Here is a 72,089-nt window from a genome sequence, read left to right on the forward strand (position 1 = left end):
TTGTGTTGAGTGGATCCAGCTGAGCCTAAATGCTAAGCAGCATTGGACTCATTAGAAGTGACAGACAGGGACACAGGGGTCAAAGGGTAGAAAAAATTATGCCACCCTTCCTCCTGCGCGCATACACACACACACACACACACACACACACACACACACACACACACAAAGAAGTGCCATTCACAGGCTCAAGGTCACAGTTTATCCTTTGTTGTTTTTAGGTGGCTCATTAATGCATGATGCCATTTGACTCTTTATACACACACACACACACACACACACACACTCACACTCACACACACACACACACACACACACTTTTTCACACACAGACATTGTACTCTCTGTCTCGTCTCACACCCACCTATACCACCCTCACCCTCAAGCCTTCTGTTCATCCTCTCTGATATGCACTGCTGGTAAGGCCTCTGACCTCTACTACACACATTTACACACACACACACACACACACACACACACACACATTTACACACACACACACACACACACACACACACTCGCACACAGACACACACACACACACATACACACACACGCTGAGTGTCTGAGCCCCCCATCACTCTGCCCTTTCCTCTCAGAAGTCCCCTTGGATTTCCACTCCATATGCCAGCAGCCATGTCCCGGCCTGTCCTCCCTCCCTACGCGCTGGATGCTCTAACCCTTGGTTCAGTCCTCACTGAGAAACCTGCCTTTGTGTGATTATGCTGTTTGAAGCCGGCGCGCAGGAAGAGGAAGTCCATTTAAATCCAGTGAAATCTGCAGGTGATCTGCTTGATGTTACACCGCAGGTTTCTTTCTTAGTGAGCAGAGGTCCACATCACACAATGCACCAGCGCCCTCTGAACAAAGCTGCCTCCTTTAAAGGATCATTCCACTCTATTACAACTTGGGTCTTGTTTTTGTATGTTTGGCCTTCAGCTCCATCTGTAATAACAACATTGTTCTAAACAAGTGGATTACAGAGATGTGACAACGCAGCTACAACAAATTCTAATGGTTCACCATGTGCTGTCACAGGATCAGACAGGTTGCAAACAAACTTATGTGGAAGGCAAATGGAGGGTGAACAGTACTTTTACCAAACTGTAAACATCCAGCACAGTTTACAGGCTTTGAGCTGACTTATTACACTAGCTGTGCAATAAGAATCATTGATATTTTCGCTCAGATTCAGTTTTAAAACATTTTAACAATGGGGGCATGACAGAATATATTCTGTAATAAGACCTGGACATTGGACATTGTCAAAGACAAAGGGGATATCACCTGTAGATGACATCACAACAGCACATTTGAGTTTTTATTTTGTCTTGTTCTACGACGACTGATTTTCTGTTTCTACTGAACAGATTAACAAAACACTTTTTCGCTTTTTCAAATTTCACAAAAAATTCAGATTTCATTCGTTTTTACAGATTTTATTTGAAATGCAGGAGAAGAAAAAACAGCTCCTCCTGAAAAACTCTGTGGTCCACTAACAGGGGTCATTGCATTGCTGGGGTTGGTGTGAAAAGTGTGTTGTCTGGATGGGATTAAAATCATTAACCAGGGCAGAGAACATCAAAATCACCCCACAGAAATCCAGTCCAAATGATGCTTAAGTGATGGCAGTATGAACACAACGTGACTAGAATTGAACCTGACCTGGAATTAAAAGCAGAGACCAATCTTAAACACCGACAACTATAAGATCACTATGGGAAATTATTATTTTAGTAAATTATAGAATAATATACACTTTTATGTAATTAATAGTGTTAAATATCATCAAGTTTAAAGTGAATTCAAATGAACACTTTTGGAACACAATGTGTGTCTGACGTGCTTGCAAGTGCTGCAGGGGTATATTATTAAATTACTTTGGTGAGCATAATGTTGCTTTCCACTAAAATGTCAAAATATTAGTTTAGAAAAGTATATGCCCACAGAGTACAGGGAGGGGAGAATCAGCAGCCAACAAATCTACATTTATACTCACTGCTGCCACGTGTTTTCATGGACAGAAGAACAGAACAAATCATTCGATATGTCTGTCCATAGTAAGCAGAGATAAACACTGAGCTCCTATGTTTAGCTCAGAGGGTCAGTGTTTGCAGAAGTCATGTCCATCCAAACCACACAAACCCGGTCATTCGGTCATCATGGCTAAAAGTAACAACCACCGAAACAATAGGAACACAATAATCACACACCAGTGTACACGTGTGCAGACACACACACACACACACACACACACACACACACACACACACACACACACCACAAAAGTGAACCTACACAGTAAGAGCACCCTGAACATGCACACTTCCTTAAACACGTCTATCCTTGTTAAGATCCTTGCTTTTTGTGTGTGCTGCATTGTTTGGGTTTTCAGCCAGCTGCCTCTGGAGACGGTCTGAAAAAGGAATTCTTTATGATTCATTGTGTTTTTTCCTGTCTGTGTGTTCACATGTGCAAGAAAAATTCTTGTGTGTTTGCTTGTTTTTGTGCTTTCCTCTTCCTATCATCCACTTCCTGACCGCAGCTCCTCTCCGCGCCGTCTACAACAACAGCACTAATAACTGCCATTTGCCATAGTGTAAGTAGTACACATTGGACTCGTGGTAGAGACACAGTCACATTCCTTTGGCTGACAATAACAAAGCTCACACTGTTTGTCCATCACCCAGAGGTTGCCTCTAGGGTATATCAGCAACTTCTGCAGTCAGTGGAAACAGAGACTGGGGTAGGACAGTAAATCCAGGTCATTTTACAGTAGTTACCTCTTTTTGTCCTGAGTAAAGTAGGACAAAAAGAGGTTTGTGGAATGTCACGCCATTCAGGCCCTATTATTTTATTTGTATTGTGCATTACAGACACACATTCTGCATAATTCTGGCATCACAGATGAGGACATTTCAAGGCAACAAACAAATTTTAGGTTAAAGGTTAGTTAAGGTTAAAGTTCGACTCCACAGTCAAACCCCTATTCTGTATGAACTCCTAAATCCCATTTTGTTCTTGTTTTCATTTCATCATTCATCACATCAAGTTTAATCCCTCAACAGTTTCTAATCATTTCATCTTCTGCTGTACTCCCAGAACTGAGGGCTGACAGCAGGGGGGAGGACTGTTAGAGTTCTGATCAGAGAGAAGACCATCTGATTTCTCTGAGATATGTTTCATATCAGAAACAAGACCCCTGACTTTGAGGCTTTGGGAAATCTACATGAATGAGCTCACAGTGTTTCTAAATATTTTCATTTGATGAGTTCTGTAATGATCCATTGAACTTTTGTCAACTCATTATTAACACTGAGCTCATGATTAAGTTCTAAAAGTGAGAACTAGACTCTTCAAACTTTACAAGCTTCTCTATTTACACAGTTCACTTAACTCACTTAGATGAAGCAAGAAGCTCACTTGATCTGCTCTCATAACTTCAGCCCTTATTTTAACAAGCTGTGTTTTTCACACTGTAGATGTGTGATCCTATGGCCATTAGGTCAGAAACTCAGTTGGTTGGTAATGTAGCACCAGTGGGCCCAATCATGGGGTCCAATCTGGGTGAATCAATGACTTCCAGCAGTAATTTCATTTATATCGGCAGTAGACTGGAAGGTAATGGAAGCATTCACCAGAGACTTTACTAGTTCACTTTAAACTAGGTTTAAAGAACAGATGCATAAATTACCAATCACTTTGCAGATTTGAGTCATTTTATTCAGGTCAGTTCAAAGATTTGTAGTAGACAATATAGTTATTTCACTTTCTCCAAAGGTGAGTGACCTGAAAAAAATGTAGCAGAGGAAAGTGACCCAGAGGTCAAAGGGCAGCATGGCAGATGTTGCAAGGAATTGCAAATTGTCAAGATCTCAAGCTTTGATTTGCCTGAGTCACCACTCTGTACGCTGTGTGCCAAATGTCTTGCTGGGGTGACTCACCAACACCTGCAGACTTGTGCCTTTCTTTCTGGCAACAAATCCCATGAAAAGACCAACACCAACGTGTAAGTCTGCCCTCAATACTTTCTCACTTCCCTGCTCTGTCTGTGACTCTCAGCTCAAAACCCTCTGGGGTTCCTGTTAAATATACTAATCTCTTAAAACAGGTCACAAATATATATGTTCATTAAAAAAGGCTTAGTTATTTCCTAAAATAGCGTCTTATTGGACTTCACTTAAACAAGACGAAGCAGTGCATTGGTTTTTCAGTGGTGGATTAATCCACATTTAGTGTTCTAGTGAAAATAAACTACAGTGTGTGTGTGCATGGCGCTGAAGGATCGCTGTGGCTCGCTGATATGATTTTAATAGTTTTTGGACACAGAGGAAGGCGATTTACTGTATCAGGATGTGATATATCCCACAATATCTGTTAGTTTGAGTCATTCATTTCTGGTTTGGGTCTGCTCGTGGGACACCAGGCTTACCTTTTAACTGCCCTGACTCTCAATTTCAGAATTCAGCCAGTAAAATTGCAGTAATGAATTTAAACGTATTGCCCTCCTATCATGCCAATGGCTCAGGGTAGAATTAGTTTTCTGTGGGAAACCTCTGGTTGGACCACCCGACAAACGAGTTGTAGTGCTAAACATACAGCTCACATTTCTTTTCCTGCCGCATCATGTGTCCGCTAAATTCTTCACTGTGGTGCAAGAAGGTTGAAATGACTTGTCTCAGTGTATTTGGGTTTGTACGCACCAACACACGATCACTAACACACCCATAACAAACTCTAGTCACCCACAGCCTCTCATCCTGCCCCGTCCTGTCCTGTCTTGTTTTATTTGGACACATGCTCCTGCTAAACTGTTTAACCTGCATATGATATCCTCCCACACACACACTAAAACACACACACACACACACACACACACTAAAACACACGCTCACGCACATACACACACACACACACACACACACACACACACACACACACACACACACACACCTTCTTTAATATACATGTTATAATGTTGAACTACTCCTTTATGCAACCGAAGTAAGTGATTACTCATGACAAACACACACTCAGGCATGCAACACCTTTATTCTTAATCTTTATCCTGTACAATAATAAGAATAACAGGTTGTGTCTTGCCCCTGAAGCGACTATACATAGAATTTCACTGGAAAGATCACCAGATAGATTGTACTGACACAAAAATAGAGACTGCTGTAATCATAGTAACTGGACACAGATTGGTGCTTACAATCAGAATCAGAATTAGGTTTATTGCCATGTTTTCACATTACAAGGAATTTCCCTTGTGCTGTTGATGCATAATCAATTAATAAAAATATAAAATGTAAATATATAAAATAAAGATATTTAGAAAACTGGGAAACCTACACAACAATGTCTAATAAGTTTTGTTGACTAAAACTATAGCATACATTTTCAACATAAGACCAGAGCTGATTCAAAATGAGGTGCCAAAATTGTCACTGCTGGAGTGAGTGTGTTTGACTTAACGATGTTTCATTCTTCAAACTATCAGTTTTATTTCAAACAGTGCAATGTATTTTTGTGAAGTTGTGGGCAGAAAGAGAGAAAAGCGAGAGGAAGAGAAAGAGAGAGAGCTTGATATGGGTTAGGAGAGCAGGAGGAGGGTAGAAAGGATGGAGAAAGCCAAGAGAGCGTGTCAGGGGGAGGAGAAGTAAGGAGAAAAATGTTAACATTTCTGACTTCAGAACAATGAAAAGGTCCAAAAGAAATAATCTTTTAATCTTTGCACTCACGTGCTCCAGTGTCCTCTCATTTGTATACATAGTAGGCCGATAAAGACGTGTTTGGTTTCCATACTATACATAGTAATGGCAGCAGCTCATACTGTGCTTGGAGCCATGATATCCTCAGACAGCTTCTTTGCTGTGTGCACTTCACTGCAGATTGTTCTAGACCACTGTTTCACCCATAATCACAGAAAATATTTACCCTCTGGCTTTACAGTCATGTTAGAATCCTTTTCATTTCCCCCTCTCTATCAACTAAAGCCCCCCGCAGATATGCACAGAGGTACAATGGCTTGGTAGGTCCCTGACGGAGAGAGTGAGCAATGCAGTTAGACCATTAGCAGGTCAAGTGTTTGAGTTTCCCTGTCAGCAGCTGCGCTTCTAAAATGAATGTCCGAGCATTGGTTACATACTGTAACTCACTTGAGTTATGTTGTTTACAAACCCTAAGATATTTAAGATATTCTCCATGCTTTTTGTGTATAGTCACAGTGACATGTAATATAGGGCTTAAATGTATCTATTTATATGGGGAACAGTGGAATTCACAGATGACAGTGAATGCAACATAACAAGTTTGTTTGAAATGTACATAGCCTGTTTATTTTAATTTCACATCCTATGTTGTTGTTCAAGTTCCTTATCTTCTGATTGGCCAGGGGTGGGACACAACGAAAAGTGATACAAGGGTTTGAGGACAGAAGAGCCTCAGGATGTAAATGAGTATGCAGGAATGTTAGAGTTAAAGTTAAAGTTCAGGACTCTGCCGGCTTTCTTGTTTGCTTTACTTAAGAGTGTGGGCCCACCAGTGTTTTATGTGTATTTTGATGAAAGTGAATGAGCCAAAAAAATTGTGGTATTTCTTTTTTCCACTAGTTTTAAGTTAAGTGGAGTAGCATATTACCCCAGAAGAGAAAAGAGTTAAAACCCCCAGCTGGTGTGCTGATATTGAGTTGCTGGTTTATATGAGACATGTCTTTACAGTAATGGGGCAATAGTACTTTATTTTATTGCTACTTTGGTCTAATTTTCCGTTCAATAAATCCCTGAATGCTTAATGTGGTTCCTTTTTTCCAAAGATGAGCTTTTCGGGGTGTCATTAAAAGGGGGGGGTTAAAGATAAGTGAGACCACACAAACAGTTTTATTGTTTTGAAAAGTAGACACCCTCTCAACACATACAGTACAGGTAGTGTTACTATTGAGTGTAAGTAAATTAATCTAGTTAAATGGTCTGTATAGAGCCTTTCTAGTCATTTCAACTACTCAAAGCACTTTTACATCCTCATTCACACATCATTCATACAGGAGAAGACTATAACAGTTGGAGGAGACTATTCTTTCACACACATTGTTACTAAATGACTGATCTACAATAAAGAAAAGATGACTCTATGGGATAATGGCTCACTCATCCAATCCCCAGTAGCCTTGAGTGGTGTACCCGCTGACACCAGCATAGCATATATTGAGGAGACTGTTGAAACTGTCAAAGCTTTTGTCAGAGTACATGTTAGAGCCAAAAAGTTCATCCCTCGGTTGAACTGATTGATACTGTGCCAATAGTGCAGCCAGACTGTCCAAACTACATCTCAATCCCTCTGGTGGTGCATCTTCACTTTACTCACAGGTGCCTCAGTTCCTCCTGATGAGTTTTCCCTGAAGTTGCTTAAACAAGTGGAAAGTGAGCAAACAACCCTAAACAACCCTCAACCTATATGTACTCAGGAAAAGACCACACAGCCGGGAAACTTACCATCATCCTGTATATGTGCTGTGGGTGCTGTGGGAGATCTGTTGGAAAACGCTATGCAACCCCCACAAGAGAACTGCCTGAGAGACCAGACAAGTGTAAAACAGCTACTGAGTGGTGCAGTAGAGTCTGACAGCGTACTCTTGGGAGTCACACCAGATGAGCAACTTTCCCAGGGAAATCACATAAAAGAACTCACTGCAAAAATGGGAAGAGAGGTATCTATTATTAGAAGATGCTCCCCATGTAGTAGTTGCACCTTTCTTGTAAAATGAAAGCCTTTATTAAACAAGGCAGGTCAGGAAGGGTCACATTACTCTGACCCAACTAAGCCAAAAAACAATGCTATGGCTGGACAACAACTAATGATAAGAAACAAACAAGAGGTGGTCCACCACATGACACCTTCTGCCAAACAGACCAATCAAATCCATTCATTGTCTATAGCACTTATCCTGAAGGGTCGCAGGGGGGCTGGAAGCCTATTCCTGTTACACCCACACTTCCAGGCATTTTAGAGTCACCAATCAACATAACTTGCATATTTGTGGAGTGTGAGAGAACAGATGTATCAATATGCAATACAATGGTCGGGAGTTACAATTCTGGAGATGCTGGGGCTTGAACCCAGGACCTTGTACATGCGAAGCACACGCTCTACCACTGAGCTACATCCCCTCCTCCCCTTTGCTCATTTTAACCCTTTTTACTAATCAAAACAAACACTCATATGCACAAGCATGTGAGAATCCTGCAACAATGGCAAATACATCTGCGGTTTGCAAGCAACTACCATTTGCAAAACATGATGCCACCACGAATATAAGGCCTTCTGATTCGACACACAGGTAGCAAAATAGCTGGAGATGGAGAGGCAGAACGGACGTAATGTACAAGAGATATAAGATACATCTTTGATTGGGTCAGCCACATGATGCTCTCTGTGTGGGACCAAAACTATATAAACAGTCAATTTTGAGAACGAGAACTTTGATGAAATCTGCTACAATTTTTGTCAATGAATAAAAGCACTACTGCTACTACTGCATTACACGTTGAATTCAGTAATGTTCTTTCTCTGTCAGTAATTTTATCTAATGATTTTGGAGGAAGATTTATGAACCAAAAATGCATCTACGTTCCACTGTGAGTGGAAGCAACAGTAAGCAACAATAAAAAAGCCGAGACAAACTACTAAAACTTTATAACTAAAATTTTAAATGCATGAATCAGACTAAAGTGTTACTGACTGAATGTATTTAGTTTCTGTTAAAACAAAAATCAAATGAATGAAATTTGATTAAAACCTGATGTGTTTCCACACATGATTCCTGATGTCACCTGAGTTTGGTCACCTGATCATTTTTGTTTATTTGCATTACTCATGCAAGTAAAAGCGTATAGGGCTATTGTGGAACTCATGAAGCAATGAACCTGAATACCAGTAACAAGAGAAAATGCCTGCTGCCCCTGAAACTCCCACATTCTAAATCCCACTAGGCAGGATGATAATTCAGCTATGATACTGACAACGTTAGGTCTGTTGCAAGTGGCTGACAACCCTGAAGCAAACATCGACATGACAAACAGCCTACCCATGTACTCAACACTTTGCTTCAAAGACACAGAATGCCTCAAGCTTCAGTTCCAAATAAACCAATGAAAATAGATTTATTTTTCTATTTTATAGCATCGCTTGTCAATTAAAGTGTTATCATGTGGTCTGAGTTGATTTGTCTGACTCAACTAGAAGAAGAGAAAGCAGTTCCATTCAGTAAAATTAGCCAAAATGTGTGTTCCCTTCATCATCCCACCAGAAAATAAAACAATGTCAATAATACACTCAACATTGATTGTAGCTTCCTGACTGGCAATGTTCTATATTTTTCTTATTATCCACGTATGTCCAGAAAAGACCAAAACCAAGTTATGTTATGTTATGTTAGTCTCGGACTTCCTTCCTTTGTCTGTGGCTCTTAGCTGCAAGCCCACTTCCTATTAAAGATGAAAAAACACTTCACAAATATATGAAAACAAACAAATCTGTAGCTTCAAAAGTTTCATCCGTCTCCTAAAATAACTGACCACTGTAGTTTGTAACAAAAGTTGCTAGTCTGGGGGGAATGGTACATTTGTTGCCAGCAGCAAATTAATCAGCATTTGATGCTTGACTGAAAATAAACTAGCTGTGTGTTCATTGTATTGAACCATTTGGCTCATTGCTGTGTTTTAATGAGCTCAGAGGAGGACTATAAGATACTGTACATTAGACTGTGATACACAAAGATCTTGCAGCTTCACTTCATTGTTGGTCTGGCTCTGCATGTGGGATTTGCTGACAATGAAAAATACCAGCTTACTCTTTTAAAATGAGCTCTTATTCAATTATTATAAAATAATGTGCTGGAATTTAGATCCCTTTGCAATTGAATTCAGTCGGTCATCACCATGCTGGCACTTCCAGTAGTACAAAGCTGTTGAGACTGTAATTGAACCACTAAAATTCAGTCATGAGGGACGAAAGCAAACAGTTTGGCTGTGGAAGAAACAGGAAAGTCAGGTAATATCTGCTTTAGCCAAAATCATTAAGAACAAAACAAGCTGTTCAACAAGCCCGCATTAATCATCATTGTAGGTGTGTTTCAGCATCATTCGACACACCCTAACTCCCCTAACTAAAGTGTATCTCAACACAGATACTGAATTGAATTTCACATTCCAACGAATGATTGACATCAAATCTAGGCTATTAAACTTGTAATATTAGTAAATAATGTAGAAAAGTTTCTACATGTGTGAACAATTCTGCCAATTCTTCAATATTCTATGTATGAAAGCAACACAATGGCTGTTTTAATTCATGTAGGGTCTCCAGTTGAAGCGACTGTTAACAATCTACAAACTACAGAGAGGCACAAAAGTAGTACAAACTAGTACTAGTACACAAGTAGGGAATGATTGTGTAATGACTGTGGCCTGCATCACTGATAGGGGTGAGTTAGCTTTTTAGCACAGTTTGTTCCACTTGTAACAACATCCAACAAATGATGTCACTGTGACCTGAAGTACACGTCTGTATCACTGCAGCGCGGTAAGAAGTTAAGGCACTGCAGGACAGTTCAAGCAAGGTTATCAGAGACTGTCATGTGACTGTTGCAGAACTGTTGGAAAATATGCTTATTCCTTTCCTTACCGAGATTTATATCTTGCTGTGATTATTATTATGATTAGCAGACTTAAAAGTAGGGGAAACAGCTACCTGGCTCTTTCCAAAGGTAAAGTAATCCACCTACCTCTGATCCTCTGACACATCATACAACATCTTTATGCTCTCTGCTAAACTAAGCTCACCAGCTGCGTTGGATGGTTCGTATTTAAGTCAGAGTCAAAAGAGTGGTATCTTAGCATATTTCAAATTGAATTAGCATATTTTCCAAAATCCTTGAACACATAAACTGGCCGTGTTGATAATCAGTTACCCTGGCAGCCTTAGCTGGGTCATTAACCACACACCAACATAAAAAGTCCCTATATAAACTGTGTGTCTTAGTAAGAACTCCTCTCATTGTTTCTTTGAGAGACTGACAGCAGCTACACAAATAGCTGTTTGATGACTGCTTCCTTAGTGTTTCATGACTGCTCATTTCTTGGCAAACCCTCTTTTCCATCTGCATGCATGTGTGTGCATCCGCATGTGCATTAGTGGGAGTGAAACTGTTTGGCATCTCTGCTGGCTTCGGTCCACAGCAGATTTCTGCCAACCTGATCTATCTTGGTCTTCTTCTAAATGTGCAGCTACCAGAGATACAGTGGTGGTCATCACTGCTACTGGGCTGGATCAGTTGCCTTTTACACTCAAATGTTAGTCATGTTTTTTATTTTCTGCCTGAAATGCAACCTTTTCTCTCACAAGTCCATTTCACTTAGAAAGATCTGAGTGAGTAAAATGGAAAAGGATGGTGTGTTTGGGTCATACAGCAAGTGGTTTGGCTTGAATATCATTAGGAACGTTATCTTTCATATTACAGGTGATCAGGACTGAGGCCCAAATCTGTAATGCTGTTTAACATGTTAAATAATGAGACTAAATCAACCAGGAGGCTTGATGGTGATACTGGATACGTAACAAAATAAAAGTGTCTGACTGACTTTGTGTGGTGTCTTTTTTAAGTTCTTAAAATGCACAATTAAATGTGTGTATTCACTATGTGGTTTGTGCTAGTGGTAGGAGTGAGCTGTCTTTGGTGTCTCTGCTTCTTCACTGTGTGATTCATGCCAACGTGATCGATCTGTCTGTCCATCCATCCCACCCACCGCGCTGTGGCACACAAACACTAGGATGTCCAGCAATGATGTTATTGTATACTGATGGATGCTTTTTTGTTTGTTTTTGCATATATATATATATACATATATATATATATATATATATATATATATATGTATGTGTGTGTGTGTGTATGTGTATATATATATATATATATATATATATATATATATATATGTATGTGTGTGTGTGTATGTATATATATATATATATATATACAGAATAAAAGCAAAACTGTTGCTGTGACAGAGGCAAGATATGAAAAGTTGATATATTTCTTTAAGTGGTCAATGAACTCACAATACCTGTGTGTATTTCCACAAGTAGGCAAGTGCACATTGTTACATTTTGAATTACCATATTTAAATATTACACTCCAGCATTGCATTTAGGTTTGCCACTATCCTAATCATATGGTTTCTTACACAGAACCATCTGGGAAGTCATCAGAAACGGTTTGTAATAGGGCAAGCACATAAAAAAAAAACTTTACACTTGAAACCATTTGTCACCATCTAAAACAGGCTAACTTCCCCTTATCAGGTCCACAAACCACCAACTCTGCCTGCAGTTCACACTGTGCAGTGGTGGCAGTTTCAGGGTGGATTGGTTGCAGTAGCAGCAGGACAGCTGTTGAAGCTGTGATGGCCGAGTGGTTAAGGCGTTGGACTCGAAATCCAATGGGGTTTCCCCGCGCAGGTTCAAACCCTGCTCACAGCGATTAGCCAAGCACAGAGGTTCTCTCTCAGATTTAAACTTATATGTTACTATGAAATCATAATTTCAAAAGTAGCTTGTAATAAAAGCTTCCAGGTAAATGTTAATGTGTAAAAGTACAATATTTCCCCCCATAATATAGTGGAGTAGAGTTAGAAAGTAGCAAAAAAATGGAAATGCTCAACTAAAGTACACATACATAAAAATGATATTTAAGTACAGTAAATGTACTTGGCTACTCTCCATGACTCATACAGCTGCACACAGTGTAAATATATGTAGATTGTCCTGTGTGGCCATCAGCAACTACTTTGCATTTCATCACACCTTCCTACAGACAGTAACTAGTGCAAATACCTTGTGCATGACTGGAGAGAGAACTGTATTTTCCTCCCAGGAAGAGAGTCCAAGGAGAGGATGTGCCTACAGGAGCAGGAACAGTGCAGTGTATGTTCGGATCTGTTTATCTTTTTCACCCACAACTGGACACATCTTCATGTTCCTGTGGAGCAATCCTTCCATTACTTTGTGAGACCGTGACCACATTTCCACCTGATATTATCATGACCTGTATGTAGACATCCTATCAATATACAGTAAATGGACTGTAGTTGTATAGTACGTCTTTAGTCTTTTCAACCACTTAAAGCACATTAACATTAACATTCACCCATCATTCATAAGGGAGCCATCACTAAGCATTGACACACATAAGCTTCAGTGTCCTGCTAAAGTACACTTGTGGACAAAATGAGCCAGGGCTCAAACTGCCTATCTTCTGATTGTTGGAGGTTCAGGGCCACATCCTTTAACTTTAAATATAAACAGAAGTATTGTAATGTAATTATTGTTTTACCTGAAATAAAGAGGCCCTGAGTAGTGCCTGCAGTCTAATCTCATGCTGTATAGAGACCCTATTTTACACCAGCAATAGCAGCTTAAGTTTATTGATCTGAGGACATTGTAATAACTGCGAGGGAGCTATCGGAGCAAAGTATGTACATTTGTGCTTCGCATGAAATCCTCATAGCTTCACATGAGGCCAGAGACTACTACTGGTTACTATTTTGCATTGGTGTGTGACCTGTGGTCTTGTAGGAGTAGGAGTAATTGTTACCTGAAAGGCATCTCTTTGATGCTTGGATAGAGGTGAGACTCTACAATGACGTCATGTATGAATGAGAGCATAAAGTCTCAGGAGTTCATAACTGAGACAGAACCTCTGTGCTTGATGAACCGCTGTGAGCAGGGTTTGAACCTGCGTGGGGAGACCCCATTGGATTTCGAGTCCAACGCCTTAACCACTCGGCCATCACAGCTGCCCTGCTGCTACTGCAACCAAGGCACCCTGAAACTACCGCCACTGCACAGTGTGAACTGCAGGCAGAGTTGGTGGTGTGATGACAGCAGGAAGGAACTGTTAGTTTGCAAACAACAATGGTGGCTCCTAAAGAGTTTAGTGAAGATGCTGCTAGAGCGCGAGTTACATCTGAATTGGGGGGTATTTCCTCTCAAGACTATATCAAGTATTTTTTTAAATCATGGTATCTTCTGGAACACCTCTGTAATAGAAAGCTGTGGTGGCTCAGTGGTTAAGGCATTAAACCTTTGCTGTTAAAATTTTGCAACTGCTGTGAACAGGGTTTCACCTCAAACCCCATTGGATTTCAAGCCGAATGCCTTAACTGCTCAGCCATCAATGCTGCATCAGGGACTGTAATTTAGGTATGATAATGGCAAGAAGCCACTGTTCAATTAATTTGATTAAGATATACATATCTCCATTATAATCACTCTTGACTGAAGTGAGAAGCATGCGATCGGTCCTTTTCGTGTGGAAGCTGACTCAATGTCAAACGATAACCATGCCTGAGGAATAAAACCTAGTTAACAAGATAGTTGATAACCACCTGATACCCATTGTCTCTGGTTGGGATTTAGAGAAAAGTCTGAGCACTCTCTGGATACTGACTTCTTTCCAAGGAACCTCAACTACAAGCACATTCAGCTGTCGGCTGGATAATCAAGAATATGTGAAAACTGTGGCACCTTCTGGGACAGCTCTCTATTGATGTGATTTGAATAGAGGTGACGAGGATGTGATTGACCCAGGTGCATCACAGATCAATCATCGCCTAAACTCAGAGGTACAAAGTCTGAGAGGCACAAGGTCTACGTGACATCTGCATAATCGCAGAGGTTTGTCGACAGAGTTTCTGACTTTCATCATGGCATAAATAAACACTGCATGTGATACAGGTTTAGCTGGCTTACCGCTGTGAGCAGGGTTCGAACCTGCGCGGGGAACCCCCATTGGATTTCAAGTCCAACGCCTTAACCACTCGGCCATCACAGCTCAAAAGATGCACCTGCACCAACAATAAAACATGTAATCAAGCTTTAGTATTTCAAAATGATCTCAGGATTCTATTGGTTGGATTGGATTCAATTTGATCTGATATAAAAATGTGGTATTTCAAAGATACACAGAAGATAATAGTTTTTCTAACCTACGCTGCTCAAAAAAATAAAGGGAGCATTTAATCATCATATATAACACCAAGTCAATTAAACTCCAGGGATATCAGTCTGTCCAGTTGGGAAGCATAAGTGATTGTGAATCAACTTCACCTGTTTTGGTGGAGAGGCAACAGCAAGACAGCCCCCAAAAATTGGCATAGTTGTGCAGGTGGTGGCCACAGACAGTCGCTCTCTCCTTGTCCTTCCTGACTGATTTCTATCTAGTTTTGTGTTTTACTAGTGTCCTTGTCACTTCTGGTAGCATGAGGCGGTACCTGCAGCCCATTCAGGTTGCACAGGTAGTCCAGCTTCCCCAGGATGGCATGTACATAGGAACTGTCGCAAGAAGGTTTGCTGTGTCTCCCAGCACAGTCTCAAGAGTATGAAGGAGATACCAGGATATGGGCCGTTACTATTGACCAGTGTTTCATCATTTTGTTCTCAAAGAATTACACAATGTACAGTAAAGATTTTGATCTTGAATATTTAGTTTCCATCGAGATCCTACGTGTCATTTAAATATTCCCTTCCCTAAGTGGTCCAAAACTGGCAGACACTCCTTAAGCTTGTTCATCACTTTGATCAACTTCTCAATTCGAGGAGAGCATGTATACAACATGGGAGGCCAGAGACTCAAGTCCAATGACTTAACCACTTGGCTATCACAACTTCTCCACACTATATTGCTGCAACTGCATGCAAGCCACCCTACCACTGCCGGGCATGAGGTCTGTGCAACAGCTGCAGAATTGTGGATTGGTCTCAGTCTGCACTGTAAGGAGAACATAGTTTTTATAGAATGATCTGAAAAATATTCTCTCAACACTCTTTCATCATATAAACTAATAGTTTCTTCCTGCTTAACAGAAAGAAGTACAAGCCAAAACCAAGATCTCTGATCCTTCCTTTACCTTCCTTCCTTGTATCATGGCAGACATTAACATGGGTCAGCAGTGCAGCTGGTCTTACAGTTAATTCATTTTACATTTCACCTACTGAATGCTGTTCACTAGATTTTCACAAGGATTTTTTACTTCTTTCTCATAAATGTTATAATAATGTCCAATCTAACTGCAGTTTTTCAGGGTTTTTTTCTTCCTGATGACCTTTAGTGACTGAAAAGAAGAACTGTTAAAATTCTTTACTGAGATGAAATATTTGTGGAAGTTGTGTTATTGGGCAACTATGGTACAGAGAGCATCAAAAGACAGTCATCCGTTTCTATCTCTTTGATTCTTTTCTTTCTCTTTGATTTGAGTCCACTTTGACTTCTCTTATTCTCCTCCTTTCTCCTCTTCCTTTCACCTGTGTGTTTACTGATCTCTCTTCCTCCTCCTGCTACTTCTCCTCTTCCCCCTTCTCTCTGCATTGCAGTAAACTGGGCCAGGAGTCTCATCATCTCAGAGCCACACACACACACACACACACACACACACACACAGATGGCCACATACACAAGAGGGAATCAGTGAAAAAAGGTCAATAGCTTGAATCAAAAAGAAAGGAAGTCAAGGACACGGTGTGTGCCGATATCTTTTGGCTCCCTGCTGACCATTGCTGTTTATCGTTTCCTGTGTGATTGGGTGTCTATGACAGGCACACACATGGTCATATTACAACCAAGGTCGACCACTGTCTCCATCCTCTCACCCAGCTGCTCTGTCACAGGAAGTTCATTATTAATTCAAAGAGTCATATAAGGTAACAGTGAAGTTTGACATCTATTGTCAGATTGGCACTGCTTTATGAGCGCTAAAGTCGCTGTGAGCAGGGTTTGAACCTGCGCGGGGAAACCCCATTGGATTTCAAGTCCAACGCCTTAACCACTCGGCCATCACAGCCCCTGTATGTGAGACCGGCTTTCTCAGAAACTGGCCTTCATCTTCTGATAAAAGATAGTTTCTCAAAAGGAATATTATGTGTTCATGCATATAATGTGTAAAATCTAAAATGTTTAGTGTAATAACACTTTATGCAATTTTCTCTATTTCATTCCCTTCGTTACATATGCAGCCCTGTTAATGGTAGAGAGAAGGGTTATCATATCATACTAATTATACATACAAAAAGGACCAGAGGAAGACAAGAAAATATCAAAAACGCTGACTTTAGAATGATCTTTACATACACAGCCAACAGCAGAGAGTAAAGCCATTGTTAACAAAACACAAGGCCTAATTTATGATTTGATAAAAAGGTTCTTTCCTCTTTTAGTTAAACTTATAGGTGGGAGTTTTGTTCCCACTGGTGTCGCCAACAGGAAGAAGCAAGCACTCTGAAAGTCATTTGCTTAGGATGAAATATTCAAATGAAACAATTACTGAAAGGGATTCTCAGTCCACCCACTGTTTTTTTCTGAGAGAGTGTGTGGTAGATGCTGTAGTGCAGACGTGGGCAGGGACTACCAGGGTATCCTAATACACACACACTCACACACACACACACAAACACACACACAGTGTGCTGGATTGTTACTCACACATTGTAACGTGATACTGAACTTCATGCTCTCTCCTCTAGGCTTCGACCGCCTGACTCATGGGTTCTACTATCACGCTCGCTATCTTTGTCACCAACCCTCTCTCTGTCTCCAATGTTCCAAATCTGTCTTCTGTTAATGTGTGTGTGTGTGTGTGTGTGTGTGTGTGTCTCCCACTGAGTTACCCTGAGCTGCTGTTATATGCACAAATTTGCTAAAATTATAAAACTTTTGTAACCAACAATAATTGTACAACTCAATTATTAAAACTATTCCCTTTAGGTGTTTCTGTTGTCCTATAAGATATTACTTTGGAAACACTAACTAAATACTAAGTTGTGACAAATCTGCTGTGGGGCTCACAGCAGTAGGCTGTGTTGAAGGAAACCTTCATGATGCTGCTGCTGATGTATCATCTTTGCTGATGAGTGGTTTATCTTTTTTAATTGACCAAATGTTCATGATTTGAGGCCATGTTCACACTTCAAGCCAGGAAAATGTTGCAGTGATCTATAGCTGATTTAGTGTCAGACCTTCAAATACACATAATACAATGATGTGAATGGCAGAGGCTGCTGAACGTGGACCATGGCAGAGGAATATGAGGATAGATTTTTTAGAGCAGTCTGCACTTGCTCAGACACATGGTGTGAGCTAGTGGAAGGAAGCATCTCCAGAGGAAGACAATGAAACAGACCTAACGTTAATTACACAGTGTTACATTGCCAGCAACTGGACAGCTTTGGTGTGTGGGTATCAGTTTTGGAAGAAAGTGAATAGAACCTGCTTCATAGGGCTGTGCTGAGTGTGCTGGTGCTGATGACCGTGTACTCTTACACTGACAATTTCATATTGAAACCCATTTCTTTGGTAAAACAGGTCAAGGGACGAGATTAAACTAGTTAACAAGATAGTTGATAACCACCTGATACCCATTGTCTCTGGTTGGGATTTAGAGAAAAGTCTGAGCACTCTCTGGATACTGACTTCTTTCCAAGGAACCTCAACTACAAGCACATTCAGCTGTTGGCTGGATAATCAAGAATATGTGAAAACTGTGGCACCTTCTGGGACAGCTCTCTATTGATGTGATTTGAATAGAGGTGACGAGGATGTGATTGACCCAGGTGCATCACAGATCAATCATCAGCATTGCCTAAACTCAGAGGTTCAAAGTCTACGTGACATCTGCATAATCGCAGAGGTTTGTCGACAGAGTTTCATCATGGCATAAATAAACACTGTGTGTGATACAGGTTTAGCTGTCACACCGCTGTGAGCAGGGTTCGAACCTGTGCGGGGAACCCCCATTGGATTTCAAGTCCAACGCCTTAACCACTCGGCCATCACAGCTCAAAAGATGCACCTGCACCAACAGTAAAACATGTAATCAAGCTTTAGTATTTCAAAATGAAATTATTTCTTTGGTAAAACAGGTCAAGGGACGAGATTAAACTGGAACGGCTGCCTACCATAGACTGTATAAAAGAAGTGGACGTAGTCACGTGATGTCACCCATTGGTTTGCATTTTGGGTGCAAAGACCTTCATGTCTTCGTTCTTTTTCGACTGACCTCTGACTGGTTAGTTAGATTGGTTAGGCAGGCCCACCTTAAAGCATCTATGTTACTTTAGATGAGACCATAACTTCATTTTATCATAGACTTTCATACATTCAGAGTTTGTAACCAGAAGAGCTGACCCCTGCTGACCTTCAGGAAGAATGCAGGTTTGAGGAAATTCTACAATGGCTTCACTTTCCAGACCCGGAGCTACGTCCATTTCTTGTGTGCTGTCTATGCTGCTGACTAGTGGCTGTTGGTAAGACTTGTGGAACCAGTGAAGGTTGTTGGACTACTGAGCGGCACTCTGACTATAAAGGCAGTGATGTCCCTTGATTTTTAAAAGGCAGGACTGTTTTCAGTGGGAAAGCCCACTAAGAGGTTTTGTGGAGCAAAGTAGCAGTGGAGTAAGTGGTAGGTATATACAATATGTAGGTATGGCCTAAGCATCCCGTCTAATGGTACAGTCTAAATGTTGCTTTGATGTGTAATGAGTGCCAGGGCCCTACTGTAGCTTCTCACTTTAAATCCCAGTCTTCATTTCTTTATCTTCAGGTCCACAGTTGAACCCAGAGCTCACTAAATTAATGACCTACTTTTGGTCCTAAGGCTGTATCATACTATGTACCCTAAAACAGAAATACTTACAAAAGCAGGATGTACCCAGACACGAACCCCACAATGGCCCCAAACCACAGTTTAAAAACCTCAAGCCCTGAGGGATGCACTCTCTTCCACTCTCATTTTTTCTGCACTCGAATGTATTTTGGTCTCCAATAATGCTTAAGTACGAATATTAGTGCAGGCAGTGTGAGCTCTGTATATATAATGAGATTCCAGCATCCTGTGATCCTGGGTCTCATCAAATCCACATTAAGAATATCAGAGCTGTAACACATTAAAAAATAACTGACTCCTAGAATGTGTGTCTTCATTTCCATGAGCATCTGTGCTCAATAGCTTTGCCTACTGTTGTGTGTTTGATCAAATCTGACCTTAATGTGTAGGGTTAGTGAAATAATGGAAACCTTGCCATTATGGGGTGCTTCTCTTGATACACACACACACACACACACACACACATAGATGCTGGCGTCTGGATACTGTAATATCTCAGAAAAGGATTTCATGAAGTGACGTCAAGTAGGGGGTTGATGATCATTAAAATTATAATCCCATTTGCTGTATTATTTTTGTGGTCGACATTTTTCCAACTGGTGAAACACAGGGTTGCTTTTATGGTGAAACCAGCTAACATGTTGATGTTTATGCCTGTACACCATCTCAGTTTAATGGTTTAGCACATATTGCCAATTAGCCCTAATGTCCCCCGATGGGAATGTCATTAGTCTTTCAAATATATGGTCATAAACCAAAGTATTGGAAACATTAAAACGTTGACCTGATGCGAACCGACGTTGCATCAGTATAACATAGTTTACACACTGGGTCCATAAATGAAATAAACTTTAGAGACAAATCTATACGATATCTATAGATTGTTAAAACTGTACTTTTATTGTAAAATGAACAACTCTGCTGTTTGGTAAAAGCTCATCACTGATTGTTGTTAGTGCCAGAAATGTTTTTTTTGTGTGGGACGATTCAAAGATTAAAACAATTCCTCTTCTTTAAACCTGAGATGTTGTAGCAGAGCAAAGTTAAACGCAGCTGGGTTACCTAACATGTCTCTCCTTTGGGAAATGAGCCTGTCCTCTGGTTCCTAAAAGATTTTTATTCTGTTTTAGTCATCTATGTTCTTGGCATTTGTATTTCAAAAACATTTGGTATTTTACTATTGAAAGGAAGATGAGAGGAATCTGTTTTTCTTCATGTCCTTCTATTGATTTTTTCAACTTTGTCAAGAATCCACGTCTCTGACTCTAACTGCAGACTTGCCTGTGCTGGTGGAAACCTTCTTGTTTTCAGAAGGAGGAGTCTAACATGAGAGATGAATGAGTACTTGGGGTGAAAGTCAGTTTTTTAAATCATCGGTATACATCGATCTTTTCTTTGTTTGTTCGGCTATTATAATGGTTTACTGATTAATGGTTTTTGATTTACTCATAAATCAGCAGAGATTGGAGAAAACAACATACTGCTTCCGCCTGCCCTCTCTGGTCAAAAAGTGTTAAGAGACAAACTGACATTGTTGGTTTTCACTTTTTCTTCATGAGTTGACAATAAGAAAAAAAAAATTGCATCAGCCTTATCTTAATTCTGCTGCGTTGGTGCAGTCACTGCAAATTACTTTAACCTGAGCATCATCTGAATGTAAAGCATTTTTAAATGGAGACAGAGAAGACAGAGAGCGAGAGAGAAAGAGAGAGAGAGAGAGTATGTGAGTCTGAAAACTTGAAAAGAAACTGTAAAAAATGTTGATACAGTCAGGAAGTCCTTCTGCAGCACACAGCTCATCATGTGAAGGAGAGTGAAAGATGAAAGCGTCTCTTTCGCTCTGTCCATCCTCATCACCCTTCCTGTCACCCCCCTCTCTCACTTTATCTCTGGCATCATTCTATCAGTCTACTCTATCAGTCCTTCATGTAACACTAAGTTATTATTGCTGTTAGCATGCACACACAGACACAGACACACACACACACACACACACACACACACACACACACACACACATCTCAACCATTTTACAGCAGAACTCGCTGAAGCGGATCAGGCAATTGCTTGTCAAGCTCCTCTAAATATTAATGTGAATAGTGTGTGTGTGTGTGTGTGTGTGTGTGTGTGTGTGTTCAGCACACTAAGTTTGCCTTTTCCTCCACCCTCCCAACATGTCCTTTCACAAAACTGGTTAAAATCATCCACTTTACTTCTTGCACACCAACAGTCACGCAGAATGGTGAAATTAGACAGCTCTGCAAAATCCTTCAGTAAAGGTCATTTATTCAGCTTACTTATTTATTCCTTGTCTTTGTTCTTGTTAGATTATTCTTATATGTTTTCTTCTACCATCCTATTTACTTTGTCTTTTCTCACCCTCATCTAGTCCCTTTCAAAACTACAAAACCAAACCTACTTTTTTTGTCGTGACCTCACAGCTCTCAGTGAATAGCAGAATGAACAGTCAACAGAAAAGATCACTACCATCCAACCAGCTCCCCTTTTCCCCAGCGAGTTCCCAATCTGTCTAGTTTGCACCAGCTCCGCTTTTCTAGACTTGCTTGTCTCAACCAGCTGTATTGAGTGAAGTATTTGTACAGTGAAGTATTTGTATTCTGCACTATTATGTATATTATTATGTTAGTATTGTGCATCTGTACTTGAATATTCACTTTTTTTTGGAAGCTTATGAGCATAACTCATAATACTGTACCTTTGGCTCCACTACATTTCTGTGAAGGTTCCTGTCGCTCATTACTTTGTACCATAGCTTTGAAGTCAGAGGATAAATCTTCTATTCTTCTCTAAAATGCAATAGTCCATACGGCATCACAGGAGAAAAACCAATCACAGTCAACCACTCTTCCAACACACTTGAACTTCAGCCAAGTTCAAAGTGCTTGCTACACTCAGTGTCACCACCTGATCGGTACTGCACATGTGCAGCTCTCAACAGTGATGAGAAGAAAGTAAGATAGCTCACTCACTGGCTATCATCAGTTCTGTGTTCCTGTGTCAGGAGAATACATATACACAAATAGAAGCAGAGAAGTTTTAAAGTTTTAAATGCATCATGGCAACAATACAATAATGTGTTGATATATAAATGTATAATGCGTAAAATGATGTATAAAATGTATTTTTGAATCCTCAAGTACTTTTTAAAAGCAAGTGCTCTAGTTCTTTAACTCAAGTAAACATACGACTGAATAAAATGATCACTGGTCTTTACTTGTATGGGAGTAATGGAGTTCTGTACATTGTCCACCACTGACCCTGTGACCCTGACCTTTTATTATTATTGGTGTGAATGTTGAAAGCATTCACAAAATATGTTCTTTATTATTACCAAATTCATTACTTCACATGACAACCCTCCTCTATTATCACTATTATTCATGTGCACAACCTGTGAAATACATAAAAAATCCAGACATGGCAGGAGGATTTCAGTTTGGTGGACAGCTGGACAGGATGGACAGCTGTCCTTCATCCTCTTTTTTTCCCGTGTTCTCAGTGGTGTTCTGTGCTGTCATTCATTTTCATAGTCGCCCACATCACTCTCTAACCTATTTAATCAGTCCTTCAATTCCTCTCCCTCTAACTGTCCATCTGTTTTTGTTTCCGTCCCTGCTCTCATCCTCTCTCCCTCTGATGTCATTGTTACTACACAGAGGGATGGATGGATGATCTGGTTTAGTTCTCTCTCATGGGGAAAGCTGTCGTACTCCATCTCCATCATTCCCTCTTCGTCCTGCAAGTCCCTGAAGTGTTAAAGCATATCTTAAATGACATGGAGACCGTTTTAGTACCACTGGTGTTATCTAGGTATGCAGACAGTTTGGGTTTTATTTGGTCTGGAGCGGCGGACAGGAGCCAGGGAGTGGCCCACCACTGGCCTGCGATCTCCCTGCTGTTCTCCTTGAGTTTCACTTCCCGTTTTTTCCCCCACATTTTAAGAAGGCCATCCACTACAGTGGTGTGAAAAAGTATTTGCCCCCTTACAGATTTCTTCTGTTTTTGCTTAATTGTCACACTTACATGTTTCAGATCATCAAACCAAGTTTAATATCAGACATAGATGACCTGAGTAAATACAAAAAGCAGTTTTTAAATGATGATTTCATTTATTAAGGGAAAAAAGCTATCCAAACCAACCTGGCCCTATGTGAAAAAGTAATTGCCCCCTCCTTGTTAAATCATGAATTAACTGTGATTAACCACATTTTTGAAAGCTGAGTTCAATTTCACTTGCCACACCCAGGCCTGATTACTGCCAGAGCTGTAGAATCAAGAAATCACTTAAATAGACAACATGAAGTAGGCTGAAAGATCTCAAAATGCAACACATCATGCCCCAATCTAAAGCAATTCAAGAACAGACAAGAAACAAAATTATTGGCATCTATCAGTCTGGAAAGGGTTACAAAGCCATTTCTAAGGCTTTGGGACTCCAGCGAACAACAGTGAGAGCCAATATCCCCGAATGGAGAAAACATGGAGCAGTGGTGAACCTTCCCAGGACTACCGGCCTACCAAAATTACTCCAAGAGTGCATCAACGTCTCATCCAGGAGGTCACAAAAGAACCCCAAACAACATCTAAAGCACTGCAGGCCTCGCTTGCCTCAGTTAAGGTCAGTGTCCATGATTCAGCAATAAGAAAGAGACGGGGCAAAAATGGCGTCCATGGGAGAGTTCCAAGGTGAAAACCACTGCTGACCAAAAAGAACACAAAGGCACATCTCACACTTGCTAAAAAACATCTTGATGATCCCCCACACTTTTGGGAAAATATTCTGTGGACCGACGAGACAAAAGTGGAACTTTTTGGAAGGTGTGTGTCCCGTTACATCTGGCGTAAAACTAACACAGCATCTGGGAGAAAGAACATCATACCGACAGTCAAACATGGTGGTAGTGTGATGGTCTGGGGCTGCTTTGCTGCTTCAGGACCTGGACAACTTGCTGTAATTGATGGAACCATGAATTCTGCTCTCTACCAGAAAATCCTGAAGGAGAATGTCCGGCCATCAGTTCGTGACCTTAAGCTCAAGTGCACTTGGGTTATACAGCAGGACAATGATCCGAAGCACACCAGCAAGTCCACCTCTGAATAGCTCAAAAAAACAAAGTGAAGGTTTTGGAGTGACCTAGTCAAAGTCTGGACTTAAATCCAATTGAGATGCTGTGGCATGACCTTAAACAGGCCATTCATGCTCGAAAACCCTCCAATGTGGCTGAATTAAGACAATTCTGCAAAGAAGAGTGGACCAAAATTCCCCCACAGCGATGAGAAAGACTCATCGCCAGTTATTGCAAAACGCTTGGATGCAGTTGTTGCCGCCACAACCAGTTATTAGGTTTAGGGCAATTACTTTTTCACATAGGGCCAGGTTGGTTTGGATAGCTTTTTTCCCTTAATAAATGAAATCATCATTTAAAAACTGCTTTTTGTGTTTACTCAGGTCATCTTTGTCTGATATTAAAATTGGTTTGATGATCTGAAACATGTAAGTGTGACAAAAAAGCAAAAGCAGAAGAAATCTGTAAGGGGGCAAATACTTTTTCACACCACTGTATATTCATAGGCTAGCATCACTGCTGTTTGTCACTGTGTTTTTAAATTACAAACTTATTCTGACAGCCAAGCAGAGAAGCGGTGAGAGGTGGGGGTGAGTGCTTTTCAGTAAAATTCACGAGGTTATTGATAAAGAGCAGATCTATGTGTGATTAGAAAGAACTGGAGGAGCAGAATCACTTGTCAGTGCTGAGAAATGTGCTTGCAGTGCTTCATGGCACATCCACCTCCTGTGTGTCCACAGAGTGAGAAGGAAACATGAATTACACCCCACATAGCGAGCATTGCTGGTGGTTGTTTCTCAGCCAGTGTTTGTGTTACCTGAAGCGGCCACTGAAGATGCTGAGCTTGACTGAGTAGGAGCATGTGGGGTTTGTGCAGCATGTGAACAGAGTTGACACAGCGTCAGAGACTCCTCCCGCTCTGATTTGGTGTTTTCGTTCAGGCACAATGGATTCTTGTTGTAGGAGCACAAAGAGGAGCCAAAGGAACCTGATTTTTTTCACAGATGCCTGCCCCGTGTACTAATACCAGATGATGTAGTGAAAAGGACATTTTTACAAACATTTTTACAATACCCGCTGAACTTTTAGAACTGCTTTAGAAATAGTCCTGATCCAGATATGACGTCTCCATTTACTGTTTCTCATATAACTAATAACTAATTTGCACTAATGAAGCAACATGACACAACAGGGAGAGACAGAGGACAGGAAAAGACTGCTGCATGACATCATCTGGACAGGTGGAAGTGAGGAGAGAGAGAGAGAGAGAGAGAGAGAGAGAGACTGAGAAGGTGTGAATAAAAGTGATGAGATCAGAAAGTGAGCTTCTCTCATGGGACACTGACCCACTTAACTGGATCAGGAACTCACCCCTCCATCCATCCTTTCATCAATCCATCCACCCATCTGACAGAAATGACATCTGAGAACGCCACAAAGGAGAATAAAAAAATAGAGGTCATCGTGTGTGAGACATCAGACAATCCATTACTGTTATATTACTCACATGCACATCTATCAATCCAGTCTCCAAGAAATTATGTTTACTTACGAATCTGTGACAACATACGGTTTGAGATGAGTGCGCTGTCAAATTAATTACATTTTTATTAGCACAGCAAGGAAACGTGTGATTGTATCTGCAAAATGTTCAATGACAATGTATTTCATTGGCTTTTCCTACACTTGTGGCAAGCAAAGCATGATTAATGGCACTTGATTGAGATAAAATGAAAATATGGTGAAAATATGGTGGCCTTGGTTTAGTATTTAAAAAAATTTCCATGCCCACCATCCACCCCGACCACTGCAGAACATGTAATCAGAAGTCCAAATTGGTAGTTTAGTGTAATTTCCAGGAGGCAAGCTTGCTAAATACATATAATCAGATTAAGGCCAGTGTTTGAATTAACTAACTAAAAGATACTTAAAGCCACTGAAACCATTTTTAGTCAATTCACCTCTACTTTGCTCTTTTCTGTCTTTTTGCGCTATTAAGTTAACAAGAATAAAATCCAACACTGTAGATGTTTCAAATTAAAACCCTGCCAAGGACAGGAGGGATTTTGTCTGCTGAAAAGGCTTTTAATCTGAAACATCAGTGCAGGAGGCGAGTTTTATTTCATTGTTCAACAATGATGGAAAGACTGGGGAAAGTGGTGAGTATGACGTGTACGGACAGAATTGGTATCCTGAATTTATATACACTGAATTTATCAAGACAAGTAGACATGGAGGTAAACACGAAGAGTTGAGTTTGTATAATAGCTAACTGACGCAGGAGCAGATCAAGATTTCTTACTATATGATGAGATGTAGTGATGAAACAGGAGAAATTAGAAATAAAGGCCTGTGGTTTAAGGTCAATGTACTTTACATATAGAGCAGCTCAAGACCACATTCTTTAATTAAGATAGACCCAATGACTGAAGAGGTGACAGATCGACACATGCACATTAGTACAATTACGTCTTCACACTCTAATTGTTTCTCTAACTTCATCTGCATCAAACACTAAATGATCTTGTGGGATATGATATAACATGTCAAAAACCCCACAAGCAAAGTGGTGCAACAAACGTGAAATTCAAAGGTGAAATCACCAGGATGACTTTGGAGGGTCTGCAGTCCTGAATGTGCCCGCCTTCTCGTCCTTTTTGGACATTAAAGTAGATTATTAGCTTTGAGCCGGTGGACCTGCTTCTGGAAAACAGGATTAAATATACATCAAGCTCATCAGTGTCCTCATCCATATGGCCCTCTTCACAGGAAGCTAAAAGGATTATTCATTTTCCCAGGAATTTCTAATGAGCTTTAGTTTATGAGCTGTGAGATGGTCTGATATCCCCCGGGACAGCTGTGGACACAGACGTGTCCCGCAGTGTGTGTGTGTGTGTGTGTGTGTGTGTGTGTGTGTGTGTTGTTCTGTTAGGTAGCAAAAATTTCAAAAATGAATTCAAATATTTTGAGAAAAAAGTCAGAAAATGAGAAATGTGAGAAAAGTTGTATTTTCTTTCAAATTATCATAATCATAGGACTATTCTATAATATGAAGTGTTCATGTTATAACTTTTTATCTCATAACATTTCAACTTTATTCTTGAAATATCAGAAACTTTTATTTTCTTAGTGGCTGTAACACTCTGTAAAAAGTGTTTTTTCAACAACAGAAAAAAATACTTTTTCTAAAGATTGTCCAGGAAGTTCTGCAGAGTTGAATTTCTCTTATTTCTGAGCTGATTTCTGGAGGTCTATTCAGAATGGAAATCCGAGGTAATGGCACACTGAATGATTCAACGGGTGTTTCCTGTCTGTGCGTTCACATTTGACTGAGTTTTGACTCTGACGATGAATAGAACTTTTGATGCTAATTGTGGCAATCAGGGTTGAAAATTCTCTTGATATTGATCTTTGATCTCACACAGTATATTTGCTCCCTGCATGCCCCCCCAGCCTCTGATCTTGACCAAAGTGGTGGACTGACACTGCCGTCCATCCAGCTCCGCTGATATCTCAGCTAAAAATAAAAATAGACTTTATGTAACACAAAACTTTTATTCTGAACTTTCACTCTGAGTTGCATTCGTGCTTTTTCTGTTTGTATCTTATATTTGATTTTGATGAAATGAAAAAACAGTGGGAGGAAATGGAAGATAGTGATGAAGAGAGAGAGTGATACAGAGATGTGATTGTGTGTGGAGTGATTAAGCATCATGATACTCTGCATGTTTCACAGTATGTCACTGCTCTGTGTCCTTTATTAGTATTTCATATACAAATTGCTACAGGCGACTGCTTGCATTAATCAATAATGAAACAGGCTCTTCTGCTGGGCGGAACCTGTATACATACCCTCGATAAAGGCAACACAAATTACTGGATGTTTTATTTATTTATTATCTATATCTATTATTTATTACAAATACTATATGTATTATATCTATTGTTTATATTTTTGCTTTGGTAAAATCCCACAGGACCTGAAGTCATATCACATGTCCGTTGTTAACTTCAGCACACACCGCAAAAAATCTCCTATCAAGTAATTTTGCTTGTAATTGAGCTCTTAATCACACACACATGTATACATGCATACACACACACACACACACACACACACACACACACACACACACACACACACTTTGCCAGAGGCCCAAACACTCTTACAAAACAGCAGAAAGAAGTGACATGAAAAGTGGAGAAGAGTCTGTGCAGCACTAACCTCATCCTGATTCAGCTCATCACTTTCGGAGGCGTACGTGCAGTTTGCAGTTGGACCGCTGCCTTGAGGTTTGGTGCTGGCCTTAAGCAGCACTCTGTAATCCAGGAACCTCTGACTGAAAATATCCTTAACTTCACTATAAAGACCACTGCAGGAAAACTGGCCTCTCAAGCATGTGAACAAAAGATACGGACTATAATTACAAAATATTCCATGATGGATCTTTCTACAGGATGACTGATGTTGCCACACACAGAGCTCATAGCTTATCAACAATTGAAGTATAAAGGCTGGTATTTATTTTTCAGAGCAACACACTATCACATACAAACACATATGACTTTGTGTGAAGGCTGGTTTTTCAGAGCTGTGTGGTTCTAAAAAGACATAAAAGACCTTCATGATAGTACAAAATCATACAGATGTGTGAATTATAGACTCAAAGCAGCCTGTTTTGTTGATTGACTAAATGTTTAGGATCTTTTTTCTTTTTTTTTGGTCCAAAATGCCAAATATTTGTTTGCAGCATGTTCTCAAATATGTTAATTGGTTGTTCATCATATTCTCTGTCTTTTAGCTCTGTTTTGGACTCCACCAGCTCCTGAGGGAAATGTCTGCCACTTTAGCAGCTAAATGCTTCACTACATTCACCAGCTTTGGCTGGTTCTTACAGCTTTTTCACTGAATGAAGGAATGAGGTCAATGAGAGTGGAGAGAGGGAACCAAACAACATTGTTGTGAGCCCTAAAACAAAACCAAAAATATCTGAAATGCCGATAAAAAAGAGAGCTCATCAGTGAAATGAAAGAATTCGAAGAGGTTCAGTCCTCCTCCTGCAGGCATTCCAAGCTGCTATAATCTGCTCTTTTATGTTCACGCCTAGATAACAACACATCATACATCATGTTAAGACTCCAGAGAAAAGGAAGATGAAGAATAATGGTAGATCCAACCCCAGGGGCGAAAACATTTATGCAAATAGGTTTCTAATACAGTACTCAGGCAGCAAGAGGGTGAGACCCTCCTACAGAGATTAGCAAGTGTGATGTCTTGGTGTGTAACCTGATACCGAAGGTAACATGAGCACATGAAAAGAAAACATTGCACGTCTGATAAAGTACTTTGCTAGAAGGGAAGAGATGGAAGGGCAGGAGATAAAGGAATACAATGATCTTTACTGATAGTAACACCTCATTTATAAGTGATTAATAACATACCACCCCCCTCACTTTCAGGACCTGACTTCCTCTTGCACTTGGCACACAGACTGTAAACAGACATACATTATTGATAACACACTTAGAGAGAAGTGATTAATGCTGTAATTAATGTAGCCCAGAGTTGATTAAGAATTCCATTTAGATGAGTTCAGAGCTGAAGCGGAGAATTTAATTACCCTCCGAGAGAACACTTCCAAACAGTCAGCTGGATAGCAGTGGAGTGTGTCAGCAAATGGAAATCATTTCAAAGACACAGCGTACACTCACCGGTTTGAGCCGATGTCTCCTGCTTATGAACATTTCAAGAGACAAACCAGACAAACCCCCACTTGGGAACCATGACCTGTTAATCTGTGGGTCACCTTACTAGAAAATATTGTGGGTTCAGACAGGCAAGTCAAAAATGACAAAGCAGCATAAGTTATTGATATTGTACAGGAACAATGTGTGCAATAGTCCTTCTTCTCTCCCCCTCTCTCTGTCACTCTCTTTCTTTCTTTCAACCCACACACATGAGCGCAGGTAGCTTTGTTAACATTACTGTTAAGGCTTCACCTACAGCTCTTTGTGGTGTCTGTAGCTGTGGTGTCACAGCAGCAGGTGCAGACTGGCTCTGTAGGTGGTTTGGATTGGCAGCTCTCATAGCACGTCAGGTCGCATCATTGTGTAACCGCATCGTATTATATAATGTCATTTTGTGAAGTGAAAAGATGGAAGTCATTACCTGTAGCATCTGGCCAGTATTACTAGCAGGTGACAGCAGTTTAGATGCTAAATGGTCCCAAATGTTAACAGGTCAGTTTAGAACTTCAGAAAAAGCATTTCTGATTTCTCCATGTTTCCTTCCTTCTTATTTTCAAAATGAACGCAGTTAATTTAAAAAACATGGGCACTGACTCTCGCTTGTTTTTTTAAATTTAATTTATGTATTTCATATATTCGATCACTGTATTTGTCAGCAACAATACTCATTTACCTCACAACTGCAAATAGGTTGGCCTGGAAGGCTTTTAAATCACCTCCACTAATGCACCACCCAACCCACCAAAGCCTCCACCCGGTCCCCCCCCAGCACCACACAGCCAAAGTGGAGACAGCATGATTTTTTCTTTTTTTATTTCTTTTCGTTGATCAGATATGAAACGATTTAGTTATAAGCAGTAACTTTCCTGTGTGGTGTTGTGGACATTATATTCTAGCGTCACATGTTTGTGCACCTATACTTCAGACATGACTGCTTTGGGAGTTTTAAAGAGGGAACATAAAAGGGCATCTGCCTCCCAGCTGCACACGTCCATGAAGCTGCAGTGAATTTAAATGAACTAATTACTCTCGACAATATTTACGCGGTCACAGCCCAAGGGTTCCTAAACTTTTGCAGCCTGGGAGTCAAACTGTATAACTTCAGTCTTGGCTTTGGGCCCAGGCTCATTATATCAGGACAGGGCGTCCTGGGGGAGGAGCGGGGTAATGTGCCTACAATGGTTTCCTTGTATTCCGGGTTTAAGTTATAAATGCAAAGTAGGATATAGCAGACTGGCTTTATAAAGCTTTATCTTTGCATGTGCAGTGCAGTGAAACATCAGTACTGAGTGTCAGACCAACCATCTGTACAGATGGCGAGCAGTACTTGTGCTGGTTGGATTTAGAGGCCACTAAAAGGCACTCTGCTCTTTATTAGTGCCTTGGCAGCGGGTCTTTGAGGCTCCAGTCAGCATCGGTGGCCTGCTGATCCAGTCCAAGCCAGTGGCTTCCACAAATGCATCAAAACGTTTGTTTAAAGCTCCTTTCAACTTCTCTTACGAATACTTTAAACCTCAGAGTTACAGTTCAAGGAAATCATCCGTGTGTTTTGTTTATTAAGAGAGTAAAGGATCCATTTTGGTGCGCTGAGGTTATTTCCTCGCTTGTGCTGGTTTGGTGTCTTGCTGTACGACCAACTGTCTGGGTGCAAAGAATGAGTATGTCTGTGAGCATTTTCCTTCTGCAATATGTTGTCCACTGCATTTGGTGAAGACACTTGGTCAAAAACACTGCTCTGAAATCACAAACCCCTGTATTTGTTCTTTACCCATTTTTCCACTGTCAATTTGCCATCCTCAACCATCTGACGTGTTCTCACAGACAAAAAGGCTGTATTCTGATTATGGCATAACAGCCAGGAGATTCAAGCTTACTGAGTTCTTACAGCTTTGAAGGCAGCAGGTGTCATTTTCATCTGGAGTGATGTTGTGCTGTCAATCACACACAGCAGATCTATCAAATGACATGTTGTGCAACATGTATGGACCTGTTTCATAAACACAGAAACCCCTGAGCTTATTTACCACGAAACTTGTCTTTTGTCTAATTCTACAGTTTCTACAGTGAATCAACAGGCCTGTTGGATACTGACACACTGAAACCACGATCAATTAAAACATCTCTCTCCACTATTAACTCCAGCAGGACTGTTCCTGCCAGAGGCTTTATCATGGTGGGTCCTCTTACCCTCACACAAAAATACAAATCATCAATCAATGTGTTTTCTTCTTGTTAATTGAGCCCATGGTAAATCTTTGTTTGTGTTGTATCAGTTATGGTGGACAACATAAGTCACCCAACACGTGGACACGTCTGCTCTAACTGTAGGCCCCTCCTGCCGGCCTGGGCTGACCTTCTTTCACAGCGCTGTGGTTGACAGCAGTTGGCAGATTTGCCGCTGGTTAGGGGTACTGCTGTCTTTAGTGAGTCCAGCTCTGTGTCTGGATGCTCACTCGTCGCTGTTCAGGAAACAGCTTGAGCTTATGAAAAGTTGTCACAGCCCATTAACCAAAGAGCTCCTAAACTTTACTGAGGGATGATGCAGAACTTTGGCTGGGTTTGATGACAGGAACATCAACTACTGAGCATCACACAGTGTTAAAGACTTTGCTGTGGTGTCTCTTCTTGTTTTATAAGTGCCCCGTGGAGTGACTGATGCAGATTGTGCCCTGCAAGAGAACTCATTTCTGAAAAATGGCTGGAAGTTCAGCTCCTCTTGGCAGGTTATTATACAAGAATATTTGTGCTTCTGTCTTCAGTCTAGACCACAGAAACACTGCTTGTTGAAAACACTTTTAACTGAATAATGACTGCTCTTAGTAAGAAGCAGAAGAAGCATGGAACTGTTGTAGACCCCCACAACCTCAGCTGATACTTAAATGTACAACAAAGCTATAACATCACTCCACATGCAGGGCAGACACCTCCTTACCTACCTCCTTTGTGGTGTTTTATTCAGCATGTGTCATGTTTCAGATAATCTTTTGTCTGCTCTGTCTTCCTCCTGTTTCTCCCTCACAGAATCAACATGTGCCGTTGTTTTTGCAGAGTTAGCTTTCTTCTTGCACATCCACAGTCATCCTTAAGGGTCTGTATAGTGGGTTAGTTGTGTCAGTGCAGTGGTCTCATTGAAATGAATGAGGAGGCATATAGCATTAATGTTATTCTACACATGGCCTTAGTTACAGCCCTAATTTAACTGCATGTGCTCTGACCTCAGACCATTCTTGCTGTATTTGATGGCTTTGCTGGCATAGTGGACTGCAGCTTCTCCAAGGAGCAAAGGAACCACTTGAACCCCTCTTAAAAGACGCCACAAAATAGACACCCAACAGTGTGGCTTTTTGTGCATTGAAGAGTATGCCAGAGAAGGAAGAGTGCTTATGGTTGTCACTTTGTTTCCTTGCCTGCAGCAAATGTCCACCCAGCCCTGAAAATAAGCTGCTCTGGTTTTGGACACAAAGGCCTTGAAGAAAGTCAACCACAACTTTGAACTTGGTCAGGGTCAGAGCAGCATGCATTGGAGTTTCACTTTTAAGACTAATTTAGACTTCAAGAGGGCACGTGTACTGTTTTTCTGTGACCTCCACCCACATAAATACAAACATACGCCCCCTCCACAAACGTTCGCATACACACATGCAAACACACCTACACACACACACATACACTTAAACTCTTTCTATGTCCTTCTAGTGTTCAATTATGCACGTGCACTGAACACCCACACAGGGATTGATGGGTGCCTCTCACACTGTGACTGACTGATAAGAGGGTGGAGGCGGAGGGAATGTGTCAGTGAGTGGGTCTCTGTGTGGGCTTCATGTCAGTGCTCTACATGAGCTGAAGAGACTCCTCACACCTGATGGTACTGTGTGTGTGTGTGGGTCTCCCACTTGTTGGCACAGAGCTGGTCGGCACTTTGAGGTCTTGAGATGAAAATCCACAATCAGATACTCTCACTGTTGACTAACACGACTGTAATATCCACTGCTTAACAGGAGATGTTGGAGTGAAACTAACTGACCTACATAACTTCCTACTGCCCACTTTACCTCATTGCTGTGTTTTCTGTTTTCACTGTTCTATATCTTTCATCAAGCACCTTAGTTTAGCATGTTAGCATGCTAACATTTGCTGATTAACACGAAACAGTGCAGCTCCTGCTGATGAGTATGGCTTTAGGTCTGCAGGTATTTAATCATAAACCAACGTACTGGAAAATTAACTAGTTGACCTGATCGGATGATCAATTAAGTTATTACATTTCATTTTGAACCACATTTCATGGCAATCCATCCAATTGTTGAGATCATTTAGTTAACAGACAGGAGGATGTAATGTGAAAGAAAGAGGGAGCATATCTATGTTCCCAGGATTCCATGTTCCCAGGGTCCTTTGTTTCCCAGCCCAATATCCTCTTAATATGAAACATCAACCCTAACCCTGGCCTGCCCCCGTTTAACCCATGCCCCGCTCATTACCCTAACTTGTTATAACTTAACAACCCCTCTGCTCTATGCCTAAACCCAACCACCTGAAACTAAGTGAGAACACAGAACCCTGAGAACATTGGACCGTGGAAACATAGGAATGACCCTGAAGCGAGGAACAGAGAGAGAGCATTGAGAGAGGAAAATAAAGAGATGGATGTATAAACAGACAGTGCTTGTGGCACTTTGCTTATATAATTCCAATGAGGCCAATGAATGAATGAATGCAGACCTGTGTGCATGTCTGGGAGGGCATTCATTTCTTTTCATGTATGAATGGACCCCTGAAGGACAGAAAATAAAGAGCGGAAGAGATATGGAGGTATATTTGAAGAGCGAGGGATGAAGGACACTGAAGAATGTTGGAGCACTGAAACAAGTCGCTGTTCCATCTTTCTTTAAATGAAACAGGTCAGCCGCCTCTTTTAATTCCTTTATCGGTTGAATTTACACGCCTTTATCCATCTCCCCATTCCAACCAGTTCATCTATCCAATGATGGTAATAAAGAATGGCAGGGCAGAGATAAATGCAAAGTGATGGAGGAGGAAAAAAAAGGGATGAAAGAACGGGAAGTGGTGGAAAGAGAGACACAGAAGCAGACAGAGAAAAAGACAAGCCCTGGGTCAGTGAACACTACTGAACGTCAGTGGATTAGTGATGAATGGGGAGATGAATGGCTGGAGACAGAGCACGCACACACACACACACACACACACACACACACACACACACACACAGAGTAGCATGCCTGAGGTCTAACAGTCAGACTTATGTAACTGGAAATAAAAATGGTTGTGTCATCTTGTATTGAAGATCATGCCAGTGAACTTAATTCCAATCAGATTCACCTTAAATAAGCAAAGTGGTAATGAGTGTTACTGCAGCAGCGTTTATAAGGCTGATGGTCAGTGGCTCCACACTTTCCTCTTTGTTTTGTACTGTCTTTACACAATCTTTGTCACAGTTTACATCTACACTAATATGTATATTCACATATTCACATTCAGTCTCCCTTTTTGTCTGTCACATTCCTTGTATGTGTTCACATACTTGGCCAATAAAAAGCTGATTCTGAACTGTTACCTCTAGAGCTGTAGTGGTCAGGCTCTGGCACAATGCAAGGTTAATTAAATTAAAATTACAATTTTGAAATTTATTTAGTATCATTCAAAAAACTTAAAACCCTTTTAATGCCATCTTATCTTTTCAGCTCTGTTTTTAGCCTATTGTCCAATACAGTTCTTTTCTGAGGGTGGATCTTTAGTCATTTTGGAATGTGGTTGGTTTTGAATTTGAAGCTCTGATCACACTGCTCACTGAGTCTTATTGTCCTACGTAGCCTCTGTAGCTGTAGCGGCATCCTGTGGCTTCCATGTTAACATAACAGGTCATGAACCAAAACGTCCCTTGTTAAAATCTGGCCTTTGCTGCATCTCACTTCCTCCTTTACCGTCTTCTCTCCATTGTCGCTGTCTAATAAGGAATAATTAATGCTCCCGTCAAACAGGAGGTGATGTCTTTTCCACCATGTAGGTTACTTGTGGTGATAAACTGCCAACTGTGCTGTCAGCAGCCTCGTTTCCTCTGATAAACTCTGAGCTCTGATAGAGCTACTGTGCACTACCTGTAGCTACCAGCACCAGACAGACGGCAGACGGAGTTAGAGACTAGCTGGCGAATACACCCTGTAGACGCAGCGCCTAGCAAACTAGTTAGTGGAGACCAAAACAAAGGACTAAGAAAGATTCATCAGGTGGACACAATCATGATTCCAAATGAATGCCAATACCATAAGTCTTAATAAATATAGTTTTTACACATTTTTGCCCTCCAAATAAGTACGTGCTTCTGAGTACACTGCTAATACCAGAAAGAGAAAACGGTTCAATTAAGCCAAGTCCAGTTAAACTCCAATCCAAGCCCAATTAATACTTAAGATTGCATTCAATGTGAAAACGTATTTTGCAAGATAAAACTGGACGTCCACATGTCCTCATACTGATGCCTGTGTATCACAGCTTATTAAGGACAGGATCAATGAGAAGCTCCCCTGAGTCTGCAGGACAGAATCATATTTCTTATTCTCAGTGGCACAATGGAGAGAAGAAAAGTAGGTTAGGGCATTATGGGGGATTGACAGGGGTGTGTGTGTGTGTGTGTGTGTGTGTGTGTGTGTGTGTGTGTGTGTGTGTGTGTGTGTGTGTGTGTGTGTGTGGCATGACCATGCCTACTGTATGACTAAATGTTCTCACAAGATGGTCATTATTTACAGGGGTTTTAGTTGTGACTCACGAGTACAGATTTAGCATTTCCCACGACCCAGGATGAGCCATGTTTGCTTGATTTTCTCATAAAATGATGACTTTACTCAGATTGGAGTAAAGTCATCATTTTCAGTCATCATCAGAATTAAAATGGTGGGTTAATTCTCACACGTCTCGTGCATCTAATATCTCCAAGACATATTTAAACTGGCTTGCCAACATCTATTAGCAGTAGCAAATATTTTCTGATTCATTTCTGTTCCATTTATTTGTGAAGGACTTTGTGTCAAAAGGAATTTACAGCAGAACCTGTTAGAAATACCAGAAGTACCAGTCAAAGGTTTGGACACACCGTCTCATTCAATGGTTTTTCTGCGTACCTCATGAAGCGGATTGAGAAGGTAGCTGCTCTGAGTTTTGATCTTCAATATAGAAAATAATAAGGAGAAAGAAGAACATCTGAATGAGAAGGTGTGTCCAGACTTCAGACTGGTGCTGCTTATTTCTCAGTAAGGCTCGGTATGTATTTAACAGTCTGTGTGTGTTGCCAGTGTGCCTCTAAGTTTCTGTCTCGAATTTTCCACTGACTCCGATGACTTTCTCTGACTCTGCTCATTTGTCAGTTATGTAAGGACATACATAACAGAGCCCCCCCCCACATACACACACACACACACAGAACACCCTGTGGCACTCTGGACTCAGTGATGCGTACCAGAGACACTGCATGGACCAGCTCTCTGTCTGGGAGGGCCACTGATATCGCCTCCTACAGGGACAAGAGGAAACAGCCTCTCTTCTCTGCTCCTGGGGGGTGGGGGGGTGGGGGGGTATCCTCTGTGTGGAATAATAATAAAATCGTCTCAGTTATAGCCTGCATGGACCACCTGAGGGTTTGACTCATCACCTGAGTTTAGTCGGTTCCGTGGCTCAGTCTGCAGCCTTTGCACCACATTAGCATCACATATGAGCTGAGTTCTGGGAAAAAGGAGAGTTAGTGGCTCTTCTGTTCATTTGAGTGGCCGTCAGAAGAATAGCACATCCGACACTGGTGGAAAGCACTGGGGGGGATATCTATCTATAATAAATGGAGCACAGGCACATTCATAACACACACAAGCACCATCTTCATCTCTCTGGAGAAACTGATGTTCTCACAGCGGGGGTGTGGGGATGACGTGTGTGTGTGTGTGTGTGTGTGTGTGTGTTATCTGATCATCATTTTTCTTTCTTTCTCACTCTGCCCTGCTTGCTTTCCATCCTCCTCTCAGGATCCCCTGAAGACCACAGATAAAGGCATAGAGAGGGGGTGTGTGTGTGTGTGTGTGTGTGTGTGTGTGTGTGTGTGTGTGTGTGTGTGTGTGTGTGTGTGGGGGGGGGGGGGGGGGGCTTCGGTCTGTTTGTACATACATTCATTTTAACTCTTTGATCACCTCATCTGACACAGACCTATCATGTAGTCTGACCCAGGCACAGCTATCATGGTGCAGAACAAAATCAGTGCAGTAAAATCTCACCACCCTGCCGATCAGTGTGACGAAGGAGGTAAGTTATCTGTTAAGGATTATACTTTATCAATAGACTTCCCAACTGCCATCAGTACAAGGCAAAATCAATAAGTCATCAGCCAATCAACTTTGAATAGCGAACCAATGACATCAGCAGGGATCAATATTGACCTTTGAGTAACTAAGGGGTCAACACATGCCAGATCTATAGCCATTAACAAGTATGCGATGATGTCATACACACACACACACACACACACACACACACACTTTCATTGTGTCTGTGTGTATGTGTCATTTCTTCACACATAAAACTGTTTTTTAATGTAACTATAGTTTACATGTTGTTAGTTATTATCTCTTTCCTTTGTCATTTATCCAGTGTCAAACTGCACAGAGCCACTACAGCCAGCTTAAGCTCTGACAAAGTGAGGGGATACTAACATAACATCATGTCGAGTTAGCTAGTTAATAATGTGCCCCTTGACCTACCTTACTGACAGAACATAAGCTGATAGGCCATCCAGACTTGATTGCTTAAGATCTGAATCTTAAATTTTAGAGAATGAGTTTCAATGTTTTTTTTTCAGCTGAATTTTAGATCTGAAGCTTACAGAATTTATGCAGTTCAACTGGAAATAGTTTTTCTTTAAATAACATAACTTGAAATTTTACAATTTATGAATAAAACCATGAACACAGTTATGATAGGGATGACCATAAAAAGCTGAAATAGTGGACTTTGGATCATATTGTGCGGAGTAAAGTGTCTGTAAATGGTCACAGACCCTGTGGTCTGTCCATGTTGTAAATCTATGAGGATTCTGATGATGCAGGAAGAACTCATTTAAAACACTGTGGACATTTAGAGACCTCTAGTGTTCAATACAAGTTATTACACCCAAATGAGCCAGGAGCGTCTTCTATCCCACATAGCTGCCACGGTGGACTAATAAAACGAGCTACAGTTTCAGAGTGAGCTTACCAAATCTTGTCTATTTTATAGTTTAAAACCAGATTTTAAAAAGTCTAATTTCTCTGCTCAAGTAGTGTTAACATAACGTTTGATGTCAGGTGGTGGTAGGGAGGATTTCCAATGATGAGGATGGAAGTTCGGAGGCTAGTATTTCTCCTCACAGCTCTTCTGTGTAATTTAAAGCTCTTGAAACTCGTGCAAAACCACAGGTGGCATGACAGAGAAGGCCCTTTATACTACGGCTGGAACCTAAAGGGCCGTACTTTCACCAGGAAGAATGGTGGGTGGAGGCTGCAGAAGCTGCTGCTTCTTGGAGTGACCAGACACCAGGCCTGCCTACTGACTGAGATGGTGACTCCCTGGCAGTTAAGCTGAAAGTGGGAGCAACACTTGTGTGGATGTGGTCACGACGTTCCACCTCACAGCGCCTTCTTCCACATCCATAAGCGCCTAGTTATGGTTATGAAGCTCCTCTTTCAGTATTAAGCCCGGTTTATATTGCACCACAATATTAGTTTCTCATTGTGTGCTGTTTCAGAATTGTTGTCTCTGAGTGCACATCATTTGTCAAGCTACTTAACTCATCTGGGCATAGTGTGGATCAAAACGAAGCTTTTGTTGTTTTGTCACTGTTGTGGAGTTTGATTTGACATCATTTGCATTTCACTGTCTAAACCCTGTCAACGTTGCTCTTTTATTTTGACATGGGACACCAACACCAGTCTCCAGAGTAAAACTCGTGTTATTGACCCATTCACACACCTCAGCCTCGTCCCAAAGATGACTACATCAAGTTTTTCTGGCATCAAGGTGGTCTTTCATCATACGTAGGTCTCTGTTGTTTGGTTTGGACCACAGTGGTATTTTAAAAAGTGCTATATAAATAAAATTAGAATTATAGTATTAATTGCTAAATGCAATGCTTTTTAAATAGGTTACAGCTGCACATCAATTTAGTTTTTGCATATCTGAGGTTTATTTATGTCTAAAATATCTTGTTGTTAAAAATGTTATATATAGTACATATATTTGATAATGTAATATTTTCATTATCATATGATCACTGTAGACAATTCAATTTTAATGCTACAAATTCATTCAATCACAAAAATGTATGGAAATCTTATATAGTAGTAGCATCATCATATTATTTTCTGAAATCCAAAATAAAATGATGGATTTTAATGGAAAAAAAATCATCATTATCCCACCTGATCAACACACCTTATATTTCCACTTGACACGTCATCTTAATTCAACCTAAATATAATTGATGCTCATCAATATGTATATGTATTATGTATATGTATTATGTATTATGTATTATGTATATGTATATGTATATGTCATGCAAAGGGAGTTACAATTACAAAGAAACTTCATTTGGATTTCATTGAACATCATAATCACCGAACATTTCTTTAAATAACAAATTCACAAAATCAATTCCATTCATTACAAAATGGTGCATTGCCCCCTCTGGGTTGGGAGTGAGTTACTGCCCCAAGCGGGGGGTTGAGGGAGTTAAAGTTTCTCGGGGTCTTGTTCACCAGTGAGGGTAAAAGAGGTGGACTGATGGATTGGTGCAGCATCAGCAGTAATGTGGGCGCTGTAGCGGACCACTGTGGTGGAGTGGGAGCCGAGCCGGTCGGGATGCCTGCTGGGCGCCTCTCTTTGGAGGTTTACTGGGCACATCCCAGTGAGAGGAGACCCCAGGACAGACCCAGAACTCCCTGGAGGGATTACATATATCTCATCTGGCCTGGGAACATCTTGGGATCCCCGGGAGGAGCTGGAAAGTGTTGCTCAGGAGAAGGATGTCTGGAGTGCCCTGTTTGACTTATTGCCACCGCAACCCGATCCTGGATAAGCAGAGGATAATGCATGGATGGATAACTGTTATATAAATATTAAAGGATAACTGTGTTATTTTCAAAACTATGCCCTATTTTTGACATATTTTGGGTTTGAAATATCTTGCAGGTGTAAAACATTTTGGAATTGGTACAGTAGATTGTCTCAGTCATCTTTTGAGGCAACTGCACAGGTCTATTATATGACATCCATTAACAGTGTTTGTTTTGGCACACATCACGTGCCACCACCTCAGAATCCGGTTTGAAGAAGGCATGGTCATACCATGTATTAAATGTCGATGGAAATCTACAACCCATAGACGTTTGCAAAATAGTCACGAAATTTAATCTATTGATTCATGTCACAGACATGTTTTTTTTTTCGTGTCCATCAGCACAAACCTACTTTTGGCTCTACCAGATATCTTATTTCTTCTTTGATTTGTGTATCTTTTTACAGCCCTACTTTGTAAACTGTAAGAACTGCCAATCTAAAACGTCATTTTCCAAAATACCACTTTAAATATCTGACAGAAACCATCAATTTGACTTTTTCTTACCATAGATGATCTAGAATCAGTGTTATTACTAATTTGTCTGTACCAAACATTTGATATATTAGATGGATATATCTTTTTACAAAATGCAAATGGTTGGTTGTAGCATTAACCGGTCGTGCTGTTGACTTACAAAGGACATGTTTTTGACCTTTAGCAGACCCTCTGGACCACGGCAGACTGATGCGGACTGATCAAATGAAGAAAGGAAAACAAGGATGAAGTCTTTTGATTAAATGTTGTGTAATGTAGTGGTTATAGTTAAAAGAGAATCTAAAATGAGCAATAAGAAGACAGCGTCTGTGCTCCCAGGTCTGACAGAAGTCTCACTGACAGGAAAAAGACATGATGCAGACAGACAGATAATCCTATTGACATACATTAATCTGAAAACCCTGCAAAGGGTCACAAAGAAAAGAGAAAGAATTGTATCCATGGACAGAAATCAAAAGATTTTATTTCACAAACTTCTGTGGGTTGTTAATTTCCACTGACATTGTTTCCGTGGTGGTGGCACATAATCTATTAGAATGACATGCTACTATACGGTGTTAAGAATATGTGGATATATGATGTATTTCTGTGAGATCAGGCTGTGTGGCAGCCTTCCTCTTCAGCCGCTGACTAAGAGTCAGACCATCAGTGAAAAGGTTAGAAAGATAACATTATTGAAATACATTATATATAAATATATTATGTTGTATTCTATGTCCCATTCATTCCATGGTTACTCTGTAACCAGTGCTGTGAAATGGTGAAATGACTGAGGCTGAATGGGGGGGGTGCATATGTAGATGTGGCGCTGTCCATAGTACTGAAGTGGAGTGGAGGAGAACGGTAGATGGATAGAGAGACAAAACACGTCATTTCTTTGTTTTCTAAGCCTGCTTGGTTTTTGTGGTTGGAAATAGAACCCCCCCACCCCATTGTGGCAGCACACAAGACAGCAGGATGGCTACAAATGGCTGTTTCAACACACACCCCCCTTGCTGATTTGCAGTGTTTACTGTGAATGCTGTGACTGATAAAAGTAAGTAAGTAATGCTTTGTTTGTAAAGACAGTTTACTTTTAACAGCTGGTGTGTTCAAGCCCCCCCCCCCAGCACCCACTCTGTTTTACGGGACCTCCTGATTTACAAATGAAGCACTGGGTGCTGGCCATCTCTTTGATCAGTGGATTTAACAGATTCTGGAGTCTGGTGGTATGTTCAGTTTTAATCTGTTCCAACAAATGCATTGAAAAATTTTGCATTCATAGCTGGAACGAACACACACACACACACACACACACACACACACACACACACACACACACACACACACACACACACACACACACACACACACACACACACACACACACACACACACACACACACACACACACACACACACACACACACACACACACACACACACACACACACACACACACACACACACACACACACAGCCAACAGTCCACCATTGTGCTGCTGCTGATAACAGGAACACCTCAGTTGACTCCCTCCTTCTTTAGTGCATGGTTAACACTGTTTACAGTACAGTAGGAGTAGATGTGCAGTAATAGTTACCTTTTAGAATTATATATAATTATTCTAGAAGTCTAAATAATAGTTGATCTGCTTCTGCCCTCTGCAATTTCACATGTAAAAAAAAGAAAGTATCTGAGGGGCTTTGCTCCAAAACACCAGAAAGCTTATTGTTGAATTAGAATTTAATATGACCATAGAATGTTTCAGGCCTTCTCAAATAAAGTTACTCTCTCCTCATGACAGTGAACAGAATATGTCAATCTGACCTCCACAGACGTGGCTTCTTCTGTATTGTTTTGTTAAGATAGACAGAATGTACCAGACGGACCTTGATTGTAATAATTTTGTTGTGCTAATCATATTCTAAAGTTGTGATTAGAGATACACGCCTACGCAAACAACATCCACAAGTGTTTGAATATTATATGATCACACCAGGGTTGCACTATCTGTGACGCACACAATGAAATGGCCAGTTAGAGACAGTCACGGATAGTACTCGGTCCAGCCAACCCTTTAAAAAGCATATGCATGAAAGAGTCGGGGCTCACTGCCAGAGGTCCATGAGGCCTCTGTCACTCCGAGCCCAGCGCTGTATGTACTTTACCTGTGACTTCTGTGACTTGAATAAAACTGCTATTGGGAACTGCAGAACTCTCGGGCTGAAATCCTCGGACTGTCAATAAAAGAACCGGGAGAATCTAACATTATGACCAACAATAGATGTGATTAAGTGGTAGAAAACACCAAACACCAAAAATAAAGAATGAGTCATTTTTTGGTGAGTAACTGGAGTTTCCAGGACAGGAATTATAAAACCCTAACCCACACATTACTATGGCTTAGTGTTACAGCGAGTGTTCTGCTTTTGGAGTGAACAGTGTGTGATTTGAGTGGAGTGGGTTGTGACATCTAAGTTGAGCCCAGAACAATATTAAGAGGTGGTTTGTGAGTGGAGGAGCGAAAAGCTCACACACATACTCCCTGCTGTGTTGGCTGTGTATTTTTTTTTAAATTGAGCTGAAAATGGTTTCCAAGAAGTAAAGGAGAATCTCAAACCAAGATTTGTGTTTCTTTGTAGTGCGGACTACCAAGGAGGTAATTACCATCCCCATCCCTAAAGCCCCTGAGCCGTGCGGAGATCTCCTCCTCCTGGAGAACTAATGCACTGAGCACATGCTCCCTGTGTTGGCCAGTAGAGAGGAGGACAAGTAATATGTAAAGAGTGGTTTTTTTTTTATAGAATCTGACTTCCGTGTCCTTTGGGAGACACTTGTTCAGCGGTCCCATCTCACCTTGTGGCAGTCACAAAACAGCAGCTGATCCAGTTACAGTTCCATTGCTGTGTTGTGTATGTTTTCTTCAGTTTCCAACATGTGAAGGAGTTATATTCTAATCTCCACACTTTGACTAGTGTGTTAGTGTCGGTGATTTTCTTGGTTCTTTTTTTTAGGACTTAGTGGTTTTACGATGAACGGCCCTCTAAAATGTGCACTGTGCAGAGCGGTCTGTCAGACTGTGGTCAGACTGTCTAAGCAGGCCTCAGGGTTCCTGTGTGTTCCTCAGGGTTCCTGTGTGTTCCACAGGTCAAACAATCCAAACAAACCTCCATACATGAAGCAGGCATCTTCTCTTTACTGTCACCAGGATGAAAACACTTTCTGGATGAAGACATTGTGAATAAATTGGGAAAACTAGCAGCTGCATCATATGTGTGTCAAACAATAAAAGAAATGAAGTTTTATAACTAGGTTCAGGAACAACGACCACGCTTCAATCTAACTAACCAAAGTGTTTCTCTCCCCTCTCAATCTGTACTCACATGACCAGCTACGAACTCGCATCGCCATCACTCACCCCCACCATGGACCAGGAGCTCTTCCTCAGCCTTCAGACAGGATCCCTCTGAAGATCAGCCACCTCCTGAAGTTTCACAGCCTCCTCCATCCTCCACCCACTGGGCTCAGCTGTCCACACTCCGCCGCTTGCAGCTTTCATCCTCCGACGACTACAACGTTGTCGGACCTTCACCCACCAACACCAGAGGAAGATCCTTCAGCGCCCAACAGACGTCGCTCCCTCCAGACGCCTCTCTCCGACCCGCTCAACATCCGGGCACCGATAGGTGAAGCACACCTGGCCGCCATTCCGACCGTCACTCACCTACAAACATTTCCCAGCAGGCTGTCTCGAGCGCTTCCGGTTCCCAGCGTCGCGTCCGCGGCAACGCCGGTGACGTCATGCCGCATCCCACCCGGACCGAAGAAGCCACGCCCTCCACATCAGGTCATATCGCACCCTACACAAGTTCTCCCTGTTCCAGAGCCTCCTCATCCCCCTGTTTCCCTCCAACCTTCACTCACAACCCAAACACATGCATCCCTCCACCCCCCTAAACCAGCCCGCATCCAGCCAGTTGCCCTGGGTCCTCTCCCCAAACATATGGATAAGAGAGGAAGGCCAGTCCTCTACCAAGGCGGGAGGATGGTTTGCAATAACTTCAACGACCTAGGATGCATCTCTTCAAGCTGTTGGTTTCTCCATACCTGTTCCTTCTGCGGCGGAGCCCACACCAGACATACTTGTCCTCATAATCCAACTAAGCACTGCTTATGTTTGCAGGTTACCCCCGATTCCTCATATATTTGCCACAATTTGCAATAAGCTACCTCTGAGCCCGACACCATTGACCAGCTCTTGGCCAAAGAAGTTAAAGAAGCCTTCATGATCGGTCCTTATTCCAGTTCCCACTTCCCCATCTTTAGAGTCAGTCCTATTGGCATAGCTACAAGATAATACTCAGGATAAAGATACTCATTATAGACCTTTCTTCCCCCCATAGCTCCACCATCCCAAGCATCAACAGCCTCATTCCCAGCTCTGACTTCTCAACGCAGCACACTACCAAGCCGAGGAAATCCCATTTCAATGTTTGTTTCAATGCTTCCATTAATCACTGCTGCGGATCGTCGGCTGCCACCACTTTTTATTAATGTTAGTCTTGTTATTATTATTCATATATTGATTATTGTCAGGTTATAGTATAGTTGCTGGCCTTTCCCTTGGTTTATTGAAACACAAGTACCAAGTAAAACAGCTTCATCTGCCTGTTCGCTGAATTGATTTGTTGTTTGCCTGACTAGCTAGACGATGCTAAAGAGCAACACAGTGTTCTTATTGAATACTAAATAAATAAATAATAATATTAAACTCGCCCTCCCAAGACCCCAGAATTTGTATTTACCATTAGTCATATAAGAGTGGCTGCTTTCACCTAACTAGGAGCAGGTGATGCAAGGGCGAAGCACCTACATGGTCTGCTCTCAGTTTGAGGCTCCATCTTCCTGAACTCCTCTCTCATTTTGAGGCAGACGTATCGGCAGGGCAGGCTGACAACCAGCTATGTTGGTGTTGTGCTGTTGTCTTCCTCCACTCCATATCTGCTGCATTTAAACTGTTTTGTTTAATATACTGACTACCATGTCCTCTTTAAATATCAAACTTCAATGACTTTGGAACCTACTGTATTGCTACTAAATTCTATTGATAAATTAGACAAGTGGAAATTATTTGTAATTACGTGCATTAAGAGCATTGATTAGCAAGGTGGACATGCAGGAACAGATCAGGCTTATAGAGCTGGGAGCTAAAGGAAGCATTAGATTAACTTTATTATCTGATATTAACCCCTTGAAGGTCCTCAGAAATAATCACGTTAAAGATCCTTACACACATAAATGTGTATGCATAAAAACAAGCCATAAAAATGTTAAAAATCTTTCTTTTTTTAAAATTTTTTTTAAATAGTTTTTTAGACCAGCATCAGCCCTAATCATACATATCAAATTTTAATTAGTTTTTTAAAAAATTAACCCTTAAATTGCCATGTTTTTGTCATGATGCGCATCATTTTATGGTCTAAAATACACAAAAAATCCATGAAAAAAATTGAGAACTCTGAAAAATTCACCATCTTGCAAAATTATAAGCAATATGCATGAAAAACTGATAAAATATGCTAAAAATAAAAATCATAACACACTAGAAAGTGCTGAAGACCCTCAAAGGGTTAAAACTTCAATGTCAAACAGGTGGCAGGTCTTACAGTTTTCATGTGTGTCAAGATGATTTCACATGTGCAAAATGTAGCATGATTACACGTGTGCCAATAAGGTGTTTTATGGGGGGCACTGTGCCTTTGAGGTATATATAATGTGTACATCACTGGTATTCAGGCTTCCACAGTCAAACCACCGTGCATATTTCTCAAGGTCTCAGCAGATTTACAGGTGGGGTAAAATAATAGAAGACAAAAAGGTCAGTAACTACACTTTCAACACCCAATCACAATGATTAATTATCAAGCTACAATGAGACTGACTCACCTTTCACCATAATGAAACACATCATGCAAGGCTGCCTTCATCCCTTCAGCTCTCCTCTGTCTGAACTGCCTCATCATTTTAATGTTTAACGTTTAACTTGGAAAAAAATCACCTTATTCACCTTATTACTCTCAAATGATCACACCAGTGACAAACCTTACTGAACATTTTAGGATATGCTAGTTATCATGCATTTATGAAATGATGTGCATTTTAAAGTGAAATGATGTGGCTAATGCTTTAAGGTAAGCTAACATTCACTGATTGTTGGGTAACGTTATCTTGCCTGATGTGTTTCATTCAGTGACTCTTGGTCCTTGCATTAGCTGGGAAGGGGAAGCTCCCTTACTTGTGTGACTACATCCCAGTACAAAACACACAGGCATCGTAGCTTCAGCTGCTCTGGTTCGCAAGCTACAACTCCACCGATGACAATTCGGGTGTATTTGCTCTTTAATTACATATTTTCAGTCTTGAACAGTTTTACAACAAACTACAATTTTTAACTTGCACAATTATCTCTTAAAGTGACAAACATCATATCTGTAAATTGTGGCAACATTTCAAATCGTAATAGTAATTGTCCTGCCACTAACAGTTGTAGATATTTTTTCTGAAATAAGGTTTCCATTCAGCTGGGTGGCACCACAGCAAGGGATGCCACTTATGAACTGAGATTATTCACTACATTTCTAAAGCGATTATAGCTTTAGACTTAAGATGTTATTCACTTCAAAACCTTTTCATGATAATTATTGTTCAATATTTTCGTTGCCACAGAATGTAGGATAATTTGAAACATTAACTGGAGTGGGGGCCATCAGCTTTAGCAGCAGCGTCACAGCCTGGATGTGGCGCAGATGCACCCAGTGGGAGGTTAGCGATACAACAACAGTGACAGACAGCAGGTTCAGGTCATGAACTCAAGTGTTTTCATTGCTTTGAGAGTGACAGATGTTTGGTTCACTTTCAGTGGGTGCTTCATTCCAAAACAGAAAAATGAGTGTGACACTTGGTCTGCTTTTCCAGACAGGGTAACTGTTTCTTTCTGCCATCATCCCTCAAGGAGAATGATGCCGCTTTCTGTTTTCTGTGTGAATCCCAGTGCAGTCAGAGCTAGCCTCTGTAGCCTATACTACTACAGGCCCTATAGGCCCTGTAGGTTCCCATTGTGGCGCTGTGCAAGCTTCTGCTTCTCTCTCTCCATTCTTGTGTTCTTGGATTTCTGTTTAAGGTTTTATACTTAAGAGACTTGCAACAGTAGATTCCTGCACAGGCTCAGATGGAGAGGATGTTTTAACATTTAGAAGCCATGCAAGAGAGGACTGGCTATCAAAATGTGTTCAACTCCGTTGCCACCTTTATTTTTTAGCTTGTTCTTTAACACTGATGTGACTTTCTTTTATTTGTCTGCAGAGCCCCTATAACTATATTATTCTGTATCAATGCGATAAAAGGGACCTACATCTATATTCTAAGCCAAAATTGTATTAGTATTTGACACTTTAAAGAAAACATGAGAGGGTAATTCCTGGGGAAAGAGATGTTGCTGCATAACAAGAGTGACCCATATATCAGTGTCTATAACATTAAACATTTATAATATTGTAAGATCATAAGGAGCCCCAGACTACAAGGACACAGAGGAATATGGTCAGGCCTGTCTGTCTATGTATTAAACACGCAGGTCTTTACATTAGTACAGTATTGGACACAAAGCAAAATTACCTTTATTCTTATATCAAATCACAATTGATGATGGCTCCTATTTACCTCCACCTCCTTGCAGATACAGTGCATGTCACATACATCCCTACTGTATCTCTTGACACCTTCTTTCTGCTACTTTGCGCTTGACTATAACAAAATGAACATCTCAAACAAAAAAACAATCCTGTTACCTGTTCGGCTCTTCCGTCACTGTTGAAGACACAACATTGACTCCCGCTGAGACTGACAGGACTCTTGGGGTAAGTCAACACAACCTGCTGCTGAGCTGCACTCTTCTCAGGTTTGAACTCTAAAAGCATCCGTCAAGCAAAAGCTTTTCTCACCAGGGACTCAGTACAGTTTCTCTCTAGACTTTTATCGATGTCTCATGTGGCCAAAAACAACTGCTCCTCCAGGCTCTCCTCCCGAAACTCTCCCTACGTAAGACTGCAGCACTCCAACTGCTGTGGGCAGCTGTGGCTCAGAGGTAGAGCAGGCCGTCCACCAATTGGAAGGTCGGTGGTTTGATGTCAGAGTGTCCTTGGGCAAGAAACTGAATCCCAAATTGCTCCCGAAGTATACATTCGATGTGTGAGTGTGTGTGAATGATTCGTTTCCTCCTGGATGCTGCATTAACTTTGCATGCACATCCACATTTCTTAGTGTTTTGAGGGATGTTGGGGTTTAGTAACCTCTTAATGTGAGTATATGGAGCCTTATGGTAGTTCAGGGAGGCACCAACTGTTATAGGCCCAGAGTTTTGTCTTTCAGGTTACGTAAAGGCTGCCCTACCTTACTGGTGAATAACTGCACACACTAGTCAGGACTGAAAAAAGGTACTGACAACAACGTTTTTAAATTAAAAAAATTATTTCATAGCTAATCCATATTTTTATTTGTAGTCAATATTATCTTAAGAAAACACCACAGTTGAACATCCATCAAAACAAGATAATAGTGCACTGTGCTTGAAATACAACATAATCATTCACACATTATTGGTTATCTATAAAGGAAACTAAGAATGATTTTAAGCAAGGTTACAATACAGACGTTTGGATAGAATTGATCTTTTTTGTGGAAAGCACAATAATACGTTCACCAGCTATTCTCTCCGTATCCATCGGCTGTTCGGTGCTGAGCAGGTAGTACACAGAGGCTCAAAAAGCAAAGAAAAGAGTTGAAGAAAGCTGAAAAACTCTGGAGATCTGAGGGCATCTGCAGAGCATGAGATAATTCTCACTTCCAGCACCAAGAGTGTCAGTACACAGTTATTTAATCCATTTGATGGGTCGGTGGATATGTGATACTATGGAGCTGTGCCACTTGATGGCAGTGTTGAAGAGGTTTTGGTCCTGACTGAACTCCGGGAAGCTCTCACACTGAGCTTTGTGTTGTCGGCACCAACAGCACTGCCTTCTGGACTGATACTGGCCCTTCTAAAAAAACAGACACTCAATTCAACTATACAGCAACTAGGTAGAGACACAAATGACTAAAGACAATTAGAATTAGAAAGCTGTCATTTGCTCCTGAGGAAATGTAACTGAACAATAATTTGTCAGTGTTACAACAGATTCATCAGTCTAGTCCGAACAGTATTTGTACAGTACTGAAAATAATTCAGGGAACCAACTTGTAGAAGCCCCAAGAGCAGTAGGGATGGCTAACCATGGCTCTATTGCTAGTTGGAGTTGAGGAATGTACTTTGAGTTTTTGGTATGTTTTGAAATGTTGATAAGTAAGACGGCCACAAACTGGCCCAGAGAAAGTGACAAGCAGGGAGCCAATGTTAGATTAAGACGCATGGATGTGTGGGTTATGTGCCACGCAGGCGCTGAATTGTGTGAAAAGGAAATAAGATCATACAATGTAGGTTTCAGATGAATGAATGGAGGACTAAACCACATGGGCCAGCTTTCACAGCCTGGAAGGCCCAGGTCAGCCAGGCAACGGACAACCTGCACTGTCTGGCAGCTCTCCACTGACAGGGGAAGTGGGGGTGTCACAGTGGGTCTAGTAGTTGATTTAGTCACAACTTATTGTGTAACTTTGGGCAGCCCCCAGACTCATAGTAGGGTGCTGACCTGACCTGACCCCTCCCAGCTCCCAAGGAGGGGCCTGTTCATTAGGGATTAGCATTAGTGTCCCACTAATGCAGTCATTGACTTTTGGAGTGATTCATTCACACTTTCCATATGTCTCTCGGCAGTGTAAAGAGCTGTGACAGTCCAATTGAGCATTATGAAATAAGAAAAACAAACTAAAGATGAAATTAATCAGAATGATGCTATTTACCTTCTAATTTCAATCAAATATTGTTAACCAGCACTGTGTGTGCAGGATTTTAACCTCAAGCAAGTTTAACTGTTAAATAGAAAGATACTCTGGTTCATTACTGTATATACAGGATCAAACATTAGCCTCAGACTGTATTGTGCATAGGAGCGTCTCTGTGGAGGTAAGTGCTCAGTGCTCTGTCATTTATCAGTCTGATTCTGTCTCAGTCAGAGTGCATGCTGGGAGTGAGCATGGTGAGCGCGGCTGAGTGTGTTTGGAGTGTGTGAGTTTTCGGACAAACTGCTAGCATGCGATGAGCTGGCAGCCACTTGTTCAGTGGAGGAGTGCAGTTTAGCGATGGGTGAAGGTACGGGATGTGAAAGTGTTCAATCTGCCTCCACGATGAACAGCACTGTCATGATTTTTCGTGACAGCATCGTTAAATGTTCAAAAGCAGAATTGTGATTGAGGGTACATTTACCCCCATGCTGTCACTAATTAATCCCGCAACGGAAGACATAATTTCTAATGTGACCCCCTTCATAATAAAAGTTTGGAAAAGGAACTGGCCAGACATGGCAGACAGTGTCCCTGATAAAAGTCTCCTCGTGCCTTTTAGAAGACAGGTTTATGTGATTTTGAAAAAGGCTGCCGAGGAGCTGAGGCTTTCAGGTTCAGAGTTGAGGCCTTTGATTATAACATTGATGCTGTCACTTCAGAAATGTTGTGGGTGTGGAATACACGGACACTTGATCTGGTCATGCTCAGAGAGAGTACATGAACAATAGTCAGACCTGCTGCCTGTGAGGACCAACAGTGGGCCGGCATCACTGAGGTCGAAACAAGGAGACACACAGGGAGATGAAAAAGTGCACATGGCTGAAAGAGAGAGTCGGTTTCAGATGATGAAGAAAATACAGTGAGACGTGACGGCATCTCAAAGATATCAGTTAAAAAGAAACGCCCAGAGAGTGAGACCAACAGTGTGAAAGCTAATAAAGTGTGAAAGAAATCATGGCTGTGTCCTTCCTCTCAGTCAGAGGAAAGGACAGTCAACATACAGGAAAGTGACTGTGACATGCAGGAGGATATGGACAGTGGGTGTTCATTCATGAGGATCACAACATTTCAGCAGGAAACAAAGATGCAAGTGGAAAACCTGTTGATGCGAAGCACAGACAGCACTGGGCAGCCGACCTTCACTGGACAGGGGATCTTCCGTTCAAAGAAAGTCATGCAGATGGTTAGAGCACATATTGTATTTATTATATTTATTACATACTTGAATTTATTTGCTTGTTTGAAGCAGATTTATTTTATACATTTGGGACACAAGGCTGGGTTGTTTGAATATAAGTGGTACAAGAGAGGATGAAAAGAAAGTCTCTTTTTAGTCTGATTGAACCAAAGAAATGAAATGTAACTTTTCATCAGACTCACAGCACCGCTGATATCGAAACGGAGTGGAAGAGGGAATGCAGTGGTTTTCTTAAGCCATAGGAGCAATATCAATGGTGGAGATGGGGTTTTAGGTTTTTCGACCTGCTTCCTTCTGTACTAAAGAAATTATTGAAGGTTGGTTGGTAAAAAAAGAGCTCAGCATGAAAAAGTTAAAATGGTCTTTATTGTTTATCCTCCAACTGTTGGCACGAAGAGATCAGCCCTGCTGGATGTGCTGAATTAATAAGTGCAGCAGTGAGAAGAATCTGCGGTGACTTAAACTGCACAGAAAATGCAGCGTCAGTCAGAAACCATCAGGAACCACATGCAGCTTCTAGGAGTTGTCTTAGAAAGTTAGTTGAGACATATGAGTAGTGTGATATTCTAAGATATTTTTATCAAAACCAGTAGGTGCACATCCATGGCTAGAATTGATAGCTTTTAAATGTATTTAATGGTTGTTCCATGAACCCAGATCGTATATTTGAGTTTCAATTCAATTCAATTCAATTTATTTGTATAGCCCAATATCACAACAGAGTGTCTCATAGTGCTTTACAAAGTTCACTGAAATAAACAAGTGTAAGCGAACAAACAATCTAATAAAGAGTCCAGCAGTCGATGAGGCCAATGGATCAGTCCAATGGATCTGTCCGAGGCATCACCTGCCCTTTATGACCCTCCTTCTTCGGGAAGGAAAAACTCAAAAAACCCAGTGGGAAAAGAGAAACCTCCGGGAGCACCACAGTGAAGGAGAGATCCAGCTCCCAAGGACGGACAGGCTGTAGCCTGGACGGACGCACATCCATTGGCTGGTGGAGAACCTCATCAGCGGGACCAGGACCAGGATCCATAGGAACCAGAGAACCACATCAGCAGAACCAGGACCAGGATCCACAGGAACCAGAGAACCGCATCAGCGGGACCGGGACCAGGACCCACAGGAACCAGAGAACCACATCAGCAGGGCCAGGATCCAGGAACCTGAGAGTTTTATACTGGATGTAAAATCTAATAGTGCTGACTTACATTTCAATGTGCCTCTTCTGTCTGATAATGCTTTAAAGGTTCTTTTGGAACAACTAAAGTAAAAACAGTTCCAGTGTAGTTCCCTGCAACAGAAGTGGGATGCATAGGAAAAGACAAAATAACACAGCTGCGCCTACAGTACACTCTCAATGTCAGAAAACATATGGATAGATCTATGAAGGCTCTGGAGAGAGATGAGGAGCCTCAAACCTTAGCAGACTTCACAGGAGAAAGAGAACATATTAGAATTCTCAAAAGTAAAAGGTCAGCTCAGTCTGACCTGCTGGGTTTTTATGCTGAAGGTGCTCTGGTCCCATGTTGCTTTCAAAATGTTTCTCAAACGGATGCTCGCTCTCACTTCCTATTCGGTCTGGAAGGTAAGAATGGGCAGAGGAGGCTCACGTCTGCTGAGTTTCGTCGACACACATTCAGCTTCTAAGCAATTTCAGGAGATGCCATTGATGGTGCAGTCTTTCCATGGGGGCCTACCAAAGGCGTCTCTAACCCTTAGCCCCTGCTAAAGAGCCGCCCACACCAAGAAAGGTAACTATAACAGTGACAGTAATGACTTGAGCATCCACAGGGATGAATGATAACATTCTGTAAACAGAGGCACCAAGTTTGTGCTGTGTCGGCTGTGTTGGACGACCTGTTACTGCTGTATGCTGTGCAGAGATAGAAAAAGAAAACCAGAAAACCTTCTTCAAAGACAAGAGGAGTTTGGAGAATCCAACATTCTTGTTGTCTTCTTTTGAAGGCAAATTTCAATGTATTTGTCAATATGAATTTGACTGTCTCCCGGTGACTGTCAAAGAGGACGTTGGTGAGGACCAAACAAACTTCCCATCAGACTGTTTGGCAGTAAGAGTTGTGCATGAAAAATCTCACTTATGTAAAAGCAGTAAGAGTATTAGCAGCAAAATGTAGTCCAAGTATTAAAGTAAAAGTACTCATTTTGTCCATCTGACTAATATTTGTCATCATAGCGGGGATGATGAAAAGAATGATGGTCAAATTGTTGAATAATAGTGAAGTGAGTGGTTGGACGGACACACTGTGGAGAGCTCGTCAGGCTCTGAGTGATGAGGTGAAGAGTGTGTAGAGAGCACTGTAGAAATCAAAGCGGAGAGGTGTACATGGGACTGTGGCTGTCAGTGCTGTTGTTTTTGATTATAAATCCAAATGTTAGTGGTAATTGGCCTATCTGCACTCAGAGGAACTGTTCTCCCTGTTTCCTGGACTACTGTAGACTTGGTTTGATGATTTATCTGCTAGAAAAGCGCTTCAGGACGTTGGGAGAGGCTTTTTCTCAGCTTGAGTTTATTTTGGGTTATAAGTGCAGTCAAAAATGGAGAGTGTAGTGTCAGCCATTTTAACTTTATTTTGGAACTAGCTCAAATGGCCATTTCTGTTAGCAGAAGGAATAAAATGGAGCTTTCTTTGGATTGTGATGCAGAGATTATTTTTATCAGGATGGTGAGAGCCAGATTAAGAGTTCATTACAGTGACTGATGTGGAAAAACTGACTTTGCCTCTTGTGGCTGTGTCTGTTTGGCAGCACCTACACGTTGATTGACTTCCTTCCAGGTCATATTCTTCATATGTTTACCATCTATTGTTGTCATCCTGATTGTCCACACTGTCATTTTGCCATGCTGGTCTATTCTGTACATACCATGTCTACTTTTGTCAGTCCATCTTGGGAGATGGATCCTATTTTTTCCTGTTAAAGATTTGTAGAGATTTTGCTAAGAGTTTTTCTGAATTAAAAATATAGATAGCAGGTGTAATATGTAGTCAGCCCCTTCAGTCAAATTTGTGATATTGCGCTACAGTAGTGTGCAAAAGTCTTAAATTCTCATTCTAAGTAAGAATGCTTTCAAAAACCTAAAATTTAATTGTTTATTTCTATTGATTTACAAAATCCAAAGTGAGTGAACAGAAGAAAAATCTACATCAAATCAATATTTGGTGTGACCACCATTTGCCTTCAAAACATCAACATAAATTTTTCTATGTACACTTGCTCAGAGTCAGGGATTTTGTAGGATCATAGTCTGGTGTTTGGTTAACCAATTATACCAAAGTGCTGCTAATGATCATCAGTGTCATATGTAGGCTGAAACACAGTCATTAACTGAAACAGGAACAGCTGTAGGAGGCTTAAAACTGGGTGAGGAACAGCCAAACTCTGCTACCAAGGTGAGGTTGTGGAGGACAGTTTGATGTCACAGGTCATCATGTTCAGACTGAGCACAGCAACAAGACACAAGGTAGTTTTACTGCATCAGCAAGGTCTCTGCCAGCCAAAGATTTCAAAGCAGACTGAGGTTTCATGTGCTGTTCAAGATCTTTTGAAGAAGCACAAAGAAACGTTGAGGACCGTAGACACAGTAGTCGGCCAAGGACACTTAGTGCTGCAGATGAAAGACACATTATGTTTACTTCCCTTTGAAATCAGAAGATGTCCATTAGTGCCATCAGCTCAGAACTAGCAGAAACCAGTGGGACCCAGGTACACCATCTACTGTCCGGAGAAGTCTGGCTAGAAGTGGTCTTTAGGGAAGAATTACAGCCAAAAAGCCAAACCTCTGACATGGAAACATGGCCAGGTAACTCAATTAAGCACCAAAACACAGGAATTGGAGTGCAGAAAAAGGGCAGCAAGTGCTCTGGACTGATGAATCAAAAGCTGAAATATTTGGCTGTAGCAGAAGGCAGTTTGTTCGCAGAAGGGCTGCAGAGAGCAGAACAATAATGAGTGTCTGCAGTGAACAGAGAACAGTGAGAACAGTGAAATATGGTGGAGGTTCCTTACAGGTTTGGGGCTGCATGTCTGCAAATGGAGTTGGGATTAGGTCAGGATTAATGTCCTCAATGCTGAGAAATACAGGCAGATACTTATCCATCATGCAGTACCATCAGGGAGGGGTCTGACCCCAAACACACAGCCAATGTCATCAGGAACTATCTTCAGCGTAAAGAAGAACAAGGAGTCCTTGGAACAACCTACCTGCTGAGTTCCTTCTAAAACCTTCAATATTTTCGATAAAAATAAACAGTTGAATTTTATATTTTTGAAAGCATTCTTACTTTACAGCATTTCTTCACAGCTGCCTAAAACATTTGCACAGTACTGTATAAACACAAAAAGGACTTGATTTGATGTTACAGTGATGTTGATTACAAGTGGCACACTAGAAAAGGGCCTGAGTTATGACCTTCATTCAGGGGACTCAGCCCTCCTTCCCCATTCTGCTCACATTAGGCCAGTCAATCAGAGAGCCCCAAACCTTTTATTCCAGTTGCCAGGGACAGGGCTTTAAAGGTGGTTGGTTCAGATACTTTTGTCAGCAATGTCATCTAAAAAAAAAGTTCAGTCCATAGGAGCTCTGATTGGCCAGCTGTTGAGCTCCAACCCCACTCATGACTGTTGCTAACACATAGCATCAGACATAAGATAACAGAGGTGCTGCAGCACCAAACAAGTGAACTTTCTCGTTCAAAACTCTGCAGTCTTCATTGTCACTCAGCCTCGACGAGAGTCTTTCAAGATGAGCTCTTCACCCTCTGGAAAAAAAACTGACATCTGCACTTACAAAATGACTGATAGCAAAATTGAGGCATCATGGTTCATTTTCAAGGACTGCAAGTGATTTAAGCCTGAGACAATGATAACACTTGCTCACAAGCCTTTGCAAATTTTACAGACACTGAATGATGAATTGCAAGTGAGTTTTTCATGCTTAAAAAGGATACGTGACCTTTTTCAAAAAATCTGCTCACAGGCTTGTAATGCACCTGTCTCAGAAAGAGGCGGGGGGCACGTGGAGTTTTAGAAACACAGGGAAAGATGAGATAAGGAGGTCTTTTTAAATTGTTTCTCTGAGGCAGAGAAGCTCACTGCTGATTTTTTAATTCATCCGCTGCCCGGCTTTGTTTCTGAAAGTATTTCTGGTGATGACTTCGGTCCGAGCCCACTGAGGCGAGAAGGTAATAACTATTTAACTGAGAGCATTCATTCTCATGCTATTCAGAGACTCGCTTGGAGAGGGACAGATTGATAACTGCTTCCCACATTATATGTGGCACACTAAGAGAGACAGACAGATTGATAACTGCTGCACATCAATCTGAAAGCATGACTGGAGACAGGAAATGATTTGCGAAAAAATTTGAATGCAAGAGAGCCAAAAAAAAAAGGGAGAGACAGAGGCCAAGGAGGTCTCAGCTTTTCCAGAGTCCTAAGGAATATTTTAAATATACATACGTACCAACTAAATCATTTACTGAAGTTGATTTTCAGAGTTTGTTCTCAGAAAATGGAAATGTAAGACTAAATAAAAAAAACAAAACAAACAAAAACATCAATTAAACTAATACTTGTACCGTGACAAAAAGTAAATAGTGGAACTGCAGGAGAAATCATTTATTCGCTCATTTGGGGGTCTCCTGGTGGTCTTGAGGCCCCGAGCAGCTGTTTGCTTAAGCCTAGGACTGGCGAAGAGGGGAAGGATAGACATAACAGATGAGAGAGAGAATAAAAGACAGATAACAACAAAACGGAAATAGCTGGGATCAAGAGAGATAAAAAGAAAAGAACTATGAGACAACAAGACAGAGACAGAACAGAAATGGATCAACGAGGAAGAGAAAAGGCTAAGAAAGCATAGAGCTTTAGGACAAATGGGCAAAAGCCCTGTGGTAGCACAAAGCAAGATGCTGCGTTGGTGCTACTGGTGAGAGATCAAATAGGATCCAGGAAGTCCAGTTTAAGTAACGGATCAGTGAGTTTTAAGGTTTATAAGACAGCAAAACACTGAACTGAGGGCAATTACTACGAGACTGGATTTTACAACTCAGAAAATGTATCACAATCTTTCTGTCTTTTGGTGTGGGGTAAACAGAAATAGAAAAAGTCACTTTTTTGTGAGTAACATAAATGCTGCTTTTTAACTTTAAATTCAGCTTTTTTTCCTGATTCAGTTGCCCATTAATTAGTGGTTGGTGATAGGATTAACACTGCTTTAAATCCCATGCTATCCTCAGGCCTGCTTCTGACAAGTTCTGACTGCTTTTGTTTCACTTATTTGTTGAAAATGTATTCGTGTCGAGTTTGGGGTTGACGTCACGCTGCCACAGATGTTATTTCAGCTAGCATCTTTAACAGTGGCCAAAAATTGGTGACAGCCATGCCATACAGTTCAGGTGTACAACAAGAGAGATAGCTTACCATTTTCAAACCATTATCAATTCCCATAATTTGGTTTTAGCCACTTATGATGAATTGAGAATGTAATAGATTTAGAAAATCTCTAGCTTCTAGCATGGCTAAGAGCCAATCATAACTCAGGTGTTGGGGTTACTCGTGGGGCAGAGCGCCCTTGTTTGACATTTCTAAAATGTAAACCTTAAAAGAGTTCAAATGTTACCAAAAAGAGAACAATTATTAATATATCAACTTACTCTTGACTGAGCAGGTGCATTGAAATCCATGTTACTGATAAGACATGACTCATGATACAACCCACAAGTGAACTATTATCACTGCCAGCGAAACTGAAGAAAAAGCCATGAAGACAGAATAGATTGAAAGAAAATGACTGTTAAAAGTCTGAAAGAGAGAGAAACACTTGGAAACAGGCGGGAATGATGTCATGCCATCTTCTGTCAAATGCTTTCAGTATCACAGATTGAAAAAGAAAGACTAACTGACAGATTGTGAGAAAAGTGACAAGAAGAAGAAAAGGACACAAAGACGAGGACGGAAAGAGAAAGACAAGCAAAAACGACTACGATGTAGTCGAACAAAAGACTGGAGTGACAATATCAGTCAAAGTGAGTCAGCCATCTGATGCTCCATCTTTAGCAGGAGAGTGACTCACATGTCTTTCATTATTTTTAAGCAATAAAGCAATGCCCATCAGCAGCCTCACACTGAAACCTTGATGGGGCTCAAAGGAATAGCTCAACAGAATAGATAGAATAGATCTGGATCCATGTGTGTCCCAACTAATGGCAGGATTTCAATTAGCATTTTTTGTGGATATTCTTTTTCCTCTGAGGATGAATCCTAATGTCTCACTAACCCCTAGTCCAGTCCAAACACTATTTATAGGCAATAAATACCACTTGTATGTAAGAAATGTCAGAGTCTCATGATCAACAATGAGCTTTACTAAGAACACTTTTGTTCTCCAGAGGATAAACCCTTTTCATTTTTGACAACAGCCTGAACTTTCCTCAACTGCACATTAACCAGGTCTGTTTGTAGGATGTGACACAGCTGTTACAGATGTTTGTTGTAAAGTATGTTTTACCAATTTGCTAAAAGAATATATTTTTTTCTTCGCTCGAGACTTTTGAGCAATTATCTTTGGATCTATTACTGTTAAATATATGATGGTGAACAGAGTTTACAGCATGTAGGAAATGTGTGCCGAGCGAAGGCAACAGTCATGCCATGTTAGACATGTTGAAAATGTCCCCATTTTGTTAGTTGAAAGTGAAAACAAATCAGCTCAAATGAAAAACACCATCTGCGACTGTGGGGTTGTGATTTGGACTGTTTCACTTGTGAGCCAAGAGGCAGAACCCCGTGAAGGTGGCAGAGTTGAAAAGAACTGACAGAACGGATGGAAAGAACAGGCTACAACAGTGAGCTCACGGTGAAGCCAGTGGATCTGTGAGACTGTACTTTGACACAACGGAGCTGTGAGCTAGATATTAACATCTGCTTGCCAACACGCTCATAATGATCATATTAACATACCGATGTGTAACAAGTAATCTTACCAGGGTATCACCAGGTCAAAATGATAATGTGGTATCAGTTTGACCCGATGATACATTCAATATTTGTTGAGATATTTCTATTTGGACTAAAGTGGCAGACCGATTAAGTGATATTGCTATTCCTTGACATTTATTGTATTATTAAAATTGATTGAACATTAATACCACAAAAAGCAGTTCTTGAACTGCTGCTGCTCCTGTTGAACTATTGGCATGAACATAGTGGCCCATGATGTCTCTAACTGCGATGCCTGAATCTTATCAGTGCAGGTGTTTTAGATCATCTCAGCCTAAAATAGCATGCTTTAGTTTGCAGGACATTATTCTGATTTTTTATGTTTTATATGTTCTTTGAAAGCACACTAAATGCTCCAACTCACTCAGCCTGAGGTCACATAATCTGCACAGCTACAGTAAACAAGCTCTGACATATGTTGCTATGTATGCTGTTCAAATGAGTCATCCTAAACTAATTTAAGAACAAAAGGTGAATGACACAAGGTCAAGTCAAGTCAATTTTATTCATATAGCCTGAAATCACAAATAACAAAGTTGCCCTCAGGCGCTTTATAATCAGCATAGCAAAGCAGGATCGCTCTACCAGGGTGGACAGACAGGAAATAAGTTATGTACAGAACAGACCAGCGAAAAAAACTGTGGCGATATTGTGATTGTGATTGTTTTCTTAAGTTAAGTTCTTAATCTTCATTACCTTCATTATATAGTCTGGCCAACACAGTATTTTATACAGATTTATGTGTTAAGACAGCATGAGATTAAGTGATCCATAACCTAAAATGAGTAATATATGACTAATATAAAATAAATATGATCTCCAGTCAGTTACAGTTACAAACCACAGAGACTACAGCAGAAATATAAAAAGAGATCTCCACACCTGACTCTGGTATCTTAATCCCACTGGTAACATCTCTGTTATATTAGCATATTATCTATCATAATAAGTAAAAATAACCATGAACCCTCACCATCTCCAGTCAATAACAGTGTTATAATATATCACAATGTCCACACTGACAGGCTACCATCCCAAGAATATTCAGACAACTGAAAACCTCACTGCAAACATCTAATCTGCAAACATGTGGCGTGAGAAGCATCATTCACTATGAACTATCGCAGGGGTAATTTCACTGCTGTTCTCAGTTAAATTTATGCCCTTGAGAATTGCAGTCAGTGATCGCTGTCAGGCGGTAGCGATAGCCTGCCTCATGCACGGCCTTGTGATGCTTTTTAAATGTTGCAGCTACAGTAGCAAGACTCTCTGTCAGGCACATTCTTAAACCCAACATGGGGACGTGTTCATACGGTGGTATGTCACTGTGGTGAAAGTCAAAGCACTAAAAACTAACCACTGGAGTAAAGACAAAGTATTTTTAAGTATTTTGTAAAAACTATTCCAGTAGTTAGATGCAGTTTATTAATCAGTGCAGGTCTACTTTGTTCAAGTTGTTTTACTTCAATAAGGATAAATACTATAAATATAGATTCTACAAATAAATTATTCTTGAAAACAACTACTTTTGTTGTTGGGCGGCTGTGGCTCAGTGGTAGAGTGGGTCGTCCCTCAATCAGAAGGTCGGGGGTTCGATCCCCAGCTCCTATGAGTCAACATGTCGAAGTGTCCTTGGGCAAGACACTGAACCTGAAGCATGGCTTCAGTGTGTGAATGAGTATGAAAGAATAGTCTCCTTCAAATGACATTCCTCCTGTATGAATGATGGGTGAATGTGTGAATGAGGATGTCATGTAAAGCGCTTTGAGTACTTGAAATAACTAGAAAGGAGCTATACAAATACAGACCATTTACCATTTTGGCAGTACAGTTCATTAGAAAATGATCTAAGCACATGTGAAGAAGAAAGCGTAACACGCTACCTCCCACCACTGTAAATGACCCAGTAGCAGAAGGGCTGAGGTGGAATCCAAACCAGTAGCAAGTAAAAGGTCATTCTGGACTTTAGTGCCGTTTCAGTGGACTGACAGGCCCTCATAGCAGAGTGAAAAGGTTAAGAAATATCATTATTATTTTTATATGGCAGTCTTAAAGCTTGTAGGGACAGTACCAGTTGTAAGGGATAAATGAACAATATTTGGCATCGGTGGTCACACAGACAGAGTCAGTCAGAGGTCTTCACATGTTTTGCCGGCAGGGGGTCAAAGAGGCAGGTAGTAAACCTCTGTGAATGACTAGTTTGGGTCGTGTTTAACACACTAGTACAATCTGTTGCTGCAGTGAAAGGAGCCAGGACCACACGCAAGTGCAGTTTAAGTTGATGGACCAATGTGGCAAGTGGTAAATATATCTGGACCAGCATTACAAAGACAAGCCACTGTCACATCAAGTTTAATAAGAAAGTGATCTGACATCACGGATGGGACAGGATAGAAATCTCTGTGTTCTGTGGGAGAGAATCAAGTGTAGGGCGTTAGTACTGGAGTGAGCAGGCTCATAAACTAACTGGTTAATCCAAACAAGAAGGCCTGAAACATGAAGGAAGGAGAGCAGGGGATGTAGGGCAGGAGCGATACACAGGCAAAGAAAAGGAGGTGTAAGCCGTAACTGCCCTCCATCACAGTGGGAACCATAAGATCGCTGGCTAACAGGCTCGACAAGCTCGCAGGAGTTGGAGTATAGTGACAGCAGTGTTTCGTGTTTCACAGAGACACGGCTACTGGAGGACACCCCTGACTTCACCTTGCCTGAAATGGCCCCCAGACAGAAGGACTGGACCAATCCTCGGACATAATCACATTCGCAGCAGCTTGGGAAGTTTTATTAATATGTCAGGACAGGGCAGGGCATGTTGGACGGAGAGCGCCCTAAGGTTGGAAAGGCAGAGCACCAGACTGCTGCTGCACAAATAATTAGCTTCCTATTAACTAGCTTTATCTTGTTGTTGTTGCCAGTGGTGTGTGTGTGTGGGAGGAAAGATTCACCGTGTGGGTGTGGGTGTGGGTGTGGGCTTGTTTTGAGGCTGTATTTTTGTGTGTGTGTGTGTGTTTCTGAGTTTGTCAGTGTCATAGTGTTTACACACGTGCTTGTTCTTGCATTCAAAATGTGTGTATGTGTGCATGTCCAGAGGTTGTATATTTTTGCATGCCTATATTTCACTTTCCTTTAATTCCAGACTACAGAGAGCCCAGATAAGGAAGCCATTACCCCGGCAGCGAGAGTATCAGAACTGCTGGTATTTTTATACCCAGAGAAAATAGATTTATTTTTATGGCATTTCTGCTTCAGTGGAGGTCTTGAGATTGGGTGGTTGGAGGGGGAAACCTTTTCTCTTTCCATTCATTTCTTCCCTCCCTACCTCTCCTTCATACATGTAAATGCAACTCTGTACATGCACATCACATTAATACGTGGGTTTCACAGTGCCGTGCAGTGACAAAAGCTAAATTCTTGTTATTAGTGCCAAGCATTTGTGGTAGGATTTAGCTTCTCCCTCCAAGAAAAATGACAGCATTAGTCATTTGTTGAAAATACAACCTTTATTTATCATGGATGTATTAAGCTGAGACTAAAGTATGGAATTTTTGTTCTGTCAGACCAGTGGCTTAGGGTGGCTAATGCTATTATTTAGTTAGATTAATGCCTCAATGTAGCAACACGAGCCACTGTTACACTATATTTTAGCTTTTACTAATGTCCTCTAATTGTCACTGAAGGCTCAAATGCTATGGAAACATTTGGACCACGTGTTAAAATACACAGATTGCTTTAACCTCACACAACCCTGCCTCTTCATATGGGTGTAAAAGCAGGGGACAGTGACACTGGGAAACCAAGGAGCCAGACACAAAGAGGCCTAATAATTTCATACAGAATTAAAACAATAGATAAAAATCAAAACTGTTGTGAAAATTACTTAAAAGACAAATTACGAAGGGCTTAAAAAGTCCTAGATAAAAAAAACAACACAAAAAAAGGTCATATTTTGAAAAGGAGAGAGGGAGAGCTGTGAGTTAAACTGCTGTCCAGTACTAAGTGTCCTCCGGCAATACTGGCCTCGTCTTGCTGAGGAGGTAAATCTGTTGGCCTCCTTCTGGCTCATCACCTGGAGAGTGGGATCTGCGGCTCCCTGGTGGCATGTTGTGCCCATAGATGTGCTGGGAGGGGGGTTACATGCCTCCTGCAACACCGCCAACCAACATGCCACACAAAGGATAATTAATTCTATATCCAGGAAGTCAACCTTTTTTGACTTTATATGCCACTGAACAATGTTCATGGGGTTTACTTTTTAAATCCATGGGTGGTGGCTAGGTTATAAGAAACAGGCTCCAAATGATGCGATGTTACACATTCCTGTACAGTAGGTGGCAGTGGGCGTCTTCAAGTTGTTTGCGATCAGCCATTTACCTGAATTCATTGGCTTCTTGTTGAAAATAATTGAAAATAATTATCTAGTTAATTCATATTCATATGTCTAACTGCTATTTGGTCATTTACACCCCATCCAGTAGCACAGTATAAAGAATGATAAATTCCTGTATGAATTCATTTGGATGTGGTGGCTGAATGGTAAAGTTACAGAACTTCCATCCAGAAGAGCAAGCTTTAAATCCTCCATGTCGTCTTCAATACAGCATGATGTTGGTTTGGTAAGTTATAGTCCCATTTAGAGCAGGGTATGCTTTTAGACAGTGCTACTTTGTGGCTCACTAATCAGAGACATTCTCCGTGGAAATGAAAGCCACTTCTGGCTCCAAAACCAAAATGGTGATGACCATGAAACCAAGATGGTAATGCCTACAAAGCCAAACTCAAGGCTTAAGAACGGCAGGCCACAAACCAATGGGCGACCATGTCCACTTCTTTATAGTCTATGGCATACTGTGAGAGAATTTGGTGGCCAGGGCCACTGACTGACAACTTCAGCACCCAGAGGACTTCCACGGACTTGGAAAGGATTTGGATTCAGTTACACTAGAAACTATTTAGAAGCAATACATTTTATAATAGATTGAAATAAATGAGTTTAGAATATTCCAGCTGCACACCCTCTTCCTGCAAAGCAAAAATGTAATTATTTATATTACAGAAGATGTATGACATTTAGCTTTGTTTGCTTTTTAATCTCCTATTGATTTGAACACATTAAAGAAATCTATGTAACTGCTTTCAACAACCGCGTTTTGTTTTTTGGATCTTCACTTGAAGGCATTTTGATTGACGAAGACTTCACAGAAATAAATGCTTTGAAAAAGGATTTTCCATCCTTCTACGCAGGCACCATTTCTCCTTGTGATTACTTTTTTAAGCCTGTAGGCATAAATCCTATTTTATTCTCAGCTGGTTTAATAATGGGCTGGAATGCTATAGTTTTACTCATTATTATTTTCCTTGAGATATTCAAAAAGGAACAATGCACTTCAAAATTGGGTTTAAAATGACAATGAAATGTCTCTAAACAGCTAATTGTTGAACTGTTCAACTATTTGCAATAGACCTACTATACTTTTGCACCAGAGAATAGTGCTGTGAGTCCTGACTGAAATCCTTACCAAGCTCTAATACCAACTGTGACAGACAATGAGCGCCACATAGACACAAAATGACCTGGATCAGAAGTCATATGAGGATTAGCTGTCCTACTCACTGAGGTAAATGCTGGTCTTTTTGGAATCAATGCGTAATCATTGGACTCTAAAACTGTTGTCATGCTGCAAAACCACCTACAAGACATTATCATTTAATGCCTGCTTTGGAACAGAGGCCATTCGCTTTGATCGTGTAGAACATAGGTGACAAACTCTGGCCCGCGGGCCAAATTTGGCCCGCAGTGTAATTATATTTGGCCCGCAAGGCAATACCAAATGACTACTAGAGCTGGCCCGCCGGTATTATACAGCGCATGTACCGCTAATACTACAAATCCCAGAATGCTCTGCTCGTATTTTGGCACGTCAATCAGTACAGGACCCATAAACACCCTCTCCTCTGTTGACAGTAGTCATAGCGACCTCATGCTGCTACTGGCACCGTGCTACCCATCCCAAAAATGTCAAAAAGAAAGGCAGAAAACAGGAGCTCTCTGGACAGGTGGGAGGCAGAATATCTGTTTACATATGTAAAAGGCAGACCTGTTTGTCTTGTAACCTGGGCCATTTTCCCTGCTGCCAAACAATTAAAACGCAGATCTCTACCGCCGTGTTCCCATGTGCACAGTTTGCTGAAAAACTCAGCGTACTTATAGAGATGTGGGTTTGAACTGCTCAGTAATCCGTTTGCAGTTGACGTGGAAAACGCACCTACCAACCTCCAAATGGAGCTGATTGAACTCCAGTGTAGTGACACGCTGAAGTCAAAGTATGATGCTGTGGGTGCCGCACAGTTTCCACATTTCATCCCTGACACAATGCCTCAGCTCCACACCCAAGCTGCTCAGATGCTCTCCATGTTCGGCAGCACTTATCTATGTGAGCAACTGTTCTCCTCCCAGATACTGATGAACTAGCATCCAAGAAAAGATGCCAGGTATCTGGCTTGAACACAGAGTAGATCAGTGTGTAGCAAACTGAGCTACAATTAAAGTTGTCTTTATGCACTTTTTCTTGCTAGTCCAAGGCATGGGCTTGAATGGTTGCACATTCATTGAAGGATATTATTATTAGCCAATTGGTTTATTATTGTTATTTTATCTTTATATTTATTATTAGCCTGTGGAAAAAGATTATTGTTAAATTTAAATTTAAAGAAGGCTGCAAAAAAAAGAGGCATACGATTTTTATCTAAATTTTATTTAAGAAATGAATGCCATTGATGTGTTTTTTTTTTTATTTGAAATTTGATTTTGCATGTGTGCAATATTAAGTTATATCAAGCTTTGCTTGTTCCATATTGTTTGAACTTGTTTGGGTCCATTTTTTCAATAAATATCAATGTTGGCCCGCGACTTTGTCCAAGTTTTAAATTTTGGCCCACTGTATATTTGAGTTTGACACCCCTGGTGTAGAAGATTTGGTTTGGAGGTGGTCATGTAGTGATACTCATAGTATGATGTCCAATGGTGTTCCGTGGCTTAGGATGCCCAGTGGAAACACGGTAGGTGGTGTCTGCTCAGGCGTGTGGGAGCTGACCAATCACAACAGACTGGGCTTAAGGGAGGGGGGGCTTAAAGAAAGAGGAGCTTAAACTGAGAGTTTCTGAGAGAGGCTCATAGAGCTGCAGCACCAGTGTCCAGTGTGAGAAAAATGATGGGGTTTTTAAACATGAAACCATGTAAGCCTATACTAGTAGGACTATGGGACCTTCAAGACCTCCATTCATTTGACGATGGGGCCCCTTAGAATTAGACCCACACCAAAACAACATAGTATTTTTGTTAAGCATGATGTATCTCCCAAAAAATGAAATGTACTGAATGTATACTCAGTTAAGTTTTGCTTGCTTCCTTGCATTCCATACAGAGCATTTTACCACAGACACATGCATACTCACAGCAGAGAGGCATTTACTGGCTCTATTTGGCCTTGAAAACTGTAAAAAAAACCAAACTATTAGACTACTACTACAACTATTAAACTGTGCAATACAAATGTATTGAAGGTTCACATCATATTTTCTGTGTGGTATTTCATCTTCCTTTTCTTCTCACTCCAGTTAGTCCCTCTGCGTCCCTGCTTAGTTTTTATTTCATTTCTTTTCTTTGCACTTTACCAGATGATCTGTCCTGTATTTTCAGGGCAGTGCACGCCTGAAGCCTAACCCTCTAACCACTGGGAATGTATGAATCGAAACTCATTAAGCTGTACTCAGTGTTAGTCACTGTGGCTCTTCAGCTGCTGAATGTGCCACTGTGTTCACCAGCTGGTGTCTAACTGTGTCTGCCTGCTGTTTGATGCTGAACAGGTAGTGCACAGTGGCTTTTTCACAGCTTTTTCACTGAGTACAGCTGCTGGTAGTGACCAGGTTGATGAGGCTGTAGTTCATAAGCCAGCAAACTAAAACAATGAGCTAAAAGAAGTTAAAAAGTTCCTGCTGAGGGGAACTGCAGAGTTGGTGACACTCCTTTCTGGGTTCATCACTATAAGGGAAATCCTAACTTACACATTAAAAAAATGTCCCCTAATACATTGTACCATTTTATACCTATTCAGGTTTCTTAAGTTATTTGCAGGACTTCATTACTCTCAATAAACTGCTGACAATGTTATCCCACAGTATAGTTCACTTTGGCACATCCAGGATGTGCGGTACATCCCGCTCCTTTCTGGGAGAAAACAAACGATACACGATAAGACTTTAACGTAAAATACAAAACAACAGCAATACATACAACACCAATAGAAAACCACCTTGATTACATTGCTTTATAAATGACCCAAAGGCACCATGTCAGGCAAATATACATCCACTCTGCTTGACCTAGAAAGCAATAAAGATACACTGAAAAGATTCATTTGTTCCACTTTCAGACACGTCCCTTCATTCTCCAGCATCAGGCTGGTGTATTAAGGTCCATCAATAACTGCACTCAGTGGCCAGAGGCGTCCCTCCAGACGGATACCTGTTTTCACCTAATTGAGTCTCCAGGTTAGCAAACGACCAATGATATATCTTACGTTTCACTAACAGTATGCTAGCTAGCAACTGCACTAGCACTTTGACAACTGACCTGGCAAACGTTACACTATTGGCGCGTTTCCACTAGTACCTACTCGGCTCGACTCGACTCGACTCGACTCGATTGGTTGCGTTTCCACTAGCGCTAGTACCAGGTGCTATTTTAGTACCTCCTCTGCCGGGGTTCCAAGCGAGCTGAGTCGAGCTGAAAATGCGACGTCACCAGACTGCAGGCCACCGATTGGCCAGGGAGCAGCGTCACTTGATGAGTCACGAGAGCGACTCGTTCACAAGAATCAAACACGCCGCTTTTAAAACCCTGGAAACAGAGACTGGGCGTTTTTATTATTTCTGTGAACGAGGTAAACGGATACACACAAACCAAACACTCCATGTCCTTAGTTGTGTTTGTTTGTGTCGTATACAAATGACGTCACCGGAGTTTCGGGCCTCCTTGCTATGACGACTCCGCCCACTTTGAGGTGGTACGCTACTGTAATGGAAATGCAACCAAACTGAGTCGAGTCGAGTCGAGTCGAGCTGAGTAGGTACTAGTGGAAACACGCCATATGACCTATAGGTTAAGCCTAACTTACATTAGCCCGGTCAGTGTGGTCTGAGCTCCAACCAGTAGTTAACTGTTAGTACGAACCAATCCAGTTTGCCCTGAATAGTAGGCTGATAGTTAGAAAATGAAAAACTTGAAATTAAAGATTGACTGTACAAAGGAAATATGGACTGTACTATGGATAAACAAATGAGGTTTTAGGTCTATGAAATACATGAAGGTGACAAAAGCAAAACAAAAATGTGACAAGTGCAGGGATTAAATGAGGGAAGATGTTTTCCCCCAAAAGGGGGATGGAGATAAGAGTCTAAGAGTCCTGGATTGTGTGTTGCTGATATGATCTGTGTTAACAAATATGTTGTGGGATGTTAATGTGGGTCCTCTGTGTTTTTTGTGTTTAACACTACTTTTGCAGTAAGAGCATGTAGATCTTTATTTATCTGGGATGTGGGATCCTGTAGAAGGTTGCAGACCATTTGGAAGGCTGCACGATGATACAAAATGAGAACAAAATTATGTTTTGTTTTTTGCTATATTTGTCTTTCTTCAGTTTCTCATTTTTGCGATAGGGCTAATATGGGAAAATTCAGTTAGGATTTCTTTCCATTTTTACAGGCTAAACTGTCAAATTGTGTTTGTCCTTTACTAGTGATGCGCTGGCAAAATGGAACAAAAGCAGCACCACTGAGAACTGTGCGTTTGGTCTCATGCAATATGTATTTTAAGGTGTTCTTGTTTAGAGGCAGGGAATATGGAAAGAGGAAATGGAAATTTCTACACATATCTGTTGCGCCAGATTTAATACTGCAGGCTGACCACTGCGATAGAGAACTGTATCTGGAATGAAATGTTTCACAAAAGCTGGTGTAAAATGTGCAGCCCCGTTTTATCAGTCACACACAGAGGGAGACTTTAGCAAAGTGAAAGAGTCACAGAGAGAGAGACCTACACACAAAGAGAAAAAATGGAAATGCAAATTAAAAGATGCATTATAAATTCCCTTTACTGAAGCTTACTGCTCAACACCGCCACACAAGACAAAGGAGCAACAATGCAGCAACCTGTTATATTTCACAGCACTTCTTGTTTCCTGCAGTGGCCTCCTGCATGTTTCTCCTCACTTTTCATGAGGCACAGCAGCTCAATCCATTTACAGAAATAATTTGCAGGAGTTTTACCCTAAAAACTGATTACTGATCACAATCAGAGATATTTATGTTGAGCTGATGACATCAGGCTAATTGACCAATTTTTCCCCCACATACAGCCATCTTCTCGCAGGATGAATGCACACTTGCAGTCCCAAAAGAGAAAACACTGTTTTCTCTCACCAGCAGATAAAAATGTTGTGGCCCTGATGGTAATTTGCGATTGAGGCTTAGTAAATATCTCGCACAGTAGTTTTCCTGAGATTTCAGGGCAAATCTCTTTTTTGCAACAATGTGCATGATAGGAAAGCAACAACTTGCTTCTTTCTCCAAATAATTTAAAATCTGCAGACCTAACCTCCTTATCAGTCTCTAGTCAGTTGGAAGCTTTCAGATTCAAGAA

The 72,089-nt window shown here is 41.1% G+C and overlaps 6 non-coding genes across 6 annotated transcripts; 1 reads left to right on the forward strand and 5 right to left on the reverse strand.

The window, feature by feature from the left end:
• Window positions 1-8,096: 8,096 nt before the first annotated feature.
• trnaa-cgc (transfer RNA alanine (anticodon CGC)) lies at window positions 8,097-8,168 on the reverse strand. Its single transcript has one exon. It is a non-coding gene; the product is annotated as a tRNA-Ala (tRNA).
• A 4,287-nt stretch (window positions 8,169-12,455) lies between these two features.
• Window positions 12,456-12,537, forward strand: trnas-cga (transfer RNA serine (anticodon CGA)). The gene has a single exon. It is a non-coding gene; the product is annotated as a tRNA-Ser (tRNA).
• Window positions 12,538-13,771: 1,234 nt separating this feature from the next.
• Window positions 13,772-13,853, reverse strand: trnas-cga (transfer RNA serine (anticodon CGA)). Its single transcript has one exon. It is a non-coding gene; the product is annotated as a tRNA-Ser (tRNA).
• Window positions 13,854-14,808: 955 nt separating this feature from the next.
• trnas-uga (transfer RNA serine (anticodon UGA)) lies at window positions 14,809-14,890 on the reverse strand. The gene has a single exon. It is a non-coding gene; the product is annotated as a tRNA-Ser (tRNA).
• A 1,923-nt stretch (window positions 14,891-16,813) lies between these two features.
• Window positions 16,814-16,895, reverse strand: trnas-uga (transfer RNA serine (anticodon UGA)). Its single transcript has one exon. It is a non-coding gene; the product is annotated as a tRNA-Ser (tRNA).
• A 1,909-nt stretch (window positions 16,896-18,804) lies between these two features.
• Window positions 18,805-18,886, reverse strand: trnas-uga (transfer RNA serine (anticodon UGA)). Its single transcript has one exon. It is a non-coding gene; the product is annotated as a tRNA-Ser (tRNA).
• Between the last annotated feature and the right edge of the window lie 53,203 nt (window positions 18,887-72,089).

The sequence above is a fragment of the Pempheris klunzingeri genome, chromosome 17 (assembly GCF_042242105.1).
Source record: "Pempheris klunzingeri isolate RE-2024b chromosome 17, fPemKlu1.hap1, whole genome shotgun sequence".
Taxonomy (NCBI): Eukaryota; Metazoa; Chordata; class Actinopteri; order Acropomatiformes; family Pempheridae; genus Pempheris; species Pempheris klunzingeri.